We start from the raw sequence: 72089 nt of genomic DNA, 5'->3' as shown, positions 1-72089 counted from the left end.
AATGTTTTTTCATGTTATTTATGATAAAATAAATTACATCAACTGCTATAAGTCAGTTACGCAGGTATGATTTATCAAGTAGATATATAACTGAATATAAATATATAAAAAAATATGATTATATTTATGAATAATTAAACAATGTAAGTTAATTGGCATACATGCATTTACATGAATTACGTATGAATCCAATCATGTAGTTATGTAAATATGTCACCTCTAAAGAGAAATGTGTTGTCAAAGCAAAATGTAATATAAAATTACCTTCTTATATTAATCTTGTTTTAAATAATATAAAAATTAGCTATGTGTATAATAATAAATAATACAATTTGTATACTCTCCTAAAGGATTTCTGATTACGAGACAATAAATATTCTTGATGTGTTTAATCATAGTCATAATCTCATGTAGTATAAAAATAAAACAATTTTAAAATTAAATCAATTATTCCTACTCTTCTCTCTCGAATTAAATAAGATTGTCTTACTATTTTGAGACATGAGTAACATATACAAATCTAAGTTAATATATTCTTGCATTTAGAATAACTTGCTTGATGTTAGTGCCATGATAGTTGGCGCTACCAAGCGACATCTTACTAAAAATTAACGAAATAGCACCGAGCTCATTTTATTCTAGATTTAAGAATTTTCCAACAAAATTAAAATATTGTTTCTTCAATAACAAATATGATTATCGCTATATCGATCCTAGTTTATGATAGATTGATAAGTAATAGCATTAAATCGGGAAATCTTCTCTATGAGTGTAGTAGCGCTTTATTATGTATTATTAAAAATTTTAAGAATACAGAAGATTTAAGAATTAATTTCTTTACGCAGTTTCTTTACGTAGTTCTTTACGCATCAACATCCCCGCATGGGCTCTCATTGCCGAGTATATCTTATCATGTTTGTAAATATTGAAGCCGTATATATTTTCAAATTATTAAAAATTTTCCTGATGTAGCGAATATAAAAAATATGTCTTAAAACAAAAATGCTATTGAAATGATTTAATGAATTTAATATGTTACAAAAAAAATCAGTGTGTAGTAATTGTAATTAAATTTATTCAAAATTTAAAAAAACGTTGTTCGCGCGAATGTGAATTTACTTTCAATTTTTTGCCAGTAAGATTGTTCACTATTTTAATGCTAATAAAAATGTTTTACATTATAAGTATTTTACAATTCTCGAACAATGACGTTTATAATGTGTACAATATTTTGGATTTTTTATAAATATAAATGACCATATTATAAATATAATATGACCATAGGAATATATTTATATAGGAATATATGTGAAAATACGTAATAATGTAATAAAAAAATACAAAAATATAATAAATTTCTTGATAAATATTTACCAATTGTTTGTAAATTGACTATTATTCAATCAGTGTCATTATACAATATAATTCGCTTGTTATCAATCTAAGTGTTGTTTGATTTTTTCCTGTTGGTATGTGTATTAGCCAAAAGAAATTTTAAAAAATATTGAAATTACTGAAATCGGAATGTATCTGAGTAGTAGAGGAAAAAAGTATGACAAATTTTCCTTGTATGTCAAAATCTTTAAATCTGATACCAATGCCATTCTTTTCATCATAATCTCGTATCACATTTAACATAGTACAATATTTTAACACTTTTTGATAGTTCACTTCATCTTTTAAAGTGTAGTAAGTCGTAGGGAATTTTTTATTAAAGACAGACTGCATTAATGGCCAGAAATTATCGATGGTTGGAAAACTGTGTCCATAAAATGTATAAAATTTAATTCTAATATTAAAAATGTTATAATAGAAAATATACAAGAATAGAAAGTATATAAAATTAGAAAATATATTGTGTAGAGAATGGCTATTATTAAAATGTAATTTATTATGATAATTTTAAAATTTCGACAAATATAAATTAACTTAAGTTATTATTTTTATAATAAAAAATGATTAGGGTGTGAAAGATAAATGTCTGAATGATTAGTGTTTTCTAAAGAAAAAATTTTTTAAATATAAAGTTATATTTTAAAAAGCGTTCTAAACAATTTATAAATTATTATAAAATAAGATAGAATTCTATTTATAAAATTTTAGCGTCGCGTATTGCAGAAAAAAATTTGTAAACACATAAAATATACACACAAGTTAAAATATATCAGAATATAAGTATAAGTACATTAAAATATGCAAAGTTTAAAAATAATAATGAAGTCATGAAAGTAAATAGATATTGTAAGATTGCAAAGTATTGTATAAAGTGAAAGACAAAAAAAATGTAAATCATCAGTAAATACACATACAAAGAATGTTTCACGACTTTTGTACAATACTTTAATAGTTCTATATAGAAATAAGCTAAATTAAAAAAAACATATAATTTAAATAAGTTAACATACATATTGTGACGAAGTCACCAGGGGCCGAACAACCGCCCCTGCAAAACAATCGGCGCCTTTCGGCGCCACCAAACGTTACAACGTTGGGACTCCCGGTCTCCCCACTCGACCGCCTCCTTACTCTGCTCGGAACCGAGAATGGGAGGCCGGCCAACGGGTATATAAGCCGGCTCGACTAGAGAGCCGGCACCTAGTCCTGTTCTGATCTTTCCTCGAGAGAGTTATCTCGAGGCTACAAACGATTATTTCCTATCACGATCCTTCGGACAACGAGCGTTCTCATTGAACCGACCGGGCGTCCCCGACCTCCGGCACCTTGCCCGACCCTCCTCCGGACGACGAGCGTCCCCGGCCTCCGGCACCTGTCCAACCATTCTCCGGACAACGAGCGTTCTCGTTGAACTGACCGGGCGTCCCCGGCCTCCGGCCCTTTGCACGAGTTTGAAACCGTCCGTCTCCGAACGACAACACGTAAACTGCCCGTCTCCGGGCGAATAACGTTGACATTCGTCCGTTTCTGGACGACACCAATCAATCCGCCCGTCTCCGGACGAGGAGAAAGACAATCGTCCGCCTCCAGGACGACCACGCGACCAAGCGCCCGCCCGTCGTGCACTTCCGCCAAGCCGTCCGCCACCAGGACGCCACCGATCGAACCGCCAAGCCGTCCGCCACCAGGACGCCACCGACCGAACCGCCAAACCGTCCGCCCCCAGGACGCCATCGACCGAATCGCCGAGCCGTCCGAATCCAGGATGCCACTCCCGAGCCAGCATCGTCAGGGCTAACACAGACAGCCCACACGAACAAAGCCCAACTTGTACATACCGTCCCTTTGTAAATATGCCTTCCCACTCAAATGTAACCGAGCATAGTATAACTTGTACAGTACGAATAAAATAGACTTGTCTTAGAACGACACAGAAAGGGAGTCTATCACCTGCCGTGCCCGTCCCTCTCCTGAATCCTGGAACCGGCGAGCTTGTCCGAGACGTCGGGAAAGACGAAACGTTACATGGCGCCCGAACAGGGACCTAACTCGACCGACTAAGGCACGGTTGGAAGACCACCCTATGCTATCGTGAATATACCGATTAAACAAGGAGCAACTTATCGAGCAGTTGACCCAGCATGGACTTGACACAGAGGGCCGGTTCGACGATCTACGAAGGAGATTGCGAGATGTCGTCATGGCTACTCAGCCACCAAGGGTAACGCTGACCAAGGCGCCGGACGAAACCGACCATAGCGGCACCACCACCCCCGAACCAATGGGTGATGACCCAGGGAAGACGTTAAACCAGATCCGCAAATGGGGCTGCCACTTCGACGGCAAGGATCCCCTGTCTTTCCTGGAGCGCTTAGACGAGCTAAGCGCCGCTTATAGCTACTCCAACAACTATTGATGGGGCTGCCCGAACTCCTGAACCCTACTGTGGCACCGGAATAATCACCAGGACTGGCACCCTTGGGAAGATTTCCGCCATGACCTGACCGCGCAATACCTGCCGCCCGGCTACCTCCGACAACTACGCCGCGAAATACAGACGCGGAGGCAACAGCCGACCGAGGCGTTTAGCAGATACGCCACCGCGGTACTCACCATGATGCGCCGAGCCGGGGGATATTCTCGGCAAGAGCAACTAGAACGGTTGTTCGAAAATGCCGACCCGGACTACTAGCTGTACCTACGACCCGGCGAGATCCGCAGCGTCTTGGAACTCTGCAGCCAGGCGGCACGGTACGAAGAAATCACCAAACGTCGCCTAGATCGGCTTCGAGAGAGTCGCAAAGTCACCGAAGCCCAAGTGGTCGCCGCCACGTACGACTGCGCTATCTGTTGCTGGCGATGCAAGCAACGAGGTCATATCCACCTCAATTGCCAGCGGCTCGCCAAGAAATTTTGCTCACAATGCGGGAAGGACGGTGTCCTTTCTTGCGAGTGCCACCCGCCAGCGGGAAACGCCGAGTTTCCGGCGAGAAGTCGGCGGCCGACCGCGAATAAAATACACGCCGCGTCCATACATCCAGGTACGCGTTGCCGGTCGCCGAAGGTGGGCTCTGATCGACTCGGGGTCAGAGCTCTCCTTTATTAACGGGCCTACCGCTACCGCGGCCGAAGCCACGGGGCAACCATTGATCACCGCCACTGACCACGTCCGCCTCGCCGACGGCTCCGAGACCGAAACCATCCATCAGGCTTGCGACCTAACCATCCGGTTTGAGGGTCGCGCTCTCCGCCACCGATTCATCGTCATGCCAAACCTACACAACGGCATCCTTATTGGAGCGGACCTCTGGGCCAAGCTCCAGTTCACCTTGCCGCCGCCACCGGTAGCTAGCCCGACGCAGGGAGAAACGCCACGGGGCATGCCGACCGCCCAAACCGCCGAAAAAATTGGCGCGATTTCCGAAGGACTGGTGCCCCGAACGCCCGCGAAAGAGGCGCGGCTCCGACACTTCCTGGCCGGAGAAATAGAAAAGTTTGCCACCATCCAAGGGCCGACCTAGCCACCCACCAGATTCGGCTAAAGACCCAGGTACCGATAAAACAACGATATCGACCGCGAAACCCGGCCATGCAGGCCGGAAGCGGCCGGCGTGATCGAGCCGTCACACAGTGCATGGAGCTCGCCCGTAGTATTAGTCCGAAAAAAGGATGGCGCCTATCGGTTCTGCATAGACTTCCGCAGACTGAACCACGCCTCCGAGAAAGACGCATATCCGCTCCCACACATCACCGCAACGCTAGATAAATTACGGGGCGCCAGTGTTGTTAGGTCGAGAGACAAATCTCGCGCATGCGCAGTCATGGCAACGCTAGCAGACACTGTTACACTTCAGTCACGTACATATTCTGCTGCAATAAAGGAGATTATTGAACCCTATATAGGAAGGGAGTAGGAAGGTTTAATATGGTGGAAAAAAGGTCTCTAATAAGATAAATAAAAGCAATTTATACATTATAACAAAATTTAAAATTTATTATTGCGCCTGCAGACGACTTACTTTATATGAATACCAACATTTGTTGCTAGGGTAAGGGAAACTGCAGAAAACCTTACCAATATTCTATAAAAATATTCTACAAAATTACATAATATTTAACTCTTTTATAAATCTATAATAAATGAAAATGATATAATACATTACTAAGAAATGTTAAAAAAGAAATAAATAATTTATAATAATAACTTTAGCAGCGATAAGTACTAATGTAAAAGAATTAAATTATTAATTTTAAATAATTGATAATTAAATTAATTGCAATTATAATGTTTAAAATTACTAACGCAAATATATATGCAATATAATAAATAAACTGAAAAAATAAAATAACAGATTAATACACAAATCAATTCTACACAATTGAATATACCTGAAACAAAAAATAAAATATTTATTTATATTTATGCATACTGTAAGATATCATCTATGATGTTGTATATCTATGTTCGCCTTGCTTACTATTCTCCTATTGGCTACTCTAATATGCGTCTGTATACACGGTAAAATTAAATAGTATTTATATATTCTAAGTACGTTGCTTAACAACAAAATAACAAGAGGGTTCGTCACGTCATTTCACGTTGCAGATTCGTCTTTTATCGAAATCTGCGTGAGAGATCGGTTGTGTCTATGATCCTTTCCGTGTTTTAATCGATTAAAGTCCTATAATTATTTTAAGAAAGTTGCGTTATCTTTTACTTTCTTTTATATATAAATAATATATAAATAAATACTTGTGCATATATAATAATATATACATAATATTATATAATAATATATACATAATAATATATAAATAAATACTTTAACATTCTAAATAATAGTGAGTGTTATTTTTATACAAGTTTAAAATATATTTCACGGAACATTATCGATAATATCTTTCTCCCGTGGAAACATCCTGACGACTTAATTAACAGATTGGCTTTAATTAAAAGCTATCTTACAATACTAAAGAAATGTATTTTTAGACCATAATAAAGAAAATATAACTTTTAAATAAAACATATATATATATATATATATAATTAACACAAAACAAAATAATTATAAATAAATAAATTTTACTCTTCTTCATAAAGTAAATTATTACTAAAGTAATTATAATTAAAATAAATATTACTAAAATAAATTATTAAAGTGTATTAGTACAACAATATTAAAAATTACAAAATTAAAACTACAAAATTAAAAAAAAATCAGTATTTATAATAGATAAACATTAAGAAAGGTATTAATATTTAAAATATTATAGAAAAAAAAAAAAATTTAATACGAAAATAATTGAATATAAGCTCCTTAATAATAAATAAAGAGATAGTATAGAGACAATAGGAACAAGGAGATTTGTTTTGAATGTGGGTTAAATTTTGAATTCTATTAGTGTATCAAAAAGTTATATTAATAATTAGTACATTAATGAATTCTTTGACAATGTTAAAATAAAATACGATACGAACATATGTGACATCATGTACTCGCGTAATAAACGTCAACTCTTTAATCCGACAGAATAGCGACCGATCTAATGTTTACCTTATTAATTAATTATAAACTGACAGTATGCGGCTATTTCGTTACGATTTAACTTGCGAATATGAATAATTCAGGATTTTATACTTATTAATTACGCTTATTACTTTTTCACATATTACGCTAAAGAGGATCCGAACACGGATCGAAACGTTCCTATCGTATTTTATTTTAACATTGTCAAAGAATTCATTAATGTACTAATTATTAATATAACTTTCTGATACACTAATAGAATTCAAAATTTAACCCACATTCAAAACAAATCTCCTTGCTCCTATTGCTTCTATACTATCTCTTTATTAATACGAAAAAGTTAATATTTATAAAAGAAAGAAATGATATCTACATGTGTGTGGGCGCGCGCGCGCGTGTAAATGCTATAAAAGAATTTATTTTAAATATATATTATATATAGATATCTATATGGAAGGTTAGTATCATAATAAAAAAAGGATCGATATTTAAAGATAATAATAAAAGAAATTGAAGAAAAATATATATACAATTAAAATTGAAAATAAAATCTGAAAAAGATTTGATGTAATAAATATTAAATATTAAATAGTAAATTCTAACTTGAAAAGAGATAAAATTAACTTGAAAAGAAAATTATGAGGTAAAAATTCTAAAATTTATTTATCTTCCATTTGATTACTAGTAGAACAATATAAATTTTGATTGTAATGCAACTCCAAATGTCTCGAATCTACTTGAAAATTATAGCACTTTACATTTTTTAGTTGAAAATTAGACCTTATTTTGCAAATCGCGCTTAAAGTTTCGGTACTCATTCGATTCCTTTTTTTATTTTTCACATCAGTGACAATAGAAAAGATTCGCTCGGCCTCAGCATTCGAATGTGGAAGTGACAATATTACGTAAACTAATTTTCTAAATTTAGAACAAGAGGTTCGTTATTACAATTTTTAGTTTCGAAAATTTTATTCCACATATCATCTATTTCTAAAGTAGACATAATATTTTTTTTCTCTTCATTAAACATTATTGGCAATATTCGCCACTTAAAAGATAAAACCGTATTATCGCAAATATTAAAATGTGTAGCAACATCACTAAGATCTTTAATTATACTTTTGCTTTCATAATATAAAGCTATTTTTGGATCTAAAAATTTTAAATTTCGGATAATTAAATCATTAAAAGGTAACCGTTTGATCATTTCTTCTAATGCCGTAACATAAAAATCTAGACATTTAACTTTTATTTGTTCTACAAAACTTTCAGTTTGATCTTTTAAAAATGATTCGCAATCGGGACCAAGATATATTTCATCGAAAGGTAAAAAATTTTGTGGTTGAAGAATATCTAATGAAATGTTATTTATAAAACACACGGTAATAAAAAATTTTGTCCCATCTGCTTTATCAGCTGCTCACTAGTCTCGGATAATTTGTGAATCAAAGTTTTTCTCGACTGAAAAAGTGCATTAAAGTTATTAAAAAAATTTAAAGAATATTTCAAAAATAATAAGTACGATTTAATTTCATTATCATTTAACATATCAGAAATAAATTCAGATGCTTTGTTTATATTTTCTATAACTTCTAAAAAGAAATACTGTTTTAATACTTCCCAATTTTCGAAAAGTCTAGCTACACAATTCTGCAAAATAAGCCATCTGGTATTAGATAATTTTAATATTTTACGTGACTCTACATTGAAAAATTCTTGAAACTCACACAGGATAGCTCATCTTTTTGGGCTGCAAGAAAAGTACGTAGCAACAGAATGCAATAAATTTTCACACGAATTTGGCAATTTCGAACACGCTTTACTTGCAACAAGTGCTGAAGAATGGCATATACATTTTAAAATTATAACATTCGGTACCTCTTTTTTTAATCTAGTAATAAAAGAATCTCGACTTCCAACCATAACCGACGCGTTGTCAGAAGCCATTCCCACGATATTAGATAAGGGTATTTCTTTACTTTTAAGGCAATGTTCAAACGCAGCATAAAGCATTTCTGCGGAACAATCTTTAGCATCTAATTCTAATAATTCTAATAATTCCGTAATACATTTTTTAGTTTCGGGCAATACGTATTTTATTAATATACAAAGTATTTTGTCATTCGCGATCGTTGTACTTTCGTCTAATAAAACCGAAAATTTTTGAAATTTTAAATTTTCAATAGTTATTTTCCGACAATATTTTTTACAATTTGAGTACATTTTTTTCGACCCAATACAAGATCTTGTACTACCTGTGGATCAGAGCAAACTTTTTTTATCAATGGGACCATATAATCTACTAAATGTATGCAATATTATGTTCCGCGAAAAAAGTTGTTAATGTAATTTCAGCTATTTTTACTTTATTAATATGGTCCATATTATTATCATCATCGACAGTGAGCAGCGAAGTCGATGGGTTTTCATTAGAAAATTTATTTATATTTAAAATATGTCGTTGCCGAGCTGCGTGCTTTAATAACTCAGATTTACCACATGCAAGAACTTTCTTGCATGCTGCATAAAAAGCTTTCGAATTGTCATGATGTGGAACTAACCAACCTTTAAACTCTTTTATATTTAACCATGATGTTTTAAATACCTTATGCTTCTGCTTTCCCCTTTTCATATTCGCGCCACTGGTTGATGGTTGTGGATGATCCATCTTCTTATACGGATTTCTTTCTTCTTTGCACTAAATTTTCCTCTCATTGATCTTCACACAGCTTATTCTTTGTGTGATAGACACAGACTAATGAATCCCGCGTTTTTAACAAAACAAAATACACGCGAAAGCACGCGACGCATTATTTCACGACAATCGACAATCGACACTCATTGATTCGGAATCTTCTTTGCTAAGAATTCATGCTAACGTTAGTACCTTTTAAAAAAAAGGTAAAAAAGGTATTAAGTCAGCGTAAAAAAGTACTTACAAAAATAATGGTATAAAAGAAATTGTGCTAAGTGAAAATAAAAAGTTATAAAAATATGTTAATCAAAAAAGTTGTACATAAGTTTAGTTTAATCAAAGTAGTTGCTTTAATTTCTTACAAAAATAGGGAGATAACAATAAAGTATTCAAAAAATTATATTAAAAATTTGCAATAAAAAAATTAAAAAATTTTAATTGAAAAGACTTAGCGCTGCTAAATTTCAATTAATGAATACATTGATTTTACAATAGCATATTATTTAATTTTGTTGCGCTAACAATAAGTCTTTTCAAATAAAAGTTTTTAATTTTTTTATTGCAAGTTTTTAATATCATTTTTTAATACTTTATTATTTTCTTATTATTTTTGCAAGAAATTATAACAACTATTTTCATTAAACTAAACTTATGTAAAACTTTTTTCATTAAAATAGTTTTCATATTAACGTTAATATATCAGTTTAAAGCCTTTAAATAATATTAAATAATATTAATATTTTTTAATATAAAAAATAATCAATATTTTTTTATTTCGTGAACGTCATTGTTTATGTTACTAAATATATGTATATATGAGATAAAGTCAAAAATGATTGCGCATTTTTAAATTGCAGTAGAATAGAAAAAGAAGTGCGCGCAGCTACGCAATTATATATATGTATATATATATATATATATATATATATATATATACACTATAAAATATTCTAAATCTAAAAAAATAATTAATTTCAATACTTGCAAAGAAACTAATTATTTAAATTAAACAAGAATATATTTGAATTAATAAAATATATTATATATTTTATGATTCCATTTTGATTCAAATATATTTTTATTTAATTTAAATAATTAGTTCCTTTGCAAGTATTTAAATAAATCATTTTTTCATATTAAAAATATTTTTTCTCGGTATATATATATGTGTGTATGTATGTATGTATGTATGTATACACACACACACACAATTTATATATATTGTGATAAAAATTAATAAATGCCCCGCTCCCCGAATGCTCTTCATAACAGTTTAAAGTTACGAGTCTGTTGAAGTCAGTCACGTGGTCAATGACATAGTCGCGCATGCGCACGAGAGTCTCACCGGGCGAGATTTGTCCTTCGACCTAACAACACTGCGGGGCGCCCGTTACCTCTCGACGCTCGACCTAAAGGAGGGATATTGGCAAGTGCCGCTTGAACCTTAGAGCCGCCCCGCGACTGCGTTCACGATACCCGTGAGAGGGCTTTACCAGTTCCGGATAATGCCGTTCGGCCTCCACTCGGCCCCTGCCATCTTCCAACGGCTCTTGGATCGAAAGGTAGAACCGGATGTAGAGCCCCACGTGATGGTTTATCTGGATGACATCATTATCGCCAGCCGCTCCTTTGACGAGCACCTGACGCACCTGGCCGAGGTCTTCCGCCGCCTGCGCCTGGCACGCCTCCGACTGAACTTGGCTAAATGTTACTTTTGCCAGAGCCGCCTCCAATATCTGGGGGCACATCGTCGACCGTGAGGGAATTCGGACGGATCCGGCCAAAGTGAGCGCGATCACGAGCTGGCCATCGCCGACCACCGTCCGCCAAGTTCGCCAGTTCCTGGGGATGGCCTCGTGGTACCGTCGGTTCGTGCTCGGCTTCTCGAAAACGGCCGCCCCACTGACTCGCCTTACTAAGAAGGGAGCACGGTTTCTGAGCGAGCGAGGAGGAAGAAACATTCCAGCGAGTCAAACAAACACTAACCACGGCACCAGTACTCGCGTACTCCGATTTTAGCAGGCCGTTTACCCTACAGACGGACGCCAGTGCCCAAGGGCTCGGCGCGGTACTGACCCAGGAATTAGAGGGAGGAGAGCGCGTGATCGCATACGCCAGCCGAACGCTCAACAAAGCAGAACAAAATTATAGCGCCACCGAACTGGAATGCTTCTCCGTGGTCTGGGGCATTCGCCGATTACGGGATTACCTCGAAAGATACCGTTTCACCATCGTTACGGATCACCAGTCCCTCAAGTGGCTACAGCGACTGGAAGCGCCGACGGGGCGCCTGGGGCGATGGCTCTTCGAACTACAACAGTTCGATTTCGAGGTCCGATACCGAAAGGGGGCACTCAACTGGGTCGCTGACATGCTGTCACGACAGCCCGAAACCTGCGCGTTACAGAAGGCCAACCGATGCGCCTGGTATCACCGTCTCTGACGCGACGTTCGCCGACGGCCCCAAGACTTCCCAGATTACCAACTCCGAGACGGGAAGCTATATCGGCACATCCTCGCTCGACTTTCGCGAGGCAGCGACCCCAGCGGATGAGCAGTGGAAGAAATGCGTCCCCACGGACCGTCGGACCGAGATACTGCAACGGCTGCATGACAACCCCGCGGCCGGACACTTGGGGGTGGCCAAGACGATCAGTCGCGTGGCCGAATTATATCACTGGCCCGGGATGTTTTGGGACATTACCCGCTACGTAAATCGGCGCGACAACTGCACCGCACACAAGGCTTCCCACAAGCGCCGGCTGCACGCATCCTTGGTAACTGCCCCGTGGCAACAGGCCTCCATGGACTTAATCGGCTCTTTGCCCCATTCTTCCGCAGGGCACACCTGGCTGCTCAAGATCGGTTCACCAAGTGGCTGGAAATGACACCACTGCGCAAAGCCACCACCACCGCCATCCTCCGGGCGCTCACGCAGCAGTTTATCTACCGCCACAGCTGTTCGACCATCGTGATATCGGATAACCAGTTCACATCTCGTCAGTTCGAAAAATTTCTGGCCGACCACAAGATCACCCACCAGACGTCATCTGCGTACGCACCACAGTGTAACCCCGTCGAGCGAGCCAACCGGACCATCAAGACCATGGTCGCCCAGTACGTCGACAAGCGACAGCAACGCTGGGACGAGCTCCTTCCCCAGTTGCAGTACGCGTTCAACACCGCGAGACAGGAGGTTACCGGAATCACTCCCGCCTACCTGCTTCACGGATGGGAATTAGCCCGACCGCACCCGGCGGATCGGCGAGCGACCCGAACAACGAACACACCGGAGACCACGCACCGCCTCCTGGAAGAGGCCTATGACGTCGTCCGGACCCACTTGGCGAGGGCTTTCCAACAACAACAAAGTCATTACGACTTGCGACGCCGGGCCTGGAGACCTAGCATCAGAGACCAAGTATGGAAACGGGTTCGACCACTCTCCGACAAAGCCCGCGGGTTCAACGCCAAGTTGGCACCTCGATATATCGGGCCAATGACCGTCCGCCGCCTCACTTCACCCGTCAACGTCGACCTATAAGATGCACGCGGCCGTTGGCACCAAAACGTGCATATTAGGGATTTGAAATTGGGCGCGAAGTCCGCGCCAGCCGCCGCGAACTCGCCGCTAGTCCGCTAATTCGCCGGCACGTCGCGCGGAGCACAAGCCAGGCGTGAACAACCGCTAATGAACCGCGCGTGGGAGGATAAAAGGCCGGACATTGAACCCGGCTCATCATTCGACGCCACGATGACTCAAGAAGACATCACGACGCTCTTCGGAACACTGAGCTCCGACTCAGGAGACGAAAATCCGCCCGTTTCCGGGCAATTCACGAGCCAGGCGCCCACGACCACCAGTCCGGTTGGGATCCCCGCGTCGGGATTCGCATCCAGCGATCCGACTGCCAGCAGGCCCAAAGGAGGGCGATATTTTTGGAGGCGCGTCCTCCCGTGCGCCGACGCTTGACCCCCCCTCCTGGGGAGCTAACGCGTGGCGACATCAGGGCCACCCGCACGTCAGCGGGCACACTCCACGCCCGCATCGGTGCAGCCACCAGCACCGCTCCGGACGTCACCACCGGCTCGCCCAACGCCACCAGCGCGATCACCAGCGCTACCGCCTCGAGCCCAGATGCGGCCGACCCATCCGTCGACACCGCCAGCGCGCTCACCAGCGCTACCACCTCAGGCCCGGATGCGGCTAACCCATCCGTCGACACCGCCAGCGCGAGCACCAGCGCCGCCGCCTTCGGCCCGGACACCACCAGCCTGACTGCCGACAACTCCGCCGATGCAACCACGACAGCCGCCACCACCTGTTCCGGTCAGCCTACCGCCGCCTGTGCCCATAACCTTGGGAGATGGGCAGATAATCCAGGTGCCCTACCACGCGGCACACGTGTCCCGGAGGTACAAAACCCGGACACCTAACGAACGTTGGCTCATCTGATTTAACAAGGACGGCCAGCCGAAAAGGGCACACCGCCTGCCCTTACCCCCCCCCCCCCGGATAAAAGAAGGGAGTGGTGTGACGAAGTCATCAGGGGCCGAACAACCGCCCCTGCAAAACAATTGGCGCCACCAAACGTTACAACGTTGGGACTCCCGGTCTCCCCACTCGACCGCCTCCCTACTCTGCTCGGAACCGAGAGTGGGAGGCCGGCCAACGGGTATATAAGCCGGCTCGGCCAGAGAGTCGGCACCTAGTCCTATCCTGATCCTTCCTCGAGAGAGTTCTCTCGAAGCTCCAGACACAAGCGACTATTTCCTACCACGATCCTCCGGACAACGAGCGTTCTCGTTGAACCGACCGGGCATCCCCGGCCTCCGGCACCTGTCCAACCATCCTCCGGACAACGAGCGTTCTCGTTGAACCGACCGGGCGTCTCCGGCCCCTTGCACGAGTTTGAATCCGTCTCCGGACGACACCAACCAATCCGCCCGTCTCCGGGCGAGGAGAGAGACAATCGTCCGCCTCCAGGACGCCACTGACCACGCGACCAAGCGCCCGCCCATCGTGCGCTTCCGCCAAACCGTTCGCCACCAGGACACCACCGTCCGAATCGTCAAGCCATCCGCCACCAGGACGCCACCGACCAAACCGTCAAGCCGTCCGCCCCCAGGACGCCACCGACCGAATCACCGAGCCGTCCGAATCCAGGACGCTACCCCCGAGCCAGCGTCGTCAGGGCTAATACTGACCCACACAAACAAAGCCCAACTTATACATACCGCCCCTTTGTAAATATGCCTCTCCACTCAAATGTAACCGAGCATAGTATAACTTGTACACGCACCGGCATAAATGGTGTCCGTCGGTAAATGTGTATGTACGTACGTGTATGACAACCGAGAGCGTCACATACACATGCAGCGCGTACGTACGTGTCACTTGAAGCGCGGCGGAGTTCATGCAGCGGAGGAGAAAAAAGTGGGAGGCAATTCGATGTTGCATCCTTAGCGCAAGCCGCACGATCGAGAGAGAAAGCATGACAAGACGTGATGCCGATTAGTGGTGTCCTGTAGCACTGCCTCACTCACTCTACGCTTGAATGCAGGAGGAATGAGCGAGAGAGCTATAGGACACCGCGTTGTCTCTATATGCGTCTCGTTCGCTCTCGCGCTTATGTCATGCTTTCTTTTTTATTCTTTCAAGAAACGTGGCTGAACTCTGCGCATCGAATGCCGGCATTCGTAAAATTATAATTATATTATATTAATATTAGAAGTTCGGTTTCACATATATCAAAAAAATATGATTATTCTAATTAAATATTAATTTATTTATGATTGCGTATTTTTTTTTCTATTTATGTAAAAAAATTTGCTAAAAAATATATATATACATGTATCATTATGAGTAATTTTGAGATTCATTAGAACAGTAATTGTAAACTTGCATCCGTTTGTAATTAAATTTATAATTACTTATAAATAAACGTGTAGAAATGATAATTCGTGATATAAAATATTTTTCGTAATTGTATTATTACAAAACTCAAATTTTAAATTCCCGATAAAAAATTTCTTATGTATAGTTATACAGAATTGAATATTATTATACAGGATTCAACACAATTGTGTAAAAATATGTATAATTATTATAGATGACACCGTATAAAATGTTACGTATATTTATATATAAATGGATTGATAGCTACAATTAGAATTATGTATATGTAAGCTTATACATACTTATACACAATGCCTGCAACATTTTATTTATAATTATTAATAATTATATATAATCATATATAAAATGGACAAATTTCGTATATAAATTTGTATAATTAGATACGACTATTTTTGTCTGATTATATATAAAAAATTTTTACCGGGTTTATAACACAATATCGATATCTGATCGAATTCATGGTTTGTCACAAATGAACCAACGAGCATTTAACTGTAAATTTACAATACTTATATAAAAATATAACTAATTTAGGGAAGATAACGTTATGCTGCGTAATATTACAAAAATTTAGATATCTTCATAAAAAGTTTTTTAAATATTAATGATTAAATTATACATATATTAATATTAAATATTAATTTAAAGTAAATTAAAAACTCTATTTATTTTCTCTCTTTTTTTATTTATTTTCATAAATACATATATATATATTTTTACATATAATTATATATAAAATATAAAATAAAAAAAAAAATATATATATATATATATAGAGAGAGAGAGAGAGAGAGAATTTATATATAAAAAATATTATATATATATATATATATAATTATATAGAATTATATATACTGTTACGTCCGTGTCAGCTGTGAGGAAATCGATATATCGATCGGTCAAAAGTTTGAAAAAAAACGAGCGTCGCAAGAAGACGAGTCTGCTTTCGGACGTAACACTATATATATATATATATATATATATATATACACAGAGCAAATACATATATATATATATATACTTTATATATATATATATATATATATATATATATACAGAGCATATACATATATATATATATATATATATATATATATATATATATATGCTCTGTATATATATACAGAGTATACGCGTCTATAGGCGTCTCACTCGTTCGTATACTCTGTATATATATATATATATGGTTCAACGATGGGAACCAAGACGGGAGAGGACGGTAGCAGCGTTAGTTAACCATGCGAGAGAAGTCTGGGAAGGACTTCGGCATCGACCAGACTTTCTCACAAACTTGATTGATTCGATACCAAATCGACTCAATCAAGTTATTGACCGGGACGGATACTGGACAAATTATTAAATGAAATGCAGCTTCCGCGCTTGTCCTACGATCGGCCCTTTTCAGGGCCAATAAAACTTTCACACCGCGAGGAGAAGCGTCTATAGGCGTCTCACTCGTTCGTATACTATATATATATATATATATATATATATATATAGTATACGAACGAGTGAGACGCCTATAGACGATCGTAGGACAAGCGCGGAAGCTGCATTTCATTTAATAATTTGTCCAGTATCCGTCCCGGTCAATAACTTGATTGAGTCGATTTGGTATCGAATCAATCAAGTTTGCGAGAAAGTCTGGTCGATGCCGAAGCCCTTCCCAGACTTCTCTCGCATGGTTGACTAACGCTGCTACCGTCCTCTCCCGTCTTGGTTCCCATCGTTGAACCATTTGTGCCCAGACATTTTCGATCAAATTTAGATCTGGTGAACGTGCAGGCCAGTTGACCAATTGAATCTCCGGATGATCCCGAAACCATGCCCGTGTTTCATGTGAGGTATGGACTCCGGAGTTATCCTGCACTAACCGGATAACTGGTACATCCTCTGCGGGATAGATTGCGCGTACTGAAGGAAGAAGAACATCCTCCAGTATGCGAATATAGTCCGCAGAGTTCATCCACGGGAATTTGCACCAATTCGCCGATTGCAGTTCCCGAAATCCAGCCCCACATTCCACACGAAATCCTTCCACTTTTGTGAAGAGGCACAACATGGTTCGGATGCAACCTTTGATCTCTTGGTCGCCATACATGAGGTGTGCGGTCGACAGATGATACAAAGACCTTTTCATCGGTCCAGATCACAGCCTCCCACTCCTCACAGCTCGTCACCAGGTTCTCCAAAGCGAATGCGATGCGCTGCTCCCGATGAACAGGAGTCAGCGGAATTTTGTGGGCTGGACGGTAACAATGTAACCCAGCTTCGTTCAGACGTCGCCGGGCGGTCCGATCCGATACTTGGACGTTCGCCGCGTTGAGAGCCTCTTGGACAGCGCCGAAGGGCTGCTCAACTGCTGCGGCAACGATAGCCTCGTCTTCTTCCGCCCTGGTTTTACGAGGCCTACGATTATGCTGAGCATGATCACCACCATCGGCAAATCGTTGTATCCATCGTCGAACAGTTTTGTCAGAGCACGGAATCGCAGCAGCGATTTAAATTTAAAATTCCTATGAATAATAAATTATATTATAAATTAGAAAATCATTTCTTTGTATATTTATATAACACAAAAATATACAAACTAATATAATTTTTGAGTTGATCAAAATTTGTTAATAATATTTGCGTATAGAACTCGCGCGCTTACAACTATACACGGAGAAAATTTTATATTAAAAATTACTATGGTATGTAGTAACTGTGGACCATTAGGAACATTTCAAGTTAAAATGCTATGTAAAATGTTTACTCACTGTATTGAATTATTTAAATGTGTCCTGAAAACTGTCTAAAATTCTTCTTCCTCAAGAGTATGTTGCAAAATGCGTAATATAATGGTTGCTACGGAATTGATAAAGTTTAATTAAGTCTTAAAAATAAAATTAAATATTTCAAAATAAATATGTTATTTATTATTTATATATCAGATATTAAATAGTAAAACACACATATGCGTGCACGCACACGTACACACAACATGTGATCTACGAAGAATGTTTCATTCTCTAAAGATATTTAAAAACGTACATACATATATAAAAAAATACGTGTTTTTTTTTATTTTGAGCTATTATAAAATATACACAGTATATTCAAAAAATATCGAAACTATTGTTTTACATATAGAACAACCAGTACTATCTGTTAAAATAGTGGGTAATTATTCGAAAAACACATTTTGTCATATATTCTATTTAAAAAATTTCCTTGCTGCTCTCATAATGAGTCTGAAGACATCTCTGATATTATTCTTTTATAATATACTTGATATATGTGAGGGAGGGAGTATGTCTTTTTGAAAAATATTCCTTATATGTGAAGATGTTTAAATCAAGAAATGTAATAATCATTGTTTTAATTTCTTATTTTTGAATTCTTTTCAATGCTCTTTTTTCTCATTCTAAACTAAAATCTGACGCTTTGTTAAGAACTGATATTGCGTCATTTTAAGCGTTTCAAGAAATAATTTCTTTTAATTTAATACTATATTTAACGTTCGCTCTTTGCTTTATTATTATTTTTTTGACAAACATGAAAAAATATTTTTTTAACTTATAATAGCAAATGAAAGCAGTAAATGCAGCTCAAATTTTCAAGGTATGATGAATGAAATTTTAAAGAAAAAAGTTACTTGTTATTTTAATGTATATCATTGGTTGTGTCGATTGTGAAACAATAGTTTGAATATTTATAAAACAGAGCGCGTATACAAAAACCATTAAAAAATAGATGTGAAAAACAATTTCATATGTATGTTCATGGATTCTTAAAATATTTTCGTAAAAAAATTTAATGAAAATCAAATCGAGAAATTTTGGTATTATTTAAGTAAAATAAAAAAATATTTGCTATAATATGTGTGTATGTTAAATATAAAAGATAAGTAAATTCTTTTATACTTTTTTATAATGTATTTTTTTATTTTTTCTTTAATAGTTGTCTAGTAGTTTACGAAAAAATGTTTAATTCGTCATACTTTTCACAGAATGGTAGTTTTTAGTAAACTGGATCAATGGTGTATATTGGTTTATATTTTCATATGCTACAGTATCCTGAAACCAATCATTGTCGCTTAAATAGAGAATTTCTTGTTGATCTTGTATTACAATCCATCATTCGGTAATCTGGAAAAATATAGATAAGAAAGTATTGCAATTTAATAAATAATTAATCAAATATATGAACGTCATATCAATATTGATTAAAAGCTGCAACTTTTTATTGCTGTTATAAAGAAAAGAGTTGTTTACTTTCTTCGTAAGAATATAATAAATTATCTTTAATTGTGTGTATGTTACGTCCTGTAGACTTCACGATTTTTTCTTTTCGAGAGGAATGTATAAACAATTAAAGATAATGATTCTAAGAATTCTATACGGGAAATATCAAACTGTAAGAGCTGTCATTTTAGTCGCACCCCACGAATATTACGTTACGTGGATAATAAAATTTTTAACAAACCTCCGTAAGGCGAGACCAACTCTAAATAAGACAATCAAAGAAGTCTTAGAAATCTAATAAAAAATAAACATTTGAACGGCTCTCTAAACTCCAAAAGAATTTTAAATAAAACAGAGTCGCCGTAACTCGAGGCAGTTGTTTAGAACTGCAATCATAAATTTGAAACGGCGACGAAAACTTAAGAAGCATTCGATAAGAGAGCTCGCCTGACTAACCTAAAGTGACAGCTGTTTATTATAAATTTCTAAATAGCGATAAGAGACTCTGACGGTACCAAACTCCTCATTGGCCAAATGGAAAAATCTCTTGAACCAAAGAGAAGAAATTTTTGAGACTCGAAATCGAAAGAAACACCCCCTAACAATCAGTATAGACTTGCAGCAAAACGTGCTATACTTTCTGCAAGAAATGTTGATGTGGATGAACTAAATAAACAAGTTGTGAATTTACTTGATAAATCAACAAAAAGAGTATACACAAGTATAGATACTACTGAAACTACTAATGATAATAATGATATTAATGAAGCTATTTTAACAGAATATTTAAATACTTTAAATCCAACAAATTTTCCACCTTATGAACTCCGGTTAAGAAAATATAGCATGCGATTATCATGCTAATTAGAAATCTGAATATCAGTGAAGATTTGTGTAATGGAATAAGATTATTAATTTTAGAATTAGAAAATAATTTGTTAAAGTGTGAAATTCTGACTGGTGATAAAAGAGGAGAAACAATTTTTTTAAATCGTATAACTTTATATTGTGAAAATGTTTACCCATTTGTATTTAAAAGAATTTCCAATTAAAATTGCTTTTGCTATGACAATAAATAAATCACAAGGACAAACATTTGATAAAATTGCAATCGATTTAAGAAAAGATATTTTCAGTCACGGACTTTATGTTGTATTTTCACGAATTAGATCTTGGGAATCATTATAAATTTATTTAGGAGAAGAAAGACAAAGTAGATTGGTTAAAAATTATGTATATAATATGTACAGAAATGTTTCAATAAGAATGCTGGACGTATAGCTTCTACAGTGTAATTATAATTATTTTAAATAAGTTTTAAAATAATAAATTTTGTATCATATACATATTTACAATAATTACAAACAGATATAATTTTGTATCAATATTTTATAATACATTTTTTATATATTTATTTATTTAATAGTGCATCCTGTGATGAAAAATGCTTTTTGGAAATGGATTATTCCATATTCCTTTAAGCATAATCCTGAGGATGCATTATCTATAACAAAATAATTTGTCAAGTAAAATAATAAAAAATAATTTATTTTGTACACATAATGACAAAAAATATTATTAAAACAATAAATAAGAATTCAATATTTAACATAAAAATATATTTGAAAGAAAATAATCAAGGTACTTTAAAATTGAATATAAAATAATTTATATTTTGAATATAAAATTATATTAAAAAATTATTTAATTAAATATTTATATCATTATATAATAATATTTGTAAAATTAATAGAAATTTAGTAAGAATGTAGTGATACAAACTTTATATGTACATATGCATGTTACGATTAAAATAAGAATGTAAAAAAATTAACTTTTTATAAAAAAATATTAAATTTTAGTTAAAAAATTTAACATGTAAAACAATAGTAAGGTGTAAATCATAATATTGAGAGAAAGAGAGAGAGAGAGAGAGAAAGATAAAGATAGAGATATAGAGCACGGAAGGGGGGCGAGAACGCGATAGCAAAATAGAAAGAAAACACTGCATACGGGACTCACTGAATTCTAAAGGTGCCTTTTCATGTTGACGCTCGACGCTCATTTTTGGTGTTAAAACAGATCACGTGATCAAAATTGACGAATTGGTATTTTTATATTTGATCACGTGATGTCTTTACCTTAATAATATTGGAATAGGCGCCAGCAGCACTATATTTTTTTTAAAGCAGAGAATAGTTGGTATATTGAACATGCAAAACAAATTGGAATTATTTATGTTACCTTGTAATTAATTTTGTTTCAACCTCCGAGACATCTGCGCATGCCGAAATGTGTCTATATCGAGTGAGTATAAAATGGCCACGTATCTGATTGGCCAATTCAAAATATAATATATAAATATAATATATAAATTATATGCTGTAAAATAACAAAATAAGAAGATCGTATTGGTGCGTGCGAAGCGCGCGCGACGATCTAGTCCTTTTAATAAAAAAGGCATGTTATTGATTATCGAATATCTCGAAGTGTATGTTGCCTCTTTTCCGCGATGCCGATTGGTTCTTGGTTGTCAAGCATTTCGTCTGCTGTGACATGCTTCATCGCTTTTGCAGCTATCAAAACAGTCAAAACTGTCAAAACTGCGAATTTTGACAATTGCTTTGTGTTCAACAGGAAAGAAAAAGAATAAGGTTTACAATAAATATAATATAATATACTATTCAATATACTACACATAATATAATATTAATATACATATATATAATACATTATATATGTATTATATATATATGTATAATGTATAATCATATATATGTATATATATGAATATATATATATATATATATATATATATATATATATATATATTAATAAATTTTACTATATTAATATATTTTTTTTAAATAGAGAGAACTAGAGAGAAAGAGAAAGGACACTTATTCATTCTAACGAAAAATAAGAGAAAAAGAAAAGACAAGAAGACAGAGAGAAAGAAAGAGAGAGAAAGAGAGAGAGAGAGAGAGAGACAGAGAAAAAGAGAGAGAAAAAGAGAGAGAGAGAGAAAGAGAGAGTATGAAAAAAGATATTATTAGGTAATAATATTATAGATGTTAGGAAATTTACCAATATATACTGATCGATTAGATTTGATAAGTACAGATTAATTTTGACACAGTTTATTACAATTAAGTAAGAAATAAATAAATGATATTATATTTATTTACTTCTTATAAATTAGAAATTATTCTCTTAAATAACTTTTTTTTATATACATATATATATGTATATGTATATGTATATGTACATTATGTTATATAAAATATGTATTTCTATGAAATTCTATTATATTCTCAGAGAAAGAGAAAGAGAAAAAGTAAAAAAATAAACGAAGAAAGAAATAGAAGCAGGACAGAAAGAAAAGGAAAAAAGAGAGAGAGAGAAAGACAGAAAGAGAGAAAAAGAGAAAGAAAGAGAGACAGAGAGAGAGAGAGAGAGAGAGAGAGAGAGAGAGAGAGAGAGAAAGAGAGAGAGAGAGAGAGAAAGAGAGAGTCAGGAAGGGTTGAGAGGGAGGGAGGAATTTAAAGATAATGAAAAAGATTGAGAGACGTTGAAATGATTATAGAGCTTGTAAGAAAATTTATACATATTTGAATGTCTACATTATTGTTATAATATTTCTTTGTAATAACTGATTAAAAAAAAGTGATTTAAAAAATTATGAAAATTTAATTTTTTAATTATTAAAATTTTTATGAATTATATATTTCGTGAGTAAAATAATCCAATAGATATATGTGTATGCTTAAATATATTTATATTATTATTTTTCTTTTAAATTATATATATACATAAAAAAGAAAGAGAAAAAAAGAGGAAGAATAATAGATGAATAAAGAAATAAAAAAAAAGAGAGAGAGAGAAGGGAAAAGGGCGAGAGGAGGAGGGGGAGGGGAGGAAGGGAGAGAGGGAGAGAAAGAGAGAGAGAGAGAGGGAGAGAGAGAGAGAGTGCGTGCGTGCGTGCGTGCGTGCGTGCGTGCATGTGTGTTTGAGAGAGTGAGAGATAGGTATATATACATTCAATTTTATAGCGTGTGTGACCATACAGGGTGTCCTCAATTTAAATCGCAAAACTTCAGGAGCGTGTCCTTTGGAGATTTGCTCGTTTTTGCTCTATTTTGGAGAAAGTCGTAAAAAAAAAAACAAAATAAGTTTCCGTTTTTTTACTCTTTTATTTACATTTTACTCATGTTATCATCTATTTAATGCAGATATTGTTCAAAATGCTGCCCTCTTGCAGCAATGCAAGATGTAAATCTAGCACTGACTACATTAATTGCAGCTAGACATTGTTCTGTACAACTGACTAAAGACTGATTAAGGACTCGTAGAAGAAAACAATAATGTAAACAAACAAAAGAATGTAAAGGATAACATCAAGTGTTTACGTATGTAAAGAACCATGAAGCAGAAAATTTATTCGGTGCCAATCAACTCAATTGACAATAAGGGATTAAATTTTTGTGATTTTCTACAAAATGAAACAAAAACGAGCAAATCTCTTAAGGACTTTTTGTCTTAGTTTTTCGGTCTCCTACACGTTCCCGAAGTTTTGCCATTTTAATTGGGGACACACCGCATAAGGAATAGCGCGCGCGTAGGGCGCGCCTGTAATGTCTAGTATTTAAAAAAATATTATTTAGTACATACAGGGTATCACTTAATTGGCGCCCACTATTTATGTAGCGATATTTCTCGTGGAAACCTGAATCGAAAAGTCCTCTACCATTTTGAGATTTGCGCAATAATTATTAAACTATTAATTAAAAACGCTCAGCGAACATTATTATATATACATATATAATACAGGGTGTCCCAGAGCACTTGTGCCAACGCTCGTGAGCAGGTAGGGCACAGTAAACTGAGCAAAATGTCTTATACCATTTTGCGATTTTCGGAATAATTATTAGAGAAATTAATTTACAAAGATCGGCAAATCCGGCGCGAGTATCAGCCTGCTGCAAAAAAAGATGGCGAGAAGGACGGTCGCTAATAGGCGCCATTGCTTCGCGGTTATTAGGAGTATAGACGAGAAGCGTTGATAAGAACAATAGATTAGCGATTATTTAGCGACCGGTCTAGCGGTGGGCCGTCTTTCTCGCCATCTTTTTTACAGCGAGCTGATACTCGTGCCAGATTTGCCGATCTTTGTAAATTAATTTCTCAATAATTATTCTGAAAATTGCAAAATGGTACAGGATTTTTCTATTCCATTTAATCCGCTCTACCTGCACCCGAGAAGTGATACGGTCATTTTGAGACACCCTGTATATATATATATATATATATATATATATATATATATTTATATATATATACGTATATAATATATGTAATAATAATATAACAATATAAAAAAAAATTTAATCTGCGTTCTCGCGTACGCATTAGCCTCCGTCTTATCGCGCTCCCGCTATCCTTTCCCTCATCCTCATTCTTTCTCTCTCACATTATCTTCCTGTTGTAATCTTCTCCTTTTCCCACCACATCATGCTCTCATTGTCCTACGCTATGTACAATGCACATAGCGCTCTCCTTATCCTATCCTATACCACGCGTCTCCGTCTACCGCGTTGCGAACGCCTATCGCGTTGTCTCTTTCTACCGCGTTGCGAACGTCTATCGCGCTGTCTCTCTCTATCCATCTCCCTACTCGCGGACCCATCGGTTACGCCGCGGACCTCTCTTCCCTCTCCGCAAACCCCTCGTCTACTGCCGTGTCGCGGACCTCTCTCTCCTCTCCGTAAACCCCTCACCTACCGACCGCGTCGCGGACCTCTCTCTCTCCTCTCCGCGTACCCCTCGTCTACAAACCGCGTCGCGGACCTGCGGCTGTACCGCGGACCTCTCCCCCCTCTCCGCGGACCACTCGTCTACAAACCGCGTCGCGGACCTGCGGCTGTGTCGCGGACCTCTCCCTCTCTCCGCGTACCCCTTGTCTACAAACCGCGCCGCGGACCTGCGTAACGTCATCCTCCGCGCCCGCGGTTCCCCCCCGCGCCCGCTCCCCCCTCGAGCACCTGGTTTAGAACTCTCATATACACACTACTCAATATGTATATTAAAGTTTTGTGAATGACAAGGTTCCGTATAAAGATTTGACGAATTACACATTATTTCTTTTCCTATTAACCAGCTTTTGTTCTTATATTTAATATAAAATTATAATTAAAAAAATTATATAAAATCGTATAAAATTATATATTTGTACATAGGTTCCATTATCTAACAATACACAATCATTTTTTATGGTACTAGACATTACAGGCGCGCGCGTAGCGCGCGCTATTCCTTATACAGGGTGTCCTCAATTTAAATGGCAAAACTTCAGGAGCGTGTAGGGGGCCGAAAAACTAAGACAAAAAGTCCTTTATAGATTTGTTCGTTTTTGCTACATTTTGGAGAAAATCACAAAAATTCAATCCCTTTATTATCCCTTTATATATTGTCAATTGAGTTGATTGGCACCGAATAAACAACTCAATTGACAATAAAGGGATTGAATTTTTAGTCAGTTGTACCAAAACAATGTCTAGCTGCAATTAATGTAGTCAGTGCTAGATGTAATGTTTGCATTGCTGTAAAAGGGCAGCATTTTAAACAATATCTGCAATTAAATAAATGATAACATGAATAAAATGTAAATAAAAAAGTAAAAAAACGAAAACTTATTTTGTTTTGCGATTTTCTCCAAAATGGAGCAAAAACGAGCAAATCTACAATGGACATTTTGTCTTAGTTTCTCGGTCCCTTACACGCTCCTAAAGTTTTGCCATTTAAATTAGGGACACCCTGTATGGTCACACACGCTGTAAAATTGAATTTATATATACCTGTCTTGCAATCACACACACGCACGCACGCATGCACACTCTCTCTCTCTCTCTCTCTCTCTCTCTCTCTCTCTCTCTCTCTCTCTCTTTGATACCTACTTTCTTTTTCTCTTTCTCTCATTACACACAAACTGTTAAAATTGAGATGACAGACACTCATGAAGTGAGCGCAACAATTAAACCAATTGGCATTGCGGAAAAGCGACAACAATAAACTTCGAGACTTTCGAGACATCGACTTTACATGGACTTTTTATAAATGGATTAATATCTAAAGTATAGTGTTTTGTTTTTAAAATAGAAAATTGACGACAAGTCTTTTGATTAATACCATTTAATAATGGTCCATTGCAATAATGTTTTTTTAGTTGAATGTTATTAGTATTTGTTAAAATTTCAACGTCATTGCGACTATTTATATCAATTTCCGTTAGTCTTCTTGCAATTTGTTGCAAAGGCTTGTCACCTTTACGAATCAACTTTTTTATTTTAGAAAGATAGTTTTCAAATCTAAATGTGCTGAATTGATCTAATGGACCAAATGTTTCTACATCATCAGTTAGATGCAACAAGTTATGTACATTATGCGAAACGTACTTTTTTCCATATATTATTTGAAAGCATTTAACCAAGTGTTGTAATAGTTCTTTTGCATACTGAATATTTTCTACCTTAGCAGATAAATTTGGACTATCTAAAATTGTTATGGCTGCATATAATGTCAGAAAATTGGAATAAACATTTTCGTCTATTATACCTTTAAGTACTATAGGTCCTACATATAATAAGAATTGTCTTAATTCCGTTGCTTTCCACAATTTAAGATAATTCAGACTTCGTGGTTTTCTAGAGAATTCAAATGGGACATGTTTTTTAAAATTAATTAACTAGTTGAAATTTGTTTCTTTTGAATAATCGATAATTTAAAAGAAAATGATTTCACAGTCCACAATAGAAGAAGTTTTCGGACTATACTCAGACAAACTAAATGCATATAGTCTAAAGGCACATTTTTTATTAAATCAAAATTAGGAATATTACACAAAATAGTCTGCTCAATTTGATAATTATCATTATATGCCAAATTTCTGAAATTTTCGTCCGTTCTATGTTCTTCATTTCGATCATAGGGAAAATAATTTGTATCATCTACGTATTCTCCTTTTATAACACATTTAGTACAACTATAATAATCATTGTAGTATTTAACTTTTAAAATATAAGACTTCGCAGGTGCATCGCATATTATAGCTTTTACTCTAATATAAAATAAAGTATTATTTAACATAATACCATTATTTATAAAATATGTTACTTCATCCACAGTTTGTTGAAGCAAATCATTAGAATTCTTTGGTTTACCTTCATCACAGTAGATTCCGATAAGAAAACTTGTTTTGTAAGAAAATTGGAACATAAGATAGGCCACTAACTTTTTTCACTAGAATGCTCTAAAGGAACACCATCTATGTTAAGGACTGGATCCGATAGCGCACAATGCTAATTGGCCAATGAACATTAAAACCTTCTGATTGGCTAACCGTGCTAGTTACCCTAGGCATCGGTCAATATGTATGGTTGTGTGCTATCGAGATGTGTGCTAACAGGACCCTATGTTAAACATCAGATTTACAGTGCGTATTTCAAATCCTAATTCTCAATATTTTTCAATTATCTTAATAATTGCTTCTTTTAATCCTAAGTAACAGTACTGCCCGTCATCCATTGTAGAAATAATAGTCGTATGAGGTGTTTACAATAACGTTCGAGCATCTTTTGGAAAAGGAACTTCTGTATATTTGCGCAAAATTTTAAGCGAAGCAGTAATTGCTGCAAGCGGAATTGTAGAAACAAATTCAACTGCCCAATTTGAAATTTCGTTAACAAATTCTTGTCGATACTGATCTTCAGAAAAATTATTATCGTTCAAATCATCGTTCTCTAAATCTCTACAGTCCAATATTATACTTTCATTTTCATCGACAAAAGATACGTCATCATTTATATCTTCTGCATAATTGAATGATTGTGGTGATGACGCTCTTTCATTTGCTGGAAATATTATTATGTCAACATCGTTTATTTTTCAAAAATATATTATATATAAATATATATGCCTATTACAATGTAATATATAATACGTGTGTGCGTTTTTATATTCAAATATATTTATATTCATAAATAATGTGCTGAGTTTTAAAAAATTATACTTAAAAAAAATACTCTTTAGTTACATATCATATTCAAAATATTTCAAATAGTTCAATAATTATATTAACAAAATATATATATTTTATTTAAAAATAAAAAATAAAATTACTATATAAGTGCAATATATAAAGCGTTTATTTTCACAGCAAAATTAATTAACTATAAATAACAGCTTTAAAGTTGTATATTTAAAATTATTTATAATTAAAAGAATTTTTACTATGAAAATAGTTTGTAAAAATAAATAACTTAACCAACTTACATTCACTTGTATATTGAACTGATTCATTGTTAGTTTCATTAATAGATTGTGAATTGCATAATTCGTCATCATATGTTTCAATATTACATATTGATCATAATTAGTACAATTATTAGGATTATTTAGCTGTTTTGTATGTACTTCTGTTTTCAAAGATAAGCATTCATTATGAATCAAACGACGAATATGTCTTTTAGAATAAGAACATTTACGATTCATATCTATATGTTAGAAATACAGTTAGAAATATTTTTAATTGAATGAAATACAATTAAAATTATTAAAAAAAGATATAATAATTTGAAAACAATAATCTGAAAACACAAAATAATATTTAACAATTGTGTAATTAATTGTGTGATAAAAACAATAATTATTTTAGAAAATAATATAAGATTTATCTGATTTCAACACAAATGATTAACTCAATAGACATATTATTGTGATATAGATATATTATATAATAAATCAACAATATAAATAATATATATATAATATATATATATATATATATATATATATATATATATATATTGTTACGTCCGCGGATCGATTATTAAATATCGCGCGACGCAACCAACACTTGCAAAATAAATAACACGATTTTATAAAACGAAATACAAGAATATTTTAATGAAACAAAATAATACAAAGCGTAATAATTTCAAATAACTCGCAGCTGATCAAGAAACGACCGCACAGTTTGATAGCTATTTTCAATCTCATCTGTCACTGTTTTTCAAACGTTCTCTTAACGACGAAACTCTTAAAAACGAGACATATCGAGACATTTCAAACGTTCAATTTTATAGCCTGACTTTCGCAGAGATGTAACACTGTCCCCTCCTTTCCAAATGAGTTGTCGTCCCGACAACTGGTAAAGGGGGGTTAAACATAATTGTCTTCAAAGACCTTCCTATCGAATATCCAATATGTCTTCTTGTCCTCTCTGAGCTGTTGCTACAGATTACCGAACTGCACATTTTCTGGATTCTTCCGATTTCAGGTTTTGAAAAATCTCTTCTTTTTATCCCTTAATAAATATCTTCAGACAAGAGGGAGGGTTTACTCTTCGTGGATCCTTCGTTCTCCGAACAGAACACTTCAAGCCTCTGCCTTGGCATTGTCGACTCCAGGGAATCCAAACGGTTTCCTTGCTCTACCCTAAGCTGCTGCTACAGGTTACCGAACACCGTTATTTCTGATCCCAATCGACTCCGATCATTCATCATCTTGGACTCTTCTATTTCCCGCTCCGGTTCCGATGTCTTCGGACAAGAGGGGGTAACTACCATGGACCCATCATCCTTAAGGAACTCCTCTAGTCCTTGCCTCGGCATTTGCCCCCTGACCAACGGAAAAACCACGGCTCAAAAACCATGAATGAGGCAACTCTTCTTTCAGGCGTAATAATTTTTTCAGAATTCAAATCTCCTTGTCTCTTGCCTCTTCTCACTTCATGTCCAATTTTTAAATTCTTAATGTCGTTTCTCGAGAACGTTTCCTGAAAATAAATCAATATACGAAAGTATACGAACAAAAAAAGAAGCTTAAAATTATAAAATAAATAACTAGGTTCTAATCATGTCTTCCATTAAGATGTTCTACTATAAAATGGTGCTAGTCTGTCGGCATGCACAATTTTATTACGATGTCTAATAGATTTTTGAATACCAAAAACTACATCACTAAGTTTTTTAACTATCCTATATGGACCCTCCCAATAACTTTGTAACTTAGGGGTCAACCCTTTAACTTTTCGAGGATTTTAAAACCAAACATTTTGACCGACAATAAAAGAAATCTTTCTAGCCTTACGATCATAATAACCTTTAGTTCTAAGCGTTCTTAAATGCAAGCGTTGCCTAACACTATTGTGAATATCTGATTATTTTCTTCTCATATTTCGAATATAATTATCAACTGAATTTTCCGTTTCCTCATTTTGTGAGTTTGGAGGAATACCTCGAAGTAAATCAATTGGTAATCTTAAATCTCGAGCAAAATACAGTTCAGCAGGAGTAACACCGGTAACTTCATGTTTCGAAGATCGATAAGCTAAGAGATACATGGGAATCCAATTATCCCAGTCCTTCTGATTTTCTGAAATGAATTTAGCTAAATAATTTAGAATTGTTTGATGTTGTCGTTCCACTTGACCATTTGACTGTGGATGTAAAGCAGTTGTTCTGGTTTTTTTAATTCCTAATAAATGTGTCATCTCTTGAAAGATTTTTGACTCAAAATTCTTCTCTTGATCTGTATGGATTTCCAATGGTATTCCATGACGAGAAACTACCTGACTAACAAAAACTTCAGCTACAGTATTAGCCCTAATATTTTTTAATGGAAATGTTTCAACCCATTTAGTAAAACAATCGACTATGACCAACAAATATCGATTCCCAGCATTAGTTATCGGAAGAGGGCCGAGTATGTCCATCTGTACTCTTTCGAATGGAGTTCCCACATTATAAACTTGTAACGGGGATTTTCCCTTTTCTAAAGGACCCCTCTTTGCTATACAGATCTTACAAGAACGACACCAATGTTCCACATCGCTTTTACATGTAGCCCAATAAAAACGTTTACGAATCTTTTCTAATGTCTTATTTATTCTGAAATGTCCACCGGATACAGAATCATGGGCCTCTTCTAATATCTGATTGATGTATTTCTCTGGAACAATTATTTGTAAAATACTAGATTTTAAATTTGTAGATTCCCATCTTTTAAAAAGAACATCGTCCTGCAAGATTAATGCATCCCAATAGGACCAATAAATTTTGGCTGAAATATCTAATTCAGCAATTTCCTCTCGAAGAGGGCGTTTTCCTGACTCTTTTCCTTGAATAAAAATTGAAATGATTCTCCATTTGTCTATTTCGCCATTCTTCCAAATTCTGTTCTTCTAAAACAATTCGAGCTACTAAGTTCTCTTTTAATTCCACTTTTTTGCAATAATTACATTCAAATCCTTCACAAGAACGTCTGGATAATCCGTCAGCATTTTGATGTATCCGTCCCTTCCAATAAACAACATTGATATTGTTGTAGTCTTTCAATCCATCGTGCTAGTTGACTCTCAAGATTCTTAAATGACATTAACCATTTAAGAGAAATATGATCTGAACGAATTAAAAATTTCCTTCCATACAAATAATGATGAAATGATTTTAATGCTTCTACAATAGCTAACAATTCCCGTCTAGTCACACAATAATTTTTTTCCGTTTTACTAAATACTCGGCTAAAATAGGCAATTACTTTCTCGGTTCCCTCCTGAATTTGTGAAAGAACTGCTCCTAGCCCGTGATCTGAGGCGTCAGTATCCAAGATAAATTCTCCTTGTTTTGCAGGAAAAAAAAGAATAGGCGAAGAGATCAATTTCTGCTTTAGTTTTTCGAAAGCCTCCTGACAAAACTGAGTCCATTCGAATTTGACCCGATTTTCGGTTAGTTTAAAAAAGGGTTTCGCTACTGAAGAGAAACCTTTTACAAATTTCCTGTAGTAAGAACAGAACCCAAGAAAACTCCGGATCTGTTTCTTATTTTTAGGGACTGGCCAATTCTCTACAGCAGAATTTTTCTCCGGATCTGTACTAATTCCTTGTTCAGATACAATATGCCCAAGATATTTTACCTCCCTTCTAAAAAGGAAACACTTCTTTGGATTAATTTTTAAATTTGCCGCACGTAAACGGAGAAAAATTTCCCTCAAGTTATTTACCATTTCTTCAAATGATTTACCGAAAGTAATCACATCATCTAAATACACCAAACAAATTTTAGCCAAAACGTCACGTAGGATCTTCTCCATTAATCGCTCAAAAGTCGCCGGAGCGTTACAAAGACCAAATGGCATAACCGTGAACTGCCAAAGACCATTTCCTACAAAAAACGTTGTCTTTTCTCTGTCCTCATTACGAATTTTCATCTGCCAATATCCACTCTTCATATCTAAAGTGGAAAACCAGAAATTTCCTGATAATTGATCGAGAACATCATTAATACGTGGTAAAGGATAAGAGTCTTTAGTTGTAATAGCATTTAATTTTCTATAATCTACACAGAACCTCAATGATCCATCTTTTTTCTTTACCAATACCACAGGAGAAACTCAAGGACTCTGAGATTTCTCGATCACTCCCTGTGATTTCATCTCCTGCAAGATCTGATTCACCTCTTCTTTTAAATGGATAGGAATCTTTCAAGGCGCTTGCTTAATAGGTTTCGAATCTCCAATATTAATAGTGTGTTCCAAAACATCACAATTCCTTGCAATCAAGTCCTCAGAAAATACATCCTGAAATTCATTGAGTAAATTTGCAAAAATTTCCCTCTGGGGTAAATTTAAATCTCTACAATTTTCCTCGAAAAGAGTCTTTAAGAAATGAGGGACTTTATTATCTGAAATCACTCGAGAGCAAAGAAATTTGGTCGAATTATCAAAATGTTCAAAGTTTCCAAAAATAAGTTCAAAAATTTCTTCTAATTTTATTAATTTAAGAAAATCTGCACCTAAAATACATTCATCAGAAATCTCAGCAATTAACATCGGAATATCTAAAGAATACCTTCCTAACTCGACTTTAGCAACTATTTTATGATTTACTTCAACAAATTCACCTGTTGGATATTTAAAACATTTATTAATATTAAGTTGTCGTTCTGGCCTTTTAACCATTTTTTTGCTCAAAACAGAAACGTCAGAACCTGTATCAATTCTAAATATACAATCTTCTCCATCAATTTTCCCTTTATACATAAATAAATTTTGCATCTTATAAATTCTATTTATTTTATAATTCTTTTCCAAAGTGTTCAAAACATAAGTCGAACCCGCCCCGCCAAGTTCGACTATTCCTTGTTTTCTGATGCTAAGGATGGAAATTCTGACCGAAAGTGTCCTTAAGCGCTACATTGCCAACATTCCTTCTTCGAAAATTTATCTTTTTGAAATTTATTAAAAGATTTATATTTTCCAACATTTTTATTATTACTATTATTCTTTTCTTTTTTCTCATTCTTTTTAAAATTATTTTCTTGTTCATTTTTATTTTGATATTGATTTTTGTAAAATTTGTTAAATTTATTGTTATTGTTAAATCTATTTTTAAATTGATCACCCTTATTTCTTGGAAAACTATTTTCCTGAATTACTCTCACAGTCATCGCTCTTTCTATAGCCGACTTTAATGAAGAAGTTCCTTCCAATTGTAAAGTCCGTTTTACAAAACCATCTGATAGCGCAGTGATAATTGTGCACATGCAATTTTGTCTCTAATTTCATGACTACATTCCGGATAAGCAAGACGCGATAATCTTTCTATATCTACACCTAATGTAGAAAGATCTTCCGAAAATTTTTGTCTTCTATTTGTAAATTGAGCATAATATGTCTGTGCCAAATGCCCTTCCCCAAAACATAACTCTAATTTCGATTTTAAATCCTCAAAACAGAGATTTTCAATTTCAATACCGTCTAAAACAGACCGTGCTTTCCCTCTTAAATTCGAACCCAATACCATTGTTTTAAATGAATCGTTCCATGAATTTGCTCGCGCTATTAGATTGAATTGAACAAAATATTCGCGTAAAGGAACACTTCCATCGAAAACATCAGGCTTAAACTTGAAACTAAATTCATTTACATTAATGTTCTGATCTTGTCTAACCGATCTCTCGCTTCGCTCTATCGAATCTCTATTATTAGAAGGACTTAGCTGTAGATGTTGTGAAGTTCTCTGTTGTTGTTGTTGCAATCTCTCATTTGTGTGACTAAGCTCATCATTTATTCGACGAAGCTTATCATCCCGCTCTCGTAGCCTGGCTTCGAATTCCGCTCGCATCGTCTGTATTTGTAAACGCTCCTCTCGCAGTTCCCGAATCTCGCGCATTGCCGACTGTAACGTAATTGATTCCAGCGAAGGCTCCGTCGTTGTGTCTCGAACTGGAGTCGCAACACGCATCCTTTTTCGCAATGTCACTCCTTCCGTTTGCATTTGTATTTCTTTCACCGCCGGTCCTGTTGCCATTGTAAATGTCCGTTCAATTGATCCCGGACGAGCCCCCAAAATGTTACGTCCGCAGATCGATTATTAAATATCGCGTGACGCAACCAACACTTGCGAAATAAATAACACGATTTTATAAAACGAAACACAAGAATATTTTAATGAAACAAAATAATACAAAGCGTAATGATTTCAAATAACTCGCAGCTGATCAAGAAACGACCGCATAGCTTGATAGCTATTTTCAATCTCATCTGTCACTGTTTTTCAAACGTTCTCTTAACGACGAAACTCTTGACAACGAGACATATCGAGACATTTCAAACGTTCGATTTTATAGTCTGACTTCACAAATTGCAGGGATGTAACACTATATATATATATATATATATATATATATATATATATATATATAATAATAAAACAAAATGCAACATTATTACACAATAGTGATTTATTCATAATTTTTAATATCTAGCACGTAGATCTTTCTCATCATTATTGTTAGATTCATTTTTATTAATTACAATTCGTTCTATTACAAACAAGACACAAAAATAAGAATAACAAACTGATGCATCACTCATCACATTCGACTTATTATATTAGTGATTTTCAAAAGCAACAACGATTTATCAATAAGCATTTATTTAGTCGATCACTCTTACAAAAATTATGATTTTAGCTACTCGAAATTTTTATTATGTTTTTATTATAAAGCAAATATATATTTTACTTGCAATATTTTTGCAACAAAAGAAAAAACAAGCGATAATTAAAAAAGCTGGTATGTCCACAGAATTCGATCTTGCGACTTATACTTTAGAAGTCTAAAAGTACACACTCACCGATAGAAATGAAGATCTTGTTTCTGGAAAATTCTCGCTTTGGTTAATCTCCGTAAACGCACACGGGAGTTTGCACACTTTTACTTGGGAACTTTTAGGTTAATAAAAAATGACGCATAACACTGCGACAAGAGAATGCAGGATCACGATCGAACATGTGATTGGGAGAGCCAATCATGTGGCTGTTGCCAGGATAATGGCGCCGGCGCGCGTAATCATTTCGCGCGCCATAATAAAAATGTGCGGCATTAATTGTTCCGGAACCGTTAATAACGTTAAATTCTGTTACAATAAAAATTTTCTCTCGCCTTGAAAGGAAAGTACGTCAGAATTTTCATCGTTTATTAATTATTTTTAATTCATTTGTATATAAAAACCTTTTATAAATATCGTATAAACGTTTCAAATGTTACGTTTCTATGTTATGTTTCTTAGATGTTATAATGACGTTTCAGTATACTTAGAAACTTTTTTGAAACTTTGAAACGTTCCTGCAACATTTCTGTTGAGTTTTGTGCTGTGTGGGATATACGCAAATGGCTATTTTAGGAAAATAGCTTTTGACTAAGCAAATGGTTATCTGGCTGTATTGTCAGCCTTGGTAGTTTCTACGCTCTCAAGTTTTCTTATATTTTTTTATGGGGACGGGGCAAAGCCCCATCCCCCTATGCACTTTATCCCCCTATGCTTAGATGAGAATCTAAGCGTTCTTTTCCAAGATGTACTTTTTAGTACGTACGTGTCAGATAGCATTTGCCTAATCAAAAGCAAATGGTTATTTTCCTAAAATAATCATTTGCCTACGACATATATATATATATATTGTATAAAAGAAGTGTTTCAGTTACAAGTCGACATTGTGTTACACAGTATGTGATTATTCATTGCTAAAAAGCATCTTATATTAGATAAAAGAATATGATATTTTAATTTACCTTTTCTTTCTATTGTTACGTCCCGGCACCAAAATTTTTCTCATTTACTTTTAAGAAACACTAAACTTATAATATAAAGTTACCGACAAGTTACCGACTACATTTTAGCCGATAAGTTATTCACTAAGACAAGTTACCCTTTATAACCGTTACCGACTCTAGCCGACAGTACGAAACGTTAATCATAAAATAGCTGCTCTCCCACCACCATAAGACTCTCCCGCTACTCCGAACCCTTAGATAACCCTTCCTACGCGTCCACCCCACTTTTCAACCCTGACCCGCACAAACCGAGGGACCTCGAAACAGTCCTAAAAATCGACACATCAATTCGAGACTCTGAGCGATGCACTTCTCTGTCTAGAAGTGCTCCTCATCCTTGAAATTCTATTTCTATACGCGATTCCATTTCCAAGTCAACACGCTTTCCATATCCACATTCGTTTCCATCTCAGTACGCGGTCCTCCTATTCCATACAGTTCCATTTCAACGTCACTCTACCTCACGCGAGCGCCTGTTATATCGTTACTTCATTGTACTACGTCCGTACACCCTGCGTCAGTTCTCCGCGCCGATAGCTCTCCGATTCATATTCACGCGTCACTACTGTAACCATCCAATGTAAGGTTAGTCAAAAATACACGTATTTACGAAATCTCATTGTGCATTAATACCAAAACGTACCTGAACCCAGTCCGCATTTTCTACGTTCGGCGTCATATTAAATTTCAATCCGACCCTCAACAGACCTGGTTTCGACCATTAACCAAACCAGCGACGTAGCGATGCAAACAATTGCACGCTCGTTACTATCCCTCCCCAGCCGATATCGTGCTAATACTCTGCACATACGGTACTCCTACCCTAAGACCAAACTTATACCTTCTCCTGGAAGCATCGTGCTAATATTCTGCACATGCCACCTCCCTACCTCAAAACCCATGGTCGAACCCAGCGAACACGCGAAATTAATTTGATCTTTTTGTAGATGCCAAAAATAAGAAGAGGCGGACACAAATTCCACGCGCGACTATATTACGAATACAAATACGCCCCCGTCAGTGAAACGGATAGTGAATTCCTCGGGACGGATCGTCTATATTTTGACTTAGAATACGAGGCGTACTTTAACCCGACACTACGAACAAAGCAGGTCAAACCTCTGAGGACGGACATCCGCATAAAGTCTATGGGATATTTTCCGTGGCCGCGCAAACTGATACAGTTGGACACACAGCTACTGTTCCTCCCTCTGCCGCCCGCGAATTACGTACCGGGAGATCCGAGGAAGACCCGCTACCTCCAGATACGCGACGAAATATTACCTAAATTACGGGTGTTCCACCCCCGAGCACTGGGGTTCCGCGGAACAACCGATAGTAATAGATTAATATTACGCGGAACGAAATATAACAATATCTCGTAGCAGCGTCACTCAAAATACGAAACTTGGAAAACCTAGAGTTTTCTCGTGCCTACACTTTTACGACCGACCCTTTTTTTTGCTTCCTGCGTTTCGCTTGGGCCAGCTCGCCCTCCGCTAAACCCTTCCAAAATAGTATTTTCGCTTTGCGCTGCCGAGACCGGTTTACGACCGACCCTTTTTTTTTACTTCCTGCATTTCGCGTTGACCATTTTCTCTCTTGTCGAGATTTTCCCAAAGATAATACTTGCTTCCAAATTAATACTCATTTCAAATATTGTATAACGCGCATGTTATTTTATTCATTAAGTTGTAAACAATTAATATTTAAACTGAATAAATATAAGAAACCTATTTCTCGTTATTCAATTATTTGTACTCCTTCCTTATTCTGACCACGACTAATAACAACGCTTTACGCGAGCAATAACAATAATAGTATTTAACCATAACCTATTGACAACACACCTACATGTGTTACGGACAACTGCGCCCCATACAGGAGGGCCACCCCTCCCCTCCCGCCGTCGAAGCGCGTCACCGATTAGAAAACGTCCGTTGCACCTACATCTCGGGATTCGCTCATAAATTAGAACTTACCCCGTATTGCGCATCTTGCTTTGTAAATTCCGACGACATCGATAGAGATTCTTGCGCGTACTTCAACGTACACCTCGCGCTCGACAGCGCTATTCCGGTGTGTATTGCACGGCCTGCTCTCGTAATCTAGCAGAGTTTTTCCCGTTCGACTGCGACCGGTGCGTTAACACCTACGCCGACTTCCTCAGAGATTTGAGAAATAGAAACATCTATTACTATTCTTTAGCGGAACCATCCCCGAGGAGTTCACATCACGCGACTTCCCTTAGTCAGTAATCGCCATTTCCCTTTTCGTTTGACACTGCCGCAACATTATATGTTATTACTTCGCCTTTGGTAAAGAAAAACATCCATCGTCCGGATAAGCCTAGTCGCGAGGAATCCCCAGAAGCTTAGCTTCTGAAATACGCGACCGGTCAAGCGAAAGGTCCGACCACTCTTAGGAGCCGCGACCCCGCTTGACGTAACACTATCCTTAATTGCAGAATAAAGATTTTTGTCACAATGGTTAAGGTAACCAAAAAATAATAGTCACATTATTGCTGTAACCTACAACATATTATTAGACTTTCAAACAATGACATTTTACATAAATCAATAATTGGATAAAAAAATAATATTTTTATTTACCTTTTCTTTCTATAAATTCTTTCTTTTTGTGAATTTTTTTCACTCGTATTTTATACATGTAATCAGAGCTGTTATTCTTAAAACTGTGAAAAAAGTATCACATGCGAAAATTACTCTATGTGATCCTTGATTAGTGTATACTTTTAGATGTACTAATCAGAAATCGTTGAGTCATTTTCCTATACAATACTTTTTTCATTGTTTCAAGAATAAGGCCCTGAGAAGATCGATCATGTAATTTTTTTCTTTTGAAAATGTGAAAAGTGAAAATTTTAAAAATTAACGAATCAGGATAAAGAAATTTTTCACGTTTTCACTTAGAAAAAAATACATGATCGATCCCCAGCAAAAGATGAAAACGAAACCTAACAAAAAATAAACACGAAAATAACCTATATAGCTTTGACGAGTGGATATAATTTGCTCACGTTCGAAATGACCACGGTTAAATTTGACCACGTTCGGAATAGCCACGAGAAATATTGAATAAAGTTCGATTTGACCACGTTCGTAATGGCCACGTTCGAAATGGCCACACGTTCGTAATAGCCACGTTCAAAACGGCCACGTTTGGAATGGCCACGTTCGGAGTGGCCACACATTCGTGACGGCCACGTTCGAAACGGCCACGATTGAAACGGCCACGATCGAAACGGCCACGTTCAAAACGGCCACGTTCGTAATGGCCACGTTCGAAATGGTCACGTTCAGAATAGTTACGTTCGAAATGGCCACGGTCCCGATTGACCACGTTGATATTGACCACACACACACACACGGGAGGGTGCAAGAGGGGTCTCCGGCCCTTCCCCTCCCACACCCACCCCGCCCACCTCGCTTCGTAGAAAGTTACAAAACCTGTGTGAACTTTGCTTTGTCTTGCAACGTACATTGCACGTACGTCAATATTAACGTGGTCAATCGAGGCCGTGGTCAATATCAACGTGGTCAGTCGGGACCGTGACCATTACGAACGTGGCTGTTACGAACGAGTGGCCGTTACGAACGTGTGGCCGTTCCGAACGTGGCCATTACAAACGTGTGGCCATTCCAAACGTGGCCGTTTTGAACATGGCCATTACGAACCTGTGGCCATTACGAACGTGGTCAAATCGAACTTTATTCAATATTTCCCGTGACCATTTTGAACGTGGCCATTCCGAACGTGGCTGTTTCGAACGTGGCCATTACGAATGTGTGGCCATTATGAACGTGGCCGTTACAAACGTGGTCAAATCGAACTTTATTCAATATTTCCCGTGGCCATTCCAAACGTGGCCGTTTCAAACGTGGCCATTACGAACCTGTAGCCATTACGAACGTGGTCAAATCGAACTAAAGTTGAATAAATTCAATATTTCCCGTGGCCATTCCGAACGTGGTCATTTCGAACGTGGCCATTACGAACGTGGCCGTTTCGAACGTGGTCAAATTGAACGTGGCCATCACGAACGTGGTCAAATCTAATTTTATTCAATATTTCCTGTGGCCATTCCGCACGTGGCCATTTCGAACATGACCATTTTAGACGTGGCTATTCCGAACGTGGCCGTTTCGAACGTGACCAAATCGGTCGTGTCCATTTTGAACGTGATCAAATTTAACCGTGACCATTTCGGACGCTCCCTTGACATATGCGTACACCACTGAACACTGAAACACTGAACAGACGACGCACATTATAAAATTTAGCACACGCAGTGCCGCGGCTTACGCAGAATGTTTCTGCAACATTGCTGTATCATTTCGATGCATTATTGCAATTGTATGTCTCTGTAATGTCCATGCAATATTACATTGAAACTTGCAATGTTGCAACGTTCCTGCAATGTAACTGGAAGTTTCGGTGCTATGGGTATATTTGTATATTAGTATTGTCTTGTATATAATAGTGTATTATTTGTATAATTAGTACTTTATTTTATTTTTTATTATTTATCTATCTTATTTATTAAGTATACCTATATTTTTATTTATTAAGTATACCTACGCAATTGTTTTCCTGATATATTTTATTTAAAGTAGATTCCTAATATATTCTATTTTCTTCAATTACTTACAAACACATTGTTGCATAATTTAACTCTTATTTTGTTCAACTTTTATTTATTTTGTTCAAGCTTTTAAGCATTTCCAATTTTCTCATTTCATTCATTTCTTTCGTTAATATTTTATTTCAATATGTTACGTTTAGCGAAAAGGCGCAGTCGCAAGCCTTTTCATTTATTATCTGCAATCCATCGTCGTCGTTTAGAAAAATTAGAAAAAGATGCGCGTATTGAATATGAATTGCAACAGCAGAATGTAGAGATTGCAAATGCTAGCCCAGATTCAGACTTTGTTAATAAAGATCTAATTCTTGCGGAATGTAATCAGACAGGAAATGAGGAAACTGTTGTATCTTATTCTGATGCATCAGTTGATAATGTGCAATTTGCTTTTAATAAGGCAACGTCTGAGACATCAAGTTCTTCAGACGTTACTGAATCCACTTCAAATAGTGATGATGATGTGGTAGATATTCCTCAAAATATGATTGATAATTTTCAAGAACGCCTTGCTGAAGTCTTTAGACGTAGTAGTATGTCTCATGCGCAAGCAAATACTGTTTTACAAGTTGTTCGAACACATCCTTGTTTATCCACTTTGCCAAAAGATTGTAGAACTCTTTTAAAAACTCGATGAACCGCGCATCTCACATTTAATATTGCAGGAGGTGAATATCTTAGGATTTGAGGCAGGAATTTTTTCTATACTTCAACAAATTTCTCCAGAACTGATTCCACTTGACATTTTGATGATAGATTTTAGTACAGATGGTGCGACATAGATGGACAACAATAGAAGGGCAACATTCAAATGTGACAGATACAAATTAGGATTGCAAATATTCCGCAAAGTAAACCGAAATTGTAGGTGTTTGGCGAGGTAGACTGAAACCAAGTAGCGCGAAGGAATTATTTCAGAATTTTGTAGATGAAGTTCGAGATATATTAAATTGTGGAGGAATTGCTTTCCGTAATCAATTAAAAATGATTCAATTAAAATGTTTTATAGCTGATTCTCCTGCGCGAGCTTTTGTTTTGGGTCACAAAGGCCACAGTAGTCTATTTCCGTGTTCGAAATGTTAGATTCAGGGAAATTGGCTTCATCGTGGAATAGTAGCTTATCATGGTATTCAGCATAGGCCCCGTACAGACATCACATTGATGGAGAACATTATACAGATTCTGAATCTGTTCTACTTCCTTTGGGAATGGGATTGGTAACTCAAACGGTTTTTGACTACATGCACACTGTTTGTCTTAGTGTTGTTCCCAAAATAAATAGTGCCTTTGTTGATGGAAAATATAATCCAAATCTAAAACTTTCTGCTAGATCACTTGAAAGTATGACGGCACGTCTACAGCAAGTTATGAATTATATCCCTAAGGAATTTTCGCGAAAACCGCAATTAATGAAAAAGTATGGAGGGTTTAAAGCAGGGTTGGACATTTATCCGTAAACTATAATAGTCTACACGTAAACAATGTAAAATATGTATAACATGTCATCTATGTCAACTATGAGTAATCTATGATTTAACGAAGATTTTGTGATTTTCTTTATACTTTATATTTTGTATCGTTTATCGTTTCAAGTTTTAAAGAATTATAAAAATGCCACGAAAAATTAATAAAGGCTTTTATGAGTTAAATTTTATTCCATTAAAGAAGGAAAATAAATATTATGCATATTGCACATATTGTAAAAGTGAATTAAGCAATACTGCCTTTTGTCATTTACAAGCTCACAGGTTATAATATTTCTACATTAATTTCTATATTCTATTAATATATCTTTTATATTATTATTACATAATTTAAATCATAATTATATATAAAACACATCATATTACAACTATATTATTATATATTAATATATCTAACCTAAACACATTTATAACCTAATTTAACATATTCTAAAGTTCTTAATACATCTTATCCTATTTAACACTTGTATTTTCACTTTTGTAGAACAATTTGTCAAAATAGAACTACAGAAAATTTATTTTCTGACACTGTTGATGATACATGTAACATTGATATTGAAAATACTGAAATTGTATTGCAAATAATACAGAAGAAATTGCATTTAATGAAAATGATAACATGGTCACTGGAATAGAATCTCTTCAATTTCAATTAGTTGCATCTAACTCTGCTTACAATGATAAGGAAAATCAAGTAATTATATCAGTGTATTGTCAATAGACAATCTTTATAATAATACATATTTGTTGAGTGAGAAGTAATGTGATTATATTTAGGTAATTATATTTAATCACACATTTATATCTTACGATATAAACAAAAGTTTATGTGTTGTAGATCACTATTATAAAGCAAAATAGTGAAAACAGCAAAAAAAATATTTCAACTATAACACATCTTGTAAGAGAAGATGATTCAATATCTACAACGAATCTAACAAAAAAAAAGCTTCAACTTCATTTTTAATTAAACGAAGAAAGAAGGAAGAATTGCTGAGTAAGTAAGTAAGTAAAAGAGCGAGTGGTACTACAGAGAGTCTCTGAGGTCACCTAGATCTAAAAGTTCCATTGTAACTCCCCGGTGATTGAAAATTATCCCTGCAAACCCAAGCCGGCGTTTTCCGCCAGCTTGCACAGGTTGTTTATCTTTTTGTTCTTCAGATCATCCGGTTCAAGAAACATAAACCCTAGGTGTCTGTATCTTTTGAGGACTAAGGCGGGACAGCGGCACAGGATGTGAACGCTGTCCTCTCTATCCTCTCCACATAGTCGACATGTGTCCTGTGTCGCCAGCTCCAAGATGGACATGTGAGCCCGAAGGTGCACATATCCCGTGAAGAGGCCAAGAGTAAGTCTTAGTTTCCTTCTGCTTAGAGCCAAAAGCTCGCGTGCTCTGTCTTGTGAGGGTTGACTCATCAGAGTCCTCGCTTGTCTGCAGCCCCGTCCTTCCTCCCCAGTGCCTTTGTTGAAGCTGTCCTATAATGATTATTTTGCCCAGGGCAAAAGGGACTCCTACGATCTGTTCAGCAGAGTCTTCAAGGGCGCCCGCTTTCGTTAGATCGTCCGCCACCTCATTGCCTTGGATGCCTTGATGACCCGATACCCACATTAAAGGGATGCTGCACCGTTCTTTTTACCGACAGATCGATTATTTTATTTCTGCACCAAAATATTTGTATTGGTTACATAGACAATGACAAATCTTTTTCCATTATTAAAATACGTATAGAAACATACAACGTGGTAATCGATTTATAAATAAAAGACAAAAAAAGTTAAAAAACAGAGTTGCAACATAGTTGCCGCATGTCGCGATAGGCAGCGCTACAATCTGTTTCACTTTCGTGCCTCGATCTCGAACGCGTAAAAATGCAAATTTTTGTGACCGAAATTAGTTTTATTATACTATGAAACCCATTTATAAAAATTTATTTACATTCTTTCATGCAATCCTTTGCACGGGGTAGTCATACTTTGTACATACAAGCTGTTAAACTAATGATATTATGAGACGCCAAGAGCCAACAACAGAGCGATATATATATATATATATATTTTTTTTAATTCTAAAAAAAACGTCAAATTGCATTACAAAAATATATACAAGACGAATACATATAACTGCAGAAAGAAAAAGAAAGGCGAGTATAAGTAAATGCGAAAGGAACATGTGTTCACACACATACAAATGCAGTCTCATACTTTTTTCTCTCGATTATACGTTCTATTTGTCTTTTTTTAATTATTCGCTACTAGCTCATTGTCAATTTCATGTTTCTTTTGCCCTTACTTATATGCTCTCTTCCGCTCTCTCTCTCTCTCTCTCTCTCTCTCTCTCTCTCTCTCTCTCTCTCTCTCTCTCTCTCTCTCTCTCTCTCGAAAGAAAGAAAGAAAGAAAGAAAGCATATAAGTAAAGGCAAAAGAAACATGAAATTGACAATGAGCTAGTAGCGAATAATTAAAAAAAGACAAATGGAACGTATAATCGAGAGAAAAAAGTACGAGACTGCATTTGTGTGTGTGTGAACACGTGTTCCTTTCGCATTTACTTATACTCCCTTTTCTTTCTCTTTTTCCATTCTATAGTTATATATATTCGTCTTGTATATATTTTTGTAATGTAATTTGACGTTTTTTTTAGAATTAAAAAAAATAGAAAGTTATAACCTCAATTGTAAAAAAAATATTTCTATTTTTAAAAAATATCTGCATTGTTTAGTATTTTGTAGAGAGTTATCAATTATTATATATAATTATTTTTCAAAAAATTGAAAAGAAAAACAATAAGTACGAATCCAAATACAAAAAATATACGTGACAAATTGATTTAGTGAAAACATCAAAATATTTACATTAATTCAGGGAAATATTTGTGAGGGAAGAAAATTTATATTTTTTTTTTTTTTTATGTTATGACATATGTTTTAGAGTATATCATGATATAAAATAAAAAATAAGAAAAAATTTAAAAAATCGATATTTTATTGTAAATAAAAAATAAAAACTTAGAAATAAAAAATACTTATTTCTCTCTCTTTCTATTTTATGTGCGCTTATTACATATTTCTCACCTCACACCCACACACACAAACACACACACCCACCCACACACTCACACACACACACACACACACACACCACCCACCCACCCACACACTCACACACACACTTACACACTTCACACACACACACACACACACACTCCCCACACACACACACTTACACACTTCACACACACACACACACACACACACACACACACACACACACACACACACACACACACACACACACACACACACACACACACTCCACACACACACACACACACTTACACACTCCACACACACACACACACACACGTGATATAATAATGTAAATAAAAAATTTGTCAACATACTATATGAATCATTGCACAGAAGATGAAAGTATTGTTATAAATGATTATAAATAAATATATATACAGGGTGTCCCCGAATTGGCGGATCAACTCTCGTCGGTAGATAGAGGGTGTTAAACTGAAGAAAAAAATCTTATATCATTTTGCTAAATTCGCAATAATTAATAAGATATAAATTAATAAAGATCGGCCAATCCGTGCCAGTATAAGCGTGCGGCGCGAAGAAACCTCCCAGTTGTTACTTGATACTAGGCGCGCGGCAAGACGTAAACACAGAATGCACTGTACGTGTCTCTTTAAGTACGCCCTTTGTACGTCTTTTGTATGTCCTTTGTAGAACGCTCCGCCTACTGTCTCGCCGCGCGCCTAGTATCAAATAACAAGTAGGAGGCTTCTTCGTGCCACGCGCTTATCCTGGCACGTATTGGCCGATCTTTATTAATTTATATCTCATTAATTATTGCGAATTTAGCAAAATGATATAAGATTTTTCTCTTCAGTTTAACACGTTTTATCTACCCACGAGAGTTGATCCGCCAATTCGGGGAGACCCTGTATATACATACATATATATATATATATATATATATATATAGAGAGAGAGAGAGAGAGAGAGAGAGAGAGAGAGAAATTTAAAATGATCGCGGCAAATATGGATACGTTCCTGGAAATGTTGATATTGGTGCGTACGCCACTGATGCTGGTGTCGGTGCGTATATTACTGGTGCACCAGGGGTTGGTATTGGTGCTGGTGCATATGTATCGATACTGGTGCGTACACCACTGGTGCTGGCGCCGGTGCATACGCCACTGGTACTGGCGCCGGTGCGTATGATAGCGATGCTGGTATTGGTGCCGGTGCGTATGATAGCGATGCTGGTGCTGGTATCGATGCGTACATGAGTACGTATGGATACGTTGATGGTGGCACGTATGCACCACGGACATATCTTCGTTTTTTTTTACTTTTGTTCAATCCCGTCGTACCGCTTCATTTATTCTCTGAAACATGATAAAATAAATGTTAAAAATATAAAAGATGCAAAAACACACACACACACACACATACACGCATATATATATATATATATATATATATATATATATATATATATATATATATATATACATATATATGTACGTACGGGTACCGGCAGAAATGGTGTCCGTCGACAACTTCAGCGTTACACACATACAACAGAAATCATATGTATACATATGCACTAACTTCATGTGTATGCGCGTGATCCTGAAGTTGCCGACGGACACCATTTCTGCCGTTGCGTGTACACATAAATAATTTTATTGTATTTTATTTAACTTATATATATTTCTATTTTTTTTCTCCTGGCTCACTCTGTATATACTCTGTATGCTTTTATAACTTCAATAATAAAATTTGATTAGTACATACACATTTATATAAAAATAAATTTTATTGTAAGCTCTTTATAAACTTGTTAGTCATAATTTTATAAAGTGTATATACGTTATATACATATTGGAGAATAATATAATAAAAATAGACACAATTTGAAATTTCATGTAATAAACTTCTGCAAATTTTGTAAACGTTGTATATATAAATATGTATATGTATACATATGTTATATATATTTATGCATACGTTAATATACATTTATATGTACATTTCAATACAAATTTTTTATTATTGAATTATTATGAAAACCTACAGAGTATATATGCAGAATGAGTCAGGGAAGAAATATTTTAGAAAACAAAAGTATCAAGTAAAAAAAGGATTAAACGTTTTACAAAATTAAACATAAATATTTACCTTTTGGACAAATCTGTTATTAGTTTCTTGCAGGGGTCTTTCTGCTTCCGTTCTTTTATATAATTTTTGGGGCGACATTGCCCTCATCAGTGGCATCGAGGACGATGTCCTTATCGGTGGCATCGAAGACGATATCATCGTCGCCTTTGATGCCATCATCGGCGGCACATTCGAGGTCGCTGCCGATGATGGCACACTTGAAGAAGATGCCGATCGCAACGGCGACGTCGGCGATGGCACATCTGTACATGTTGCCGACGTAGTCCTCGTAGATCCTTGACTTTTTGCTAAAAAAGAAAATTGTTTTTAATTAAAAAATATTCCATATAAATATATATATATATATATATATATATATATATATATATATATATATATATATAAATATATATATATATATATATATATATATATATACGGAGAGAGAGAGAGAGAGAGAGAGAAAGAGAGAAAAGAGAGAGACAGAAAGAGATATGTAATTGTTTTTATACGATAGGATTTTTATAATATTGATGTATATACTTACGTCTTGCCATACTTGCGCTGCTATCAATTTGTATCCAACAATCCAAGATACAAGGAACACAGTATCCAAGGAACAGGTATCTGGCGAACTCAAAGAGTATACGGCGAACTGCACACTCCACGCACCACACTAAACGTAGCACGTGCACGTGCCACGGAAAAGAACAAAAAGATCAGCCGGCTCGGCGGACGGATCGGCCGGCTCAGCGGACGATCGGCTAATCTCGGCAATATTCGTGTCGTGTTCGTACCATAGACTTAGTAGCGTAAATTTCCAAAAACGCAGCTTCTGTATTGGACACTCAACACAAAGAAGCAGGCTCACGCAACATGTTCCTTACATGCCTCTCGTGATCAGCCGGCTTTTCGATTGTTTGTAAACAACCGCGAGATCGCAATCAGAGACACGATAGCACGTGTTCGGCGATAACAATCGGTTTAGCATCGTTGGAAATAATAAAAATAATAATTTTCTCTCTCTCTCTCTCTCTCTCTGTTTCCTCTTTCTTCTAACGTAAAATACTTTTCTTATAAAAGATAAATATTACAATCTAATGAACAGATAAATTTTATTTTGCGAGCAATTTAATTAAAATAAAATTTATTAAAAAGTAATTAAATTTAACATTTTTTTAATTTAAATTTCTCTATTTTATTTTTATTATTTTTTATTAAATTCTTATTAATTTAATTAAATTATCATTATTAGTATAATAAAATTTTCAAAAACTACATTTTATCATAAAATAATCAAGTGAACAAACTGTCGCAATATAATAAATTAATTACTCAAATGTGTATAAAATATACGTAAATTTAAATTTATCTTTTCATTATAGATTATAATATTTTTCTTTTGTAAGAGAAGCATCTTGCGCTAGAAGAAAGAGAATAAAAAGAGAGAGAGAGAGAGAGAGAGAGAGAGAGAGAGAGAGAGAGAAGAGAGAGAAGGAAATAAATCCTTTTATATTCACCAAAAAGACGTTTACTTATAGAAAAATGTTTATACGTAAAGTTCGCAAATACAATGAAAACGTTTACGTAAAAATATATTTGTTTTTCTAAATATTTAGTTCATCTTTGATAACAACATAATTATATCTATGATAAATATTTATCTATAACAAAGTACATAACACAAATTACTTTATGTAGAATGTAAAGATATACTTATAAACGTTTTAAAAACGTAAAAAAAACGTGAAAATATTTGACAAACGATTCAAATAAAAATATTTATGATAATTATATATATTATATATGTATATAGGGCATTCCATACCAGTTGGACAATTGTTTTTCTGTTGATTTTATTTGCTTTATTTTTTTTATATATTATTGTTTTTGTACTTATTGAAAATAGTTCCCATGATTTTTTTGAGATTTTTATTTCTATCCATACTCGAGTTATGAATTAGAGAAAGAAATTGATAAAAAAATTTCAAATACCTATTACTTGAAGAAGATTAAAGATATTGAAAAACATTAAAATATATTTTTTTAAATATTTTTACAATGTTTTAGTCAATTTTAACCGAAATTATATTAAATTGACTAATAAAATATTGTTAAATTGTTTTTAAAAAATTTTTTCAATTTTTTTTTAAATACATAAAAAAATGACTACCTTATTAATTAACAATATCTTTATTCTTTTTCAAGTAATAGTTATTTAAAATTTATTTTTATTTTTGTCTGTAATTCATAACTCGAGTGTGGGTAGAGATAAAAATCTAAAAAAAATCATAGAAACTACAATACTTTCAATAAGTACAAAAACATAAAAATATAAAGCAAAGAAAATAAACGAAAAAAAATTATATATATATATTGTAATATATAAATCATTATGCACAATAGCAAGTTTATATGTAAACATTTCCTACAAGTAAATGTTTTTTTTTGTCGTGAATGTAAGCGGATAAATACGTTTATACATATACAAGGTGTTTGGTAATAACTGTATCAACGCAGGACGTATCCTCTGGTCAATTTAGAGACGATTTTTCCTTGTTGAAATATCAATAATTTTAAAATCAGAGCTGTAGTAATTATTATTTTCTCGTTTACGCGCAAATAATATCTATTACGCGCATGAGCGGGCAGATCGCGCGCATCGCGTACTGCTATACATACTTTGTTCGCGGTAATAACGCGAGAAAACGTGTTACTCGTTGCGACGTGTTTACGGAGTATACGTGTAGTAAAGTGTTGTGATAGGATTTTTTGTTGTGTTGTTGTATGTTGTTAGTGTTTTTGACTTTAGACAAAGTGAGAGTGATGGGAAAGAAGTATAATGAGAAATGTTTGTCTCTCACTCGCCGCAGAGTTTCATTCAAGAAAGGATGGATAAAAAGGTTAGTTAACAAAATTTTATATACTATACAGAGCTTGGGTTCGGCAAAGCAAATCTGAAGCCTCTTTTGACACATTCTGTCTGTTATTTACTGCAATTGAACAAAAATAGAGTAAAGTAAGAGAGCACAACGTCTCAGATTTGCTTTGCCAAACCCAGGCAGAGTATCTGTATTCCAAGCTTTGGGTGCGTAAAAATTAAAAATAAATGTCCTAATAATATTTGCAAATGTGCTCGTTTTTGCTTTATTTATATTCATTAGGTACATATTTGAGAATTTTGATTTACTCTACAAAATTTTATATTTAGCAATATTTATTTCATGATACTTTCCGATAAATTTTAGTACTACTTTACATTTCTGTACCACATTTTTTGTTTGCATTATTATGAAATAAAATATATAATAAAGAAAAAAAAGTTCCCTAAAATAAAATTATAAATAAACGTAACATTGCATCCTGCTTACTTTTATTTGTTTAGATTTACATCTCTCTTGTTCTGTTACGAATTATATTTCAATTATTATTCTTCAAAAATATACATGTAAATTCATTACACCTGTGACAATATATCGCATACATAAACGTTGAATATACTAATATTCTTATTGTGATTTTCTACAACACAAAGAAAAAATGAGTAAATGTGTAAAAATTATTTTTTTCATAGTTTGATCTTCTTTACACAACCAAAGTTTTGATATTTCGAGACATGCTGTATTAAATTTCTGGAAATTTTTGTATTCTTTTTTATAAAAATTTTATATATAATAATACTAATTATATAAATAATTTATTATATATTATTTTAAATTTTTAAATAAAAAAAAAATTTTTAATTAATTTAATAAATTTTAAATAAAATTATTATAAATTATTATAATTATAAATTAAATTTAAATTGTTTTTTTAATGAATAACATTTTTTATATTTTTTTATTTCTTATTTATATATTATTGTTTTATAATTATTATATTTAAAAAAAAAATTTTTAATATATTACACAGAGTTTTCGCAAAATTCAGAAACAGCCAAATATTCCGAAAATAAAACCTTTTAGAGAAAAATTTAAAAAGTAAAATATATCGTTATAAGTTAGAGATTAAAGTCGCTAGTATTTAATTGTAAACAACGGGTTAATTAAAACGATCTGACTAGCCACAACCATTCGATTTATTCACACGACGTTTCGACCATATGGTTGTGATCCTTTTCAAGTGTAACTATAAAGAAAATATATAACGGATCAAAAATTATATGGATACAATTTATACCGAATTAAACGCAAATAATACAATATAATGTCGTTAAAAAACTAGTCTACTCACAATTTTTTAACGACATTATTTTGTATTGTTTGCGTTTAATTCGGTATAAATTGTATCCATATAATTTTTGATCCGTTATATATTTTCTTTATAGTTATACTTGAAAAGGACCACAACCATATGGTCGAAACGTCGTGTGAATAAATCGAATGGTTTTGGCTAGTCAGATCGTTTTAATTAACCCATTGTTTAAAATATATCGTATATTTTATTGATTCAAATATATTTTTGCAACTAGTTTCTTTGCAAGTGTTGAAATAAATATATTTTGTAGTATATTCTTTCTCAGTGTAACAATTAAATAGTAACTAATAATTATAATGAAAAAACTACGCTTTTGACAAAATTTTGTTTCTTTACATAATTTCATATATTTTTTTCAATGTAACTAAAAAATAGCTGCTTATGAGTTCGGTACAGCAGGCAGGCAGGGACGACAAAACACGCGTCATGAAACTAATAATCGCATTAGATGCTCAATATCATTGCACAAGATTGTATTGAAGTTTATTGAATTATTATGTATATCTATACAATTTTATACAAGGTGTCCATGACCACCCATACCAGCCGAATATTTTAAAACAAAGCGCGACAGACAAAAATGTTTCACAAACAAAAGTTGTAGGATTAGTAACGCATTACGTAGCAATATTAGTATCACCTTGAAAGTGTTGTCAAGGTCATATAAAAATTATATTGAAATTTTTAAATGGAAAGCCCTATTTTTTATTGCACATTCGTGTAGCTTATCTCGAGAGCTTTTCAACACACTATGGTTAAATATTTTTTTATTAAGTATTTTTGGAGATGTAAAGCTTCAAAGTTACAGTATTTTGACATAAAACACAAAATATCTCAGAAAATATTCATTTGTCGATAATCTTATCCTAATACTTTTATGCATAGAATAATGAGACGAATCAACTGGTGTAAAGAAAACACCTAGTTGTTTTAAAGAAAAAATGTGTAACTACTTGTTCATATTTTTTCTAGACAACCAAGTGTTTTCTTTACACCAGTTGATTCTCATTATTCTGTGCATAAAAGTAATAGGGTAAGTTTATCGAAAAATGAATATTTGCTGAGATATTTTGTGTTTTATGTCAAAAAACTGTAACTTTGAAGCTTTATATCTCAAAAAATACTTAATAAAAAATATTTAACCATAGTATGTTGAAAGCTCTCGAGATAAGCTACGAATGTGCAATAAAAAGTAGGGCTTTCCATTAAAAAATTTCAATATAATTTTTTCATGACCTTGACAACACTCTTCAAGGTCATATTAATATTGCTACGTAATGCATTACTTTAAACCTTGCAACTTTTCTCTGAAACATTTTTTCATTTTTTCCATATTTTTCGAGATTATTTGCCTGAAACAATTAAAATAAAACACTTGGTATAATAAAAATATAAAGTTTCATACATTATACATAGTTTTATATATTTCAATTTATTAAAAACAGAACGACTTATGCATTTCATTGAGTATAGAGTAACAAGATTATTAATAAAGAAGGATATTTATATCAAAATAAAATAAAGTTAACAACATTGAACATTGATGTGTAATATATAATTAGAAATGCATAAATCTTTCTTGTATTTTTTTAGCTAACTTGAAAACAAAATTTCTGAAAAAAATTTATTAAAAAATTGTTTTGTTTATATATAATAAAATTATATAGTAGTAGTAGTAGTAATATAAATAGTAGTTTTACTATTACAGTAGTTAGTACCAGAGGCGATCTATTCGTGTGCTGGTTATATAAAATCCAGAGGCGATCTATTCGTGTGCTGGTTGTATAAAATCCACAGGCGATCTATTCGTGTGCTGGTTGTATAAAATCCAGAGGCGGTCTATTCGTGTGCTAGTAACTTTAAAAAATATAATACCACATGTGGTTTGCATGTGCGCTTTTTAGTATTTGTTGTCAAAGCATTATCTATTTTATCAATAATAAATTATTTTAATTATTATAATTTATCTAAATAATTCATTTTTAGTAGTACAAGTGAATAAAGATTTAAACTAAAGACTGTACGTTTGAGATTTTATGTTTTCGAAGAATATTTTAATATTTTTATAAAAATATTTAACAAAATACTAATCTATTAATTTTTCTTTGCAGGCGAAAGTTATTAGTGAATCAGAAGAGAGAGCAAGACATAAAAAACTTATTGTCGGAGATGTGCCAAATTGTTAGCAATGAATCCATTGATTTTGAGAAATCGATTGTATTTCCCAATGAATTTAAAAGCTTTTAAAACAAAACAACACTATAATACAGGTATGTATAATGTCGAACAAGATGTTCGATTTTTAAAAAATAGCAAAGAATTAATTAACTCGAGAAGCATTGAAGATGTTAGCAATGAATCCGTCGACTTTAAAAAATCGGTAGAGTCATTTCCCGATATGACGGATTCAAATATCCAAACAATGCAATGTCACGAGTCAAATACAGATATGTATGTCGAACAAGATATTCGACTTTTTGAAGATAATGAAGAATTAATTGATTCGAGAAGCGGAGGCTTTTAGCGATAAATCCATCGATTTTGAAAAATCGATACAACTATTTACCGATACGATGGATTCGAAAATCATGTATCAGGAATCAAATACAGGTATATCTAATGTAGAGCTAAATGTAGAATTTAGCAATGATAAATATTCCGAAAGCATGGATATTGATGATTCAAATGATTCCAAAAGAATGCATTATGAATCCATTGATTTTGAAAAATCGGTACAATCATTTCCCGATACAATGGATATCCAAGAAATGCAATGCCAGGAGTCAAATACAGATATATCCAATGTAGAAAATGGTGTCGAAGATGACGAATATTTTGTTATTGAAAAGATTGAAAAGGATTGTTTGGATAAAGATGATATCAAAGAAAATTTGTCTTAAGGCCGTCGCATTGTCGACTTGGCTTTTCTATGGAAAGAAATCCGTAGAGAATATCAACATTCAAAAGGAGTAGAGTGTGGATTTAATTCTTGGATACTCGTAAACTCTTGTCGTCTTGGGTTTAAGACGCAGTTTTTCTTTTATTGCAAAACGTGCCATTACAAAACTACCATTTGGTCAGAATCCACAGAGCCGGAAACATTAGACATTCATACGGCTACTGTAGTAGGAACAATTACAGGTGGAATTGGTTTTGCTCAGCTGGAAGAGCTATGTGCAGCCATGAATATTCCATCTATGTCCGAAAAAACTTATATAAAAAATCGAGACAATATAATCGATGACTTTGAGAAAACAGCCTTAGAAAATATGAAAATGACTGCCGAAGCTGAAAAACAATTAACTCTCGAGAAAAACGAAACTATAAACGGCATTCCGTATATAACCGTAGTGGCAGATGGTAGTTGGGGGAAGAGATCGTACGGTACCACCTATGATTCACTTTCCGGTGTTGGCGCTATACTTAGTTACCGCACGAAAAAAGTACTTTTCGTTGGTGTCCGCAACAAATACTGCTGTATCTGTGATTTTGCGGAACGAAACGGAACAAAAAATCATAAATGTTACAAAAATTTCGATCGTAATGAGAGCTCTACACGCATGGAGAGCGACGCCATTGTAGAAGGTTTCAAAAAGAGCCTCGAAATGCATGGATTAATCTATAGAACACTTATTGCCGATGGTGATAGTAGCGTTTATCAGTCCATCGTTGATAGCAAACCGTATAGCGAACAAAAGGTTACTGTTAAAAAAATAGAATGCACCAATCATTTGTTTCGCAATCTGTGCAAAAAGTTGAAAAATGTAACAGGAACAACTCAACAAAAAGGTGTGAGTAGAAAGCGTGGTTTTGTTTTGCTACGAAATGTTGTAAAAAACAACATATTGAATACACGAAGAGAGATAATAAAAGCAATCAATTTGCGAAAAGAAGAAAATACACCTGAACATAAGATGGCTATGGAATTACAAAAAGATATACTTAATATTCCTAGCCATATATTTGGCGAACATGAATAATGTAAGGAACGCGGTATAAGTGACTGTGATGAAACAAATAAAAATTACGTACCGTCTCTCAAAAAGCACGATCTTTATCAAAAAGTAGAACAAGCTATAAATTTTTTTTTGAGCGGATATTCAGACAGTTTATTGCTACAAGTCACTAATAATCCTGCTGAATCGTTCAACGCGCAAATCTGCAAAGAAATTCTTGGAAAACGTGTCAATCAATCTAACAAAGGTGATTATAATGTTAAAGTAGCGGGATCAGTTGTGCAACATAATACCCAACAAGTTCTCACGGAAATGCATAAAAGTATGGGTACAAATGTTCCTGCCCTTGTCGAGACTCTGGAAAAGTGACGGCAGGCAAGAACCAAAGAATCTCGAAAGGGAAAATCAAAAAAATATAAAAAAGAAAAAAGGACAGATAGTTATTATGGTCCGAAATCACGAAAACCAGATCTTCCACCTGATGTTTTTGAGTAGCTTCGAAAAAATCATTTGGAAAAGTTGTCTGACAATGGGAAAAATTGGAAACAAATCGAACGTGATACAACGAATCAAAGTGAATCAGATTTGTGGCAGTCGTTGAGACAGGAAATGTTGACAGCGTCTAATTTTGGAATCGTATGTCGCATGAAACCGACATCTTGTAGTGCAACTGTAAAGAACATTTTGTTTCCTACGTCTATTGATACCGCGGCTATGAAATATGGTCGTGAAAAAGAAAAAATTGCAAAAAAAGATTTGGCCAAAATATTGAAAAAGGAGATTAAACCTTGCGGATTATTCATTGATACTGAAAATCCATGCTTGGGTGCTTCTCCTGACGAACTCATAGATAAAGATGGTCTGGTAGAAATAAAATGTCCTCAATCAGCTGAGCATTTAACAGCGGAAGAGGCTGTAAAGCTACCTCAATTAAAAAGCATTTTTGATAAGAAAAATCCAGATAAGATGAATCGGAATCATAAATTTTTCTATCAAGTTCAAGGCCAGTTAAATATTACGTAGCGAGATTATTGTATTTTCGCTGTGTGGACACCAAAAAACTTAAAAATGATACGTGTTGATAGAGATAATAAATTTTGGAGTAGTGAAATGCTGCCCTTTTTAACACGTTTCTATTATGATTTCATATTGCCAGAAATCTTGGATAGTCGGCATAACAAACATATGCCTTAGAAATCCAAAATATATAATAAAAGCTCAAGAAATTAAGTAGCCAAAAAATTAAAAAATCATCGAGAATGTAATATAGAAGACGAAAATATCAAAGACAATCAAATGTCACAAATCTAATATTTTACCAATGGAAGCAACTATCACTCCTGCTCAGAGTGCACAAGATAACGATTGCATTATTGTTAGTTCCTCGCAAAATAAAAAAGAGCTAACTAAAAAGGAAATGGCACAACAAAAAGATTTTCTTGATAATCGCTCTATATCTTTTATTACAGTACAGAAAAATGTATTACTTGTACATAGTTTAATAGACGATGATTCATTGGATAAATTTTTACGCGTGATAAAAGATAAATCACACTTTGAAACACAAAGTGTTTTATATGTGGAATATCCTCATTTAATTGAAGCAACAAAAGTTTACAAATTATTGGAGGAAATTGCAGTAATCACTGGCGATGTATATTGTTTGACGGTACCACGCTTCGAGTGTACGACAGTTTACCCGATTGTACATACGACAAATTGGTACCTAAAGAAAAAAGTTACATTCATCGTCGTTATTCACAAATAAATGCAAGTAATATAATATTTGAAAAGGTTCACGTACAACCTGATGGCACTTCTTGTGGAATTTATGCTACAGCTTTCGCTACAACTGTTGCTTTAGGAGGAAATCCTTGTAATGAGAGATATTCCAATCGCGTGAAATATATGAGGCAACATTTTCTTGATATTATAATAGAAAACAAACTGTCGCCTTTTCCTAAATTTCAATAAATATTATTGAAAAGAAGATGCCTCAATGCAACTGATTTGTTTGCAATCGGAGAGACGAAAATACATATATATTGTGGTTGCGTTCTCACGGGAATGGGCGGTGGAGAGGCCCATTCTATATATAAAATATTGTAAAAAAATATTTAATATTATATAATTTATATATAATGTACTAATAAAGCCAGGGGCGATCTAACGTGTACTGGCATAGTACGTTTCTTTATTTACACATTGACGTTCTATATACGTATATGTCAAATCACTTATGCATATTCCTTTGCATTTCTTCGTTCGACCAAATTTATTGCCATGCAAAGCCATGTATGGGAAAAATTGTCCTGAAAAATGTATGTAATAAATACATATAAATAAAATATTTAATTAATATTTAATTTGAGAATTATGTGTATATAACATTGTATGTACTACATTTAATGTTATATACTTATATTTATCTCGATATAATATTGAATATATAATTATTTTTATTTTGTATGTTATACTATAATGAATAAAATAATACATATAATATACATACATAAATAATATATTGAATACTGGAACAGTATTCATTATTTGTGTTCATCATGGTGTAAAGTGTAAAATAAAGATAACTATATTTAATATATGTAACCGAATTATATTAATTTATTTTAAATAACTAATTTTGTACTTATCGCATACAGCTAAAATTGAGAAAAGCATATTCTTTTTTAGTTAACTTTTTCTTCAATTATAAATGTATAGTATTATATATATATATATATATATATATACACATATATATATATATATACATATATATGTAAAATAAATATTTTATCATATTTGAGATCTCTTATGTTAGACATTTTGCACACTTGTCTACTTCATCTTGTGGTTTTATTATATTATATATTATAGCTTTTCATATGCAAAATATGTAATAAATAGGAATTAAATATGCTTCAATATTTAATTTGAGAAATATGTGTATATAACACTATACCATAATGTGTATTTCACACACATTATGGTATAAAATACAAAATAGAGATAATTATATATTCAATATCTAATATGTATTATAAATAATAAATAAATAATTTATTTGTATTTATTACATATAGATAAAAATAAGAATAGTATATGATATTAGATATTATAGTGTTATATACACATATTTCTCAAATTACATTGAAGCATAAATTCCTATTTATTGCATATTTTGCAAAGCTATGATATAATGAAACCATGTACAAGATGAAGTAGACGTGTGCAAAATGTAGATATCAAATCATATGATGAAATATTTCTTTCAAATATATATATATGTATACGTATATAGGTATATATATATATATATATATATATATATATATATATATATAAATATATATACCTATATACGTATACATATATATATATATATATATATATATATAATACTATACATTTATAATTGGAGAAAAAATTGAACTAAAGAAGAATGTTTTTCTTAATTTTAGCCGTATATGATAAATTCAAAATTAATTATTTAATAAATTAATATAATACAGTTACACATATTGAATATAGTTATCTTTATTTACACTTTACACTATAATGACAAATAATGAATATATGTTCCAACAATATTCAATATATGTATTTATGTATGTATATTATATGTATCATTTTATTCATTATAGTATAAAATATAAAATAAAAATAAGTATATATTCAATAGGTATTTAAAAATATTACAATTTAGTCGTATTTATTATATAGAGATAAATATAAGTAAAGTATATAATATTAGATGTTTATATTATATACACATATTTCTTAAATTTAATTTGAATTTTTGTATATGCCTATTTGTCCTCTACATTATGTTCAGTCTTGCAACAAAATTTTGGTCCAGATATAAAGTCGTTTCTTTATAATCATTTCTTTGTAACGACGCATGTACAAAAATCACGCGTCAATGTGTACTATTACACACAACAAATATCTCTCCGCGAGCGAGCGAAAGAGACAATAATAGAAGTGAGCGAGACAGTAATAAGAGCGACCGAGACTGTAATAAGAACGAGCGAGACAGTAACAGGAGCGAGCGAGAGGGGCATAGCAGCTGGCAGAGAAAGCTCGAGCTCGAGCTTTTCCTTGCACGCTGCTATTCCCCTCTCGCTCTCTCCTATTACTGTCTCGCTCGCTCTTATTACTGTCTCGCTCGCTCCTATTGCTATCTCGCTCATTCTCATGCCGACTGCGTCGGTAACATTTTTTTTACTTGTTTCAAGGCGGCGCTCAAAATCGCGCATGAGTTCGCCGAAAGCTCCAGCATCCCCTTAAGGTAACCTTGTTGTGTTCCCCGAGTCGATTGAGTGCTTGCATGCAATCCCAAACCAGGAAGGATTCCGTGGTGGGTTTAGCAAGAGCACCCAGGGCTGCTCGGCTGTCCGAGCAAACAACAATGTTTTTATTGTCTGCCCCGGCAGTGATTTGTAGGTTAACGCATTCTAAGATGGCTAAGACCTCAGCTTGAAAGACCATGGCCAATCCCCCTATGGGAATGTTTGTTTTATGGTTGTTCTTTGGAGCATATATACCTGCTCGATAGCGATCATTGTTGCCTGAACCGTCGGTATACCGTACGTCTGGACCCAGGCGGTCAATAAAGCGTTGATTCTCTCAGTCTGCCCTATCTGGTATAAGAACCTTGAAAGTCTTTCCCAGATGGTATTTCTTGATCGATTTATCCTGTTTCAGGGAGAAAGGACGATCTTGGAGAAAGCTTAGTCTGGTGTGTTGAAGTCGAGCGTATCTCCACTCCCTTTGACAGTGTAATCTATAAGCCGCCGACTTGGCCGCGCAGATGATCTTCTGGTCAAGCGAAGGAATGCAGATGGCTACTTTCAGCGCCTCTGTTGGGGTGGTTTTCATGGCCCCTACTGCTACCCTTAGGTATCCACCCTGTAGGCTTTTCAGCAGGCTCCTTGCCCCCACTTTTTCCACTTTCGGCCACCAGACCACCGCCGCATACGTCATCCTCGGCAGCAGAACAGACTTGTAGATTCATAACGCAATGCTGGATTTGATCCCCCAGGTACCGCTCATTGTCCTTTTACATGCCCAAAAAGAGATGTAGAGTTTCTTTCTTTTAACTTCAAGATGATAGTTCCAGTTCAATTTAGGATCAAGATGGACACACAAATATTTTATGGAAGAGGAGAACTGTATTTCTTTGTTCCAGAGCTTTAGCGCGTCAATGCTCTCTAGCTTGTATTTCCTGGTAAAGATCATGGCTTCAGTCTTATTCGGGTTTATCGTTAGACCTCTAGCCTCACACCAGTTTTGAACAATTTTCAGTGCATTATCCATAAGCTCCTTGAGAGTTGAAAGAAAGCCACCTCTTAGCACTATGGTTACATCGTCAGCATAGCCATATACCCAGATACTGGCTTTCTGCAGATTGATTAGGAGCTCATCCACCACAAGGCACCACAGGAGTGGAGAACTCCACCCTGCGGACAGCCTTTCGCGGGGACACCTCTCAGAGTCAAGTTTCCCTAATTGACAGTTAGAAGTCTGTCTGTTAGCATGCTTAATGTCCAGTCAATAATAGCGGCTGGTATGTCATGGTTGCCCATGGTTCTCATAATAACCGGATAAGAGGTGCTATCAAAAGCTCTCTCAATATCTAAGAAGACGCCTAGAGCGTACTCTTTGGCTGTGAGTTGAGTTTCAATACTGCTCACAAGGTGATGTAGGGCAGTATCTGTAGACCTGCCCTCCCTGTAGGCGTACTGACACGAAGACAGGGATTTACGAAGAGGCCCTTGTTTTTATGAAGCTCTCAACTAATCTCTCTAATGTTTTCAACAAAAAGTAGATAAGGCTGATGGATCTAAAGTCTTTAATCATAATACGGCCGTTTCTACCTGGCTTTGGAATGAAGCACACTCTAGTGCCACTTCAGGCCGGTGGAACATGTCTTAGAGCTATGCTAGTTCTAAAAATTTTTGTAAGGGGGTCCAACAGAGGTCCCAACCCCTCTTTAAGGAGGATGAGGTAGATTCCATCTGGGCCCGGTACTTTGTAGGGGTCGAAGAACCCCTAAAGATAGCCCACTCCACACCTTTCGGATACACCATCTCTGCCGCTAGCAACCATTTTCTGGGCTTGTAACCATCCCTGGATATAAGAGCCTTGGAAGAGGGGTGTTGTAATGTCAGAGGTTGAAAACATGGAAAGTAAGTCTTCATCAGGAGTGTTAAAGATTCAGTATGGTTTTCTGTATAGTGTCCGCTTGGGTGTTTAAAACAGCTTATTTGCGAGCGACTATCAGAGCTAAGAATTCTATTAAGTCTGGATGCCTCTGGGAGGCTTTCCATGCTTTCACAGAAATTCCTCCAGCTTTGTCGTTTAGCTGAGATTATGGCTTTACTGTACTCCCGCCGTGCACTCCTAAAGGCTTCCCAGAAGGCTGCGGAGCCGGAATTCTTGGCCTTGTTGAAGAGTCTCTTAAGTCCTCAACCTGAGCTTCGTAAGCTCTTTGCTCCAACAGAGAACTTTAGTAGAGGACTGGCGCCTCCTCAGCGGACAGTTTGTTTCGTAGGCATCTATTATGGCGCCCATGAAGAGTGCCGGCGCGTCAAGATCATTCTTGTTAAAGAATTTGGTTGGGACTGACCTGAGACTGGCTGATAGAGCAGCCCTATATCTATCCCAATCAGTCCTTTTTAGATTATGCGTCCATTTGTCGTCCGATATGTGGCAACGAGTTAGGCGTATTTGTCTGTGATCAGAACCAGAGAGCTCATTCGAGACCCTCCAGCCCGTCACTAGACCAACCACCCTCCTCGTACATAAAGTAATGTCGATTACCTCTTATCTTCTAGAGTCCTGAAAGGTAAATTCTGTACCTCTATTTAGAATAATGAGGCCAGCTCTCATGATGAAATCATGCAGGCTCTCTCTCCTGGAATTGATGTCCGAGCTCCCCCACGGTCCACGTTCCTCCGCATAGGTTATCAAGTTTTTGATTTCCACCTAAGATGGCGGTTCCTCGGAGTCATAGGGCATGTAAGCTGAGCCTATCAATACATCCACGGATTCCGTTGTCGAAAATTTTAGCTTCGTCTAGATTACTGTTAAGTCCTCGCAGCTGAGCTGTGACATAAAAATTGCAGTTAGACCCTTTGTGGCTATGCAAGTTCTAATTTTTCGGTTTGATCGTGTGTAGCACATTGTACCGCACCCACTCAAACCTTTGATAGCATTCTTCAGGAGCCATAGTTCCTGAATTAGTGCCATACCTGTCCGCATCGCAGCTATGCTCTTGGCTAAAATCGCCGAGGCGCCTTTGCTGTGATGCAAATTAATCTGAATTACGGAAACCCCAGGCCTGACCATATTTGGTTCAGGTCCGATTGTTAGTTCCCGCAAAAACGGGTTTCTCCTTGCGTTCTGTCTCAAGCAACTTAACAGTTGCTCGAGTAGAGCCACAGAAAGACCTGAAATTGCAGGCCTTAAGGGCCTCCAGCGATTGCGCAGCCACCAGGCAGACGAAGTGGGTGCTCGAAGTATTCCTGCTTTCGCTCCCATCCGAAACCACCCAATCCCCAGGGGTTAGGCTCACATTCTGCCTATCAAGGAGTTCAATGGCCTCCTTGGTTGAGAGGTCCGGCTCCTTCACGTGCACTACCACCCAATGTCGCTTTGGTAGCTCATCGATTGGCAGCACACGCAGGGGAGCGTTTCGTACGCTAAAATCGGCGGAGAAGCTTTTTAGCCAGTCCGCCGATTTCTCGTTCGCGCAAGCAAAAACGAGTGCCCCATCCCTAATCCAGGAGCCGGTGAAGGCGGGAGCCTTAGTGCCTTTCTGGAGCGCAATAGTGCGTCTCCTGATCAACTTCTTGACCTCCGCTGCCTCTTCGTCATCTAGTTTTGCATCAGGAAAATTGTCTACGACAACAGCGATCCCGATGATACTCTTGGCCGCCTGGGCGAACGACCCTTGATCCGGGGCTTTTTCCCAGGTTGCCTGTTTGAGGGGCTGAGAATGTTCGTGGTCGTTCTGGGGCGTTTTGCCGTTCCAGTCTGTCTCGATCCTCCTGTTCACTCAGAAACAGAGGCAGCTGCAGAAGGAGTTGTTTCGGTCTCCATGACCTTCCCCTCCCCCTGGAGCTGCATCTGCTTCGTCGTCTGGCAGCGCCGTTATATCGAACGTGGGTTTTTGGATGAGTACCAGAGGTGCCCGCCCCTGCATTAAAAACTTCCTCCGGTCGTTCGCTTCCTAGGAAAGCTACGTCCTGGAGGATTTTGTTTAAATTTGTATTGTTATTTTTATCATTCATGTTAGTCCCACAAATTCGCGGGAAAGCGGTCTCACTCAGTGCGGAGCCACGTTCGTCCGGGGCTTGGCTATCTACTCGCCCGGTGTCCGGAAGGCACCGTTTATCACGCAGCGCCCCCTGCGTTATGAAACCGTCGGCATGGTCGCTAACACCTTAGCTTGGGGGGTCCCTCTTCGTCGGTCGCACCCAGTTTCATCCCCGAGGGTGAACCTGGATGCGACCTTAAGCCCCTCCACCGCGCCAAGGTGTAAACCCATGAGGGGGGAATTACTGAGTAACTTTATAGACAAAATTTCAGATGAACAGATGAATGAATTTCATACAGAACTAATTATCTTTTTCTTTTAATGTTATTGAGTCGGATCATTTTAAAAATTTTATTAAAGCTCTTCGACCAGTGTATGCATTACATCTACCAGGACATAAAACCATAAGGTTGATAACGACAACTTTATTGGAGAAAGAATATGAACGATGCTTCAAATTGTCAAAAGAATTTATCAATTCTGAATCTGTGCTTCTTATAAATGGATGGAAAAATACTTCTAATAACACAAAAACTATTGTTACTATGTTACATAATGCTAAAGAATCTACCGCATTTCTCAATGCATGGGATGTTACTGAAGAAAGTGAAACAAGTGATAAGCTCATCGAGATTGCAAATGAATCCATTCAAATAGCACAAGATTTATATAACACAAAAATATATGCAGTAGTATCGGATAATGCTGCAAATATGTTAAAAATGGGCAGAAATGTTGCTATATGGTATAGCACTTGCAATAGCCATATTGCAAATTTGCTTGCAAAAGATGTCATGAATGAAATTCTTACAAAATGTGTTAAACTCGTTTTGAAAGAATTTAAACTTTTCGAAAAAACTTTAATTAATATAGGGGGTACAAGAATAATAACTCCTTGTGATACTCGTTGGTGTACATATCGAGATTCTTATGTCTGTCTTTTGAAAAATATTTCTTATATGAAAAGATTAATAGTCAACGATGATCGATTTAAAACAATAAAAACAACAGTCAAAACAATAATATTCGACGATGAATTTCTAGACGATGTTAAGGATAACATTAAACTTTTCGATCCAATATGTAATATAATAAACTTTGCACAAAAGTCTAACTCATCAGCTACAGAAGTAGTACATCTTTGGTTAAATATTTACTTTCCAAAGAAATTTTGCAACTTTCAACCTATGTTAGAAAAACAAAAAAAAAATAATATTTAATATTTATGTACTTGCTACATATTATTTATATCCAAAGTACCGTGATGATACAAGTGAAACATTGTCAGCTGAAGAATTACAAAAAATACAAATCTTTCTTTTAAATAGTCTTGATACAACAGGAATATTTGATCTTAATGAATTTCAAACGAAAAATGAGATTTTTAAGACTTTGTTCAATAACATATATGTTCAAAAACATATTGAAGATCCAATACTTTTCTGGAATATAGCAAAAATTCATCATCCAAATTTATCCCTTTTGGCATTGAAATTAGAAAGAATACCTGCATCATCAGCTCTTATTGAACGAGTATTTTCAAATTGGTCTTTTGTGCATTTGCCTGTACAAAATTGTTTAAATTTTGAACGATCCAGAAAATTTTTACATATATATTATACTCACAAAATAATTGATTCAAACATTTCCAATGATTATTATATATGATAAAGTCATATATTAATGTTATTTAGATTACAAATTCATAAATTAATTTTTTAAGTTTATGTAATTTAAAAGTCAAAATAAGTTTAAGTTCTAAAATTTGTTACATGTTTTAACATATTACATATAACTTTGTAAAATTTGTTATGTTTAACAAATATTAATTTTATAGATAAATATCTCTTATTAAATTTATACAATTTAAAGAAATATAAGATTAAGTTCTGTTATGTTTAAAATATATATATTACTTTATAAAATTTGTTTTTTTAACATATTATTTTATAAAATTAGAGAACTTAGATGCAATAAAAGAATAAGAATGAAAGAGAGAGAAAATGTTACTTTTTATTTAATGCGCGTATACATACACACAATTGCTTAATTTTTAACATTATATATATTTTCTCAATTGACTAAAATCATATATACAGATACATTACCTATTTTATAATGTAATCACTTTTTTTGCATTCTGACATCTAATTTATAATATTTTATATAGTTTACATTATCTAAAAAAAGTTCATATAAACATCATGTAGACAATACGTAAACAATTCATGTAGACGTAATTTTGAAATCTACGGCACAACTCTGGTTTAAAGCTACGAAAAATCGTCAAATTCTTTTATATACTGCCCCAGTTGTTTATTACAGAATTATAAATCCTACTGCGTATAAACATTTTCTTCTATTACATTCCGTCATTCAAGTTTTAGTCAGTTCTTCCTTATCAGAAGATCGCCTTGATTTTGCACATACAGCATTAAAGATTTTTGTAAATAGAGCAGAAGATATATATGGTCCAGAATTTCTTTCGTACATTACTCATTATCTTTTACATCTCGTAGATGACGTGAGACGTTTCGGCTCCTTAAATGAATTGTCTATGTTTCCATATGAAAATAATATGATGTATTTCCGCAATGCTTGCTGCAAACCTCATCAACATTTGCAACAAATTGTAAATAGACGACATGAAAAGTTACAAATTTCACAAAATATTGTAAATATAACTGAAAAAGTGATGTGTTCCAGTAGACCCTGGATTAGTAGTTTTTAATGCTTCAGTAGATAGTCATCAGTTTCAAATTTTAGACACAGGAAATTTTCGTATATCGGTAAAGGATAAGGATAATACAATAATATTAAAGAATTCAAAGGTTTGTCTTGTTTAGAGCATCATTCTCTCGGGTAATCATTATCAGTTGGCGGTTAAAGAGTTTTACAGAGTTGAAGATTTTTTTGATATTAGTTTGTCATTGTCATCATCAGTAGGTGTTTTCCAATGTTCTTTACTATCTGATGAAGTTATTATAATAGATTTCAATGAAGTGCAAAATAAATGTTTTTGCATGCCTTATTGGCACACTGAAGGGCATAAAGATCCTATTAATGATGTCTGGATAGTTGCAACCATTCTACATATCATGGGTTAAAAATATCATGATTTTCATTAGGTAGATTAGGAATTTTATAAGTTTTATTAGATGTATTTGCTATAAGACTTTCTGCACAAACTCTTTCATAATGAGTTACGTTATAAGTACTGATCGTAAACCTAAATTCGTACGTAAACTCTAACTTCAACGCACAAACAGAAACGTAACGTAATAAAAGCGTTATAATTTCTCTTGTTGATTGAAGTTTAAGTTTATGTTATGGGTTTTAGAGATTTACGATTAATAAGTTTAATGGATTATGAAAGAGTTTGTGCGGAGGGTGTAATTTTTTTTAAGATGAGTCAATTGAGACGAGGAAAAGAAAAAAATGCAGACATTGAAGGCAAAAAAGCATTAGAATTATTAAATAAAAATCTTGAAAAATATAAAACAAAACAAGAAATCACACCTCACAACACTATACAAAAACAGACAGTATCCAAATATCAACATTATTCACAATCTTCAGCATCATTGCATATTCCATCATCATCATTCTCATCCAAACAATCACATAAACACATGCCTCCTCCATCAGCACCATTACAAAATAAACCCATATTATTACATTCAACTTTACTAGCTAATCAATCATGCGCACGAAACATTCCTTCACCACTACAACGCAAACAAACATTATCACGCTCGCCTTCACTATCCATTATTCACGCAAAATATCCATCCATTATATAAATCACCATCACAATAAACAAACATTATAACGCTCATCTTCACTACCTATACAATCATTTACGCAAAACAACCATCCATCATTCAAATCACCATCACAACAAACAAACAATATTAGAATCTGTACAACGCAATCATCGTTTATCACTAGCCAGAGAGGAAGAATTTATGAAAGAGGAGGGAATATCCTATGATATAAAGCAGTCTCTACAGTAAGTTATAAAAATGATTATAATAAAGATAAATAGTCATCTACGTGTATGAATAAAGACATCAAATTTTATTTTAGAATGATTATGGCGCAACTACGTCGAATAGAAAATAGACAAATTTCTATTGAAAAGAAAACCGAGTAAGTATTAATGATTTTATTAAGGAATAGCAAGTAACTTATTATAAATAAATTTTTAATCCCATAATTTTATTTTTTTTCTTGCAGTGAAAATGCGAAAAATATTAAAAGACTATTAAAAGAATCTACATTTAAAAGACCAACAAAACCTCAGGAAATATTATTTAAAATCATGGACGATTTCTTGGTCTTTGAAAAAGTTGATAAGGAAATAATGATTTGGTAAAAATTTTTCTTTAATACAATATTTTCTAAATATACAGTTATTCAGTTTATTACAAAAATTTTGTATTAGGTGAGGTACTACATATATCTGGGACGGACTAATTCAGTGGATTGTGCTGCGGAATATTTTTGTAGCGTATTTCCAGAAGATGAGGAGGTATCACCACACCTCACTTTAAATGGAAAAAGTGGACCAGGGGGTTGCAAATTGCGAGACAGACATGTCAAGGTTCGTAAAAAATTCTCATTATTTATGTTCTATATATTAATTACGTTTGTTTAAAAAAGTAAACGAAAAAGAACTCCTCATCCTCCAGCTCGTCCTTTGTAAAATGATAACAAAGAACCGTAGACGCAACGATCGAGACGCTAGAGAAAAAAGTAGTTCCGCGCGCGTAGGAATACATGAATCGATATAAGGAAGCGACGCTATCACGCAGTAGGTAGTATCGAACGGGATCTCACCCTGTGCAGTTTGTAAAAAAAAGTAAAATTAGTAGTGACGCGTTATTATAGTATTCTTTTGTTTATCTCGTTTTCTTGGTTACGGCATAAGGTCCGATAACAATTTAAGGGACATAAGAGTCCCAGAAACATCTAGTACATTACAGAATCAAACAGAAAAGGAATTTATATAAGGGATTAACGGCGGCCGCCATAAGGGCGAGCGTTACAAGGACCCCACACCCTTATTATCGTCCCAGAGCGAATGAGGCATCCATTAATGACCACTGCGACGTAAAGTATTTATAATATTAATAATAAATTGTGAGATCTACAGAAGATCGGTTTTTTATTATGTATTTATCATCTAATTGATTATCCGAAGCATAATTCATATAATGCAAATTATTATGATATTAGTATTCACTTTTTAAGGGCTTAATTTCTAAAGCGATTAGCATTCATATACGATATATTATATTATCTATTTCTTTCTTGATTATATTATATTATTTAATAATAATAACAGTTGCAATACTTAGTTCTCTGAACAAAGCACCGATAAATTACACGATTGATTTGTATTATTTTATAATCTATCGTTCACTTGTTAATGACGTCATTAATTAGGTGACCCACAAATATAATATTAATTAGTTATTATAGTTTAAGAATATTTTTATGAGATCTGTGCATAGTGTATAGTTCTCAGATTTTAGATATATTGTTCCTTATACATTTCTATGTCTATATGTTCTTTATATTTATATGTATATCCATATTGATTATTCATTTTGTATGAATTATAATAGCACCACTTATGTGATGCTATTCACATACATTATATAATTTTTTATGTGTATATTGTCTCACTATATATTCTTATGAATATTGTCGCGCTATATATTCTTATATATATTGTCTCGCTATATATATTTTATGTATATTGTCTCGTTATATTCTCTTGCTATTAATAATATTTATTCGACAACATTTATTTGTTCACAAACATATACGAAGTATTAATTTACGTTCAAATAACTATATTTTTGTTTATTTGATTACTTATTATTGGAATAAGTATTCTTCTTAGTTTCAATTTTCCTTATATTGATTCATGTAAAAATATACAGTCCAAAGATACAGTCTGATAAATACCTTTGTATAATATTCTTATGTTTCAAGAATAATAACTTACATTTCTCTTAACTCCTCCGTGTTTATTTTTTAACAATTGTTTGTTTAAATTGCTTACATAATTGTATTACCATTGTTGTTTCTATTCTTTGTGTTAATTAACTAAGTATATAATCATACCTTATATCCAAAAGCCAGCACTTCGAAATCTATTTTATACAATGTTTACACGTCAAAATTAATCGGATTTAATAATTCCATTCTGAGATTGTCTAATCACAGTCACTCTTCTAAAAAATGGAATGACTGTCATTGATCAGTCTTAGAACGGATGTTATTAAATCTGATTAAGGGTAAACGTAGGCATTAGGTTGTATGAATAAAAAGGAGCATGCTTTTATACTTCAACTTTTTAGAGCAAATCATTAAAGATATGTGATTAAAATAATCACATAACTTTAAGGATTTGCTTCAAAAAAATTGAAGTATAAAGTCATGCTCATTTTTATTGGTACAGCCCATTAAATACATAACTAAAGTGTTTCTCGTCAATTTTTTTCAGATGCCATGAATTCAAATAAATATTTCGCCAACCCTAACAACGTCAAATTTTATGACGACCTGGAAAAGACTTTGAAAAGCCTTAAAACGAGAAAATGGCGTTCTAATAAAAAACGACGCCAAGAAAATAAGGAAGAAGTCCCACCGAATCGACACCGGCGAATAGACGACGAATATGAGGTCTGTGTTCCTTTTTTACTAGTTTTTACTAATTGTAAACTGTCTGTCATTAATTTGTTTCATTTTCCTAGCGATATATCCTATATAAATTAAGTAAGGAAATGAAATGAATTAATGACGGGCACTGTACTATTCTTCTAATGTGGAAAAAGAAGATAAACTCTAAATTAGTGCAGCCCATTTTTTAAAAAGAATAAATTTGTGATTACAGCAAACTGCAGGATCCGAGGACATTCCGAAAGAAATCGAAGACGGCGACAATTTAAGAAAGATCCAGCACACGGATGAAATTGAGGAAACAGATGAAATCGGAGAAACGGAAAACACTCCCTGGTAAAAAACAATTTTCATAATTTATTTTTCATAATTAAATTTATAAAGAATTTTGTACTATCTTTGAGTGCATTTTATTTATACAGATATATAATATATATATATATATATATATATATATATATATATATTTATATATATATATATATTTATATATATATATAATATATATATATATATAAATATATATATATATAATATATATTATATATATATTATATATATATATTATTATATATATATTATATTATATATTATATATTAT

At 34.7% G+C, this 72089-nt stretch overlaps 2 protein-coding genes across 2 annotated transcripts; one reads left to right on the top strand and one right to left on the bottom strand.

Annotated features, from left to right (window-relative positions):
- The first annotated feature begins 12502 nt into the window (after positions 1 to 12502).
- Positions 12503 to 13162, top strand: LOC140676255 (uncharacterized). Its single transcript, XM_072911150.1, has one exon. The coding sequence runs from the start codon at positions 12503 to 12505 to the stop codon at positions 13160 to 13162; it is 660 nt and encodes a 219-aa protein (XP_072767251.1).
- A 34227-nt stretch (positions 13163 to 47389) lies between these two features.
- On the bottom strand, positions 47390 to 48975 carry LOC140676590 (uncharacterized). The gene is made up of 3 exons (XM_072911781.1): positions 48804 to 48975; positions 48278 to 48564; positions 47390 to 47481 (listed from the first exon to the last, which is right to left on the bottom strand). The coding sequence occupies exons 1-3, from the start codon at positions 48811 to 48813 to the stop codon at positions 47452 to 47454; spliced, it is 327 nt and encodes a 108-aa protein (XP_072767882.1). The 5' UTR covers positions 48814 to 48975; the 3' UTR covers positions 47390 to 47451.
- Positions 48976 to 72089: the final 23114 nt, after the last annotated feature.

The sequence above is a fragment of the Anoplolepis gracilipes genome, chromosome 2 (genome assembly GCF_047496725.1).
Source record: "Anoplolepis gracilipes chromosome 2, ASM4749672v1, whole genome shotgun sequence".
Taxonomy (NCBI): Eukaryota; Metazoa; Arthropoda; class Insecta; order Hymenoptera; family Formicidae; genus Anoplolepis; species Anoplolepis gracilipes.
This window is presented reverse-complemented; position numbering and strand designations above follow the sequence as displayed.

Bases quoted from the DNA above. Each gene is read 5' to 3' on its own strand.
- LOC140676255 (XM_072911150.1), top strand. From the start codon at position 12,503: ATGACACCACTGCGCAAAGCCACCACCACCGCCATCCTCCGGGCGCTC.
- LOC140676590 (XM_072911781.1), bottom strand. The intron at 47,482-48,277 runs GTAAATATTTAT...ATCATGTTTCAG, and splicing joins ATAACAGATTTGTCCAAAAG to AGAATAAATGAAGCGGTACG.